This window comes from Acomys russatus, chromosome 15, assembly GCF_903995435.1.
Source record: "Acomys russatus chromosome 15, mAcoRus1.1, whole genome shotgun sequence".
NCBI lineage: Eukaryota > Metazoa > Chordata > Mammalia > Rodentia > Muridae > Acomys > Acomys russatus.
In genome coordinates, this window is record NC_067151.1 from 60,439,578 (window position 1) to 60,509,959 (window position 70,382).

General features: G+C 49.1%; 2 protein-coding genes across 2 annotated transcripts; both read left to right on the top strand.

The window, feature by feature from the left end:
• Nucleotides 1-19,695: 19,695 nt before the first annotated feature.
• LOC127199386 (ETS translocation variant 3) lies at nt 19,696-32,048 on the top strand. Its single transcript, XM_051157424.1, has 5 exons — nt 19,696-19,811; nt 21,656-21,714; nt 22,282-22,519; nt 23,904-24,019; nt 30,901-32,048. Exons 2-5 carry the CDS (start codon nt 21,669-21,671, stop codon nt 32,046-32,048), a joined length of 1,548 nt encoding a protein of 515 aa, XP_051013381.1. The 5' UTR covers nt 19,696-19,811; nt 21,656-21,668.
• Nucleotides 32,049-52,093: 20,045 nt separating this feature from the next.
• On the top strand, nt 52,094-57,675 carry LOC127199380 (ETS translocation variant 3-like protein). The gene is made up of 5 exons (XM_051157417.1): nt 52,094-52,176; nt 52,258-52,495; nt 52,698-52,887; nt 53,468-53,549; nt 57,608-57,675. The coding sequence occupies exons 1-5, from the start codon at nt 52,128-52,130 to the stop codon at nt 57,658-57,660; spliced, it is 612 nt and encodes a 203-aa protein (XP_051013374.1). The 5' UTR covers nt 52,094-52,127; the 3' UTR covers nt 57,661-57,675.
• Nucleotides 57,676-70,382: the final 12,707 nt, after the last annotated feature.

Consider the following 70,382-nt stretch of genomic DNA (forward strand, 5'->3'; position numbering starts at 1 on the left):
TGGCAGGAACGGGAAGTTGGTGGGGTGGAAGGAAAACCAGAGAGGGAGGGTTATAAGAATAATCAACCTGGAAGCTGGGCGCGGTGGCACACGCCTTTAATCCCAGCACTCAGGAGGCAGAGGCAGGTGGATCGTTGTGAGTTCGAGGCCAGTCTGGTCTACAAAGCGCGTCCAGGATAGTCAAGGCTACACAGAGAAACCTTGTCTCGAAAAACCAAAACCAAAAAAAAAAGGAATAATCAACCTGGCTGGGTGTGGTGGCACACGCCTTTAATCCCAGCACTTCAGGAGGCAGAGGCAGGCAGATCATTGTGAGTGACCCAAAGTGAGTCCAGGACAGTCAAGGCTACACAAAGAAACCCTGTCTCGAAAAACTAAAAAAATAAATAAATAAATAAATAAAATAAATTAAAAAAGAGTAATCAATCTGATTATACACATGTATGAAACTGTCAAATAATGAACAATATAAATAAATAAAAATAAAATAATAAATTTAAAATTTAAAAACAAACAAAGCATAAAAATATATAAGGTTCCAGTAGTTTCTTCAATCCTCATGATGCCCACAGGAAGGATGCAGAAAGAAGTGTGGACGTAAAGAGGACGTAAAGTGGACGTAAAGGCCTTGCAATGAAGGGCGACAGAGTCAGGTCAGCACGGCTGGCCTTGATCTTGCTCAGGGAAGGAAGTCCTAAATAGACCTCACCAGCGGAGTAAGACTGTGTGGCTAGGAGAATAATACAGTAGGGCTGGGCTTTGTCTTTGAGGTCCCAAGGAAGGAGACAGGGATAACAGGCTGGTGATGGGCTGCTTAGGAACAGGAAGAGAGGTGTGAGACGTCGCATGGAGCAGAGAGGCTGCTGAGGGAGTTGTCCCGGGGACACAGGACAGAGAACAGGATGGAGACTGTTTTAGTGCCTGTGGCCCCCTGAGTAAGCCACTCTTGCGATTACTGTCACTCCGTCTCTCCCTGTAGCTACCGAATCTACAGCAACAGGTTTATACACAGTGGTGACACTGGGAAGAAGGACAAAGAGATCAAAAGAACGTGCTCAAGTCTGTCTCTTCGGCCCTGAAATAAAATTATGCTCTAAGGAGAGGGCCAAGAATATGAACATCAAAGCAGGCTTGGTCAACATGTGGTCCTGCACATCGCTGACCCATACTGTCCAAGCGTCAGTCTCATCCTACAAGACGTTGTGACGAGTTTGTTAGGGCTGTGTAGCATCTCTTTCTGGGGGAGACAAGTTTCCACAAAGACTGGAGGCTTTTGTTTCTCCCAGCAGGAGATACCTGGGGGAACCTCCCATTTCTTTGGAGTCCTCTGGATAGGATAGTGAGAGACAGAGCAGTGGGACTGAGTCCTGTGATACTGAGTGAAGGGCGCAAGGGTCACAAAACGAATTGCCAATGGGTAGACCCAAACTCAAACCAGGCTAAGCTGCTGTGTTTACGGTTGCATCCCGAGGCGCCAAACTCTAGATAAAGTGGTTTGCTGGGGTGAGGTTTACGAGGAATGTGTGTGTGGGCTGCTGTGGCAGGGGCCTGTGTCTGTAGTTCTGGTGCTGGCGCGTTGCTTACTTGCGTTCAATGAAGCTAAGCTGTGCCTTTCGTTTCGTGCCCTGTGCTGTTTTTCACTATCCAGACGGCCTTTACAGTAGACTGGATAAGTAGAGTGTTTCTGAGATCCTAATCTTCTTCCTTGGGGCAATTCATAGGTATATCCCCCAGGTGTTCAGAAGCGCTCAGTAGGGATGCTTCTAGAGTCCTCCTTCCTCGATTGAGACTGCAGCTTATCTCCCTGTGGAATCGCTTCAATGATTGCCAGTAAGCTAGGACATTCTCTGGCCACATCTTCTGTTTGTAACCCGTCTGCACATATCCCTGCATACGCCCCACCTTCCTCCCCTGGCTGTGGAGAGTCCCAGAGAGGCAGTCCACCTCCCAATCACAGGCCTGGGGGGCCTAAGATGCAGAGTATTCCACCAGGGGGCGGTAGTGGCTCGGGGATATGCATTCCTTTCCAATCACACCATAACCACGGTCTGGTTTTTTGTTTTGTTTGTTCTGTTGTGGGGTTTTTTGTTTGTTTGTTTGTTTGTTTGTTTTGTTTTGTTTTGCTTCTTGTTTCTTTTCCCTAGACTTTGACACCTAATGACCGGGACTCCAGCCCATCCAAGGTCTCACTCACACTCATCCTCCCCCCTCAACCCCCCTCACTTTTTTTTTTTTTTAATAATTCTCGCTCCTGCTCTGGAAAAGGTGCCAAGAGAGCTAGCCTCTAAGAAGAGATTTAAAGAGTGGGAGCCTAGAGAGTATAGGTGGCATGCTGGCCGAGGGGACAGGGAGTGTGTGTGTGTGTGTGTGTGTGTGTGTGTGTCACTGGTGTTTTCTGCTCCATCTTCCCCAAGGGCTAACGCTGGTGCTTGCTCTTACCCTGTTGTCTTTGCTGTTGTCCCCCAGGGCTCATTTGGAGCCAGAGAACTAAGCGAGCCGCGCGGTAAGAACAGAGCAGAGTGAGAGATTCAGTGAGTCAGTATTGACTATGAGGCCTTTCCTGGAAGAGGCTCTTCCTCTACCACCTTATTAACAGGGCCATTCCTCCAAGTGCAGCCTCACCAAGGAAGGGCAAACAAGACACCTGAAAAGTCCAGTTTCCAGATACTGTCCTTTCCATCATGATATGTCAGAACTGGGCCCCATGTGGATTGTGCCCATAGACCAAGCTTCTCTGGGACCACAACTGGTCCCAGACCAGTTTTTTGTTTTGTTTTGTTTTTTGGGTTTTTTTTTTTGTTGTTGTTTGTTTTTTTGAGACAAAGTTTCTCTGTGTAGCCTTGGCTGTCCTGGACTCGCTTTGTATACCAGGCTGGCCTCAAACTCACAGAGATCCACCTGCCTCTGCCTCCCATGTGCTGGGATTAAGGGCATGCGCCACCACCACCCGGCCACAACTGGAATTTCTATAAACATAAAGGATAGGGCACTCACGGCTCCTTATCAGCCCCAGGATCCCCACCCCACCCCCACCCCCGATACGTGTCCAGCTCAGGAAAGCCAACCACCCAGGAAGTTACCAGCCTACGTCATAGCACGGACAGGGAGCAGGGACAGCGAAAGCAAGGCCTGGCGAGACAGAAAGGGGGTCAGTCTCCCCTGTTGCCCTCCAGCTCCATCTTTCTCTATTTCCTTTCCCTTCCCCTGAACTTGGCCTTGCCCTCCAGCCTGGGGGGGGGGGGCGCCAAGTCCCCAAATCCAGATGAGTAGAGGTCAGTGTGTGTCCCCAGCTGACCAGGAAAGCAGGCCTCCCCCCACTGAACTTTGATCTTGCTTAGTAATTGGACAGCAGCCAAGACTCAGGCTTTTCCCTCTCCCAACTCAGACTTCCTGCTACAGCGGCCTGGGGAAATCCCAGAAGCTGAGCTGTCCCTCCCCACCCAGAGCCGAGGTCGGGGGTGAGGGGGTTGGGGGGAGTTTGGGGCAGAAGGGTTCCTGGGGAAGGGCACTAGGAGATAATGGTTCTGGGGATTGCAGGGACCGGGGGAAAGGAAGCCCAAGATGAAGAGACTTGACCTCCCTCACTCCAGCCTCTTATCAGGGTTTTATCCCTGTCAGCCACCTCAAAGGAGACCGTGAGAGCTGCGATGGGCCAGTGGAGGAGGCAGGTGTCTGGGAGGCACATGGAGGCTGATGGGACTCTAAAAAGACAATGATAGCTATTGAGGAAAGAGGAAAAGTGTCCAGACTGGCTGAGATGAAGGAGCAGGCAGCTGCTTCCTGTCTCGCTCCTCCTCCCGCGCTGGAAGAGGAGTGAATGTCATCCATGTAGCAGACACTGAAGCCCCCCAGCAGAGGAGCTGTGGACCATCCCTGGGCATGTGAAGGGCTTTTGCATCCCCCCCACCCCTCCTCCCCCAGCCCCCCCTCCCCTTTCCTTACAGATCTTGGTCTGGGCCCTCAAGCAGCTGTGACAGGCTTTCTTTCTCCTGTGGTCCAGAGATGGATTAGTGGATGAGAGTCCAACTAAGGGCAGCACCCTCTTCCATCCTCTCTCCCTCACTGCTTTGCAGTTCCCGCCTCTCCTGCCCAAAGCCAGGCTGCCAATTCTTCCAAGCATGGCCTGACCCCTCCCCAGCTCCTCACCCTCACCACCATAGCCAACCTTATCACTGCCTGGCATTCCCAGGGAGCTGTGCAAGTGTTCTCTGAACTGTGGCTTCCTGGGCATCTCAGGCCTCTCCCATTACAAGCAAGTCCAGCACAGGGACCTGGGCCTTGGGTCATAAACCAATGCGTGAGTAAGGGACTAGGGAACTGCCTGTCGCAGTTTGAATCCTAGCTCCATCTTCCTCACTGAACTCAGCTGCAACCTACCTTCTCTTCCTCCCTTTCCCGCTTTTCCTGTCCAACCGAGGCTCTACCAACCTCCATCCCCCCACCCTGCCCACCCCCCACACACACACCCACAGCTCTCCTGTTCTCCTGGTCACCCCAACTTAAAGCCTCAGTATCGCCTGTGATACCCAGCGCAGCCTCACTGCAAGTCCCCCCCTGGCCCTTATGGCCTCATTCCTAGTCATCCCTCTCCACACCTTCCCAGAGTCAGCTGGTGTCAGGTGCTGGTTCTGGAGAGATGAGTTTAAGACACTAGTCACACCAGTCTTAGCCAGGCATGGTGGCGCCCACCCCACCCCCACCCCACCCCCGACTGAAAGTATGCCAAATCCACAACCTAGCAAGCATGTGGTCCCAGTCAATTCATACCTGGGTTCTCCTCCTGAAAATATACAGTCAAATAACACTGATCACATCTATTTTGACACTCAATAATATTCGACAATATAATCATATATATTTTGCTTTCTCTTCCAATTGTTTATTTGTTCCTCACCAGATTGCAAACTTCCTTACGGGAAAAGAATCTTAAGACTCCCTTTGCCTACTCTGTCCGCTCCCCTAGTCAGATAGTAAGTAGAGTGCCAGCACACAGCGAGTGCTCCAGTGCTCTGTAGGGGGACAGAGAAGGAAACAGAACTTCTCTTAGAGAGCCAAGAAGCCCCCAGTCACTCCACCTGTCCACACCGCCTGTCTATGCCTGTGCTGATTCCAACATAACCCGGGCCCCATCTGGAGTCAGCCCAGGAGCTGATGCCCTCAGAGGAGATCAACCCAAGGACAGCTTTAGTCTCCCCTCCACGAAACTTTCCTGCCTCCCTAAGTGGCGTGGCGGGGGGGGGGGGGGGGGGGGCGCAGAGCGTGATTGGCAGGAAGGAGAGGATAAATGATGCCCAATAGGAAGAGCATTCATGTTGGGGCAGCCAATAGCACTGTAGCCCTTGTATCCGACCCCTGCTCTTCCTGGAGTAGCCAAGTGTCAGACCTACCCACCTAGGCTGGTAACCTACACCTGGGTTTCTTTTTCTTTTTTTTTTTTTAATTACTAATTTATTTATTTATTTATTTATGGGTTTCTTTTGTTGTTGTTGTTGTTGTTGTTTTGTTTTGTTTTGTTTTTCCGAGACAGGGTTTCTCTCTGTAGCCTTGGCCATCCTGGACTCACTTTGTAGACCCGGCTGGCCTCGAACTCACAGCTATCCGCCTGCCTCTGCCTCCCGAATGCTGGGATTAAAGGCGTGCGCCACCACGCCCGGCATTTCTGGGTTTCTTGTAGGTCTTTGTTTTTGAACAAAGGGCTCACCGTTCCACGTGTGTTTCCTCAGTATCTCCAGGCATGTAAAAGGGGAAATGCACGTGAAGACTGCCTTGGTCGTGTGGTGCCTTGGTCAACTGCCTGTCAGGGGTGCCAGCATGATTAGCGCTGAGACTGCTTTGCAAAGGCAGATCGGGCTGGGGGATGCTGGAGACGCTGCCTTGTCACCAGAGGGTAACCCAGTGATGCAGAGGTGCAGGAAAGGAAAGAGTCCTGAGAACTGGCCTGTCTTTCCTACCTCTCCTGCTGCTGGGTAAGAGCCCGGGTTCTGTCTGAGGCAGCTCTCTTATCCTGTCTTATCTTTTTCTTATCATCTCTCTACTTCTGAAACCTCAAATGTCTGTTCTCCCCATGCCTGTCGCCTCCTCTCTGAGGCCTTCCTTGACCAGTGGCACCTTTTCTGCCTCTCCTTTTTTATGAAGCAGCATCACACTGCAATTGTTCAGGACCTTGCTTAGTCACGGCTTGCTGACTTTCCCCACCCACTTAGAGGAAGCAGCTGCCCTGCTCCTATGGTGAGTACAAGTGCTGAAGGCCAGACACCTGACCTATTTGGAAGTCTCCCCACCCCATCAGAAAACCTTCTGAGCTGTGAACTATTGGCCAGCCCCTTCGCTGTGCCCAGCATCCACCTTCGCCTCTCCTCTCCTCAGAGAATGTGATAGAAGGAGGTGATGAGTCAGATTCCAAGGATGAATTGCTGGAAACTCGCCTTCCAGAGAACTCTAGAATGATCTAACTTCCCGAGCTCTGTCCTCCAGAACATCAGTAGAGCCGATCACACATTCAGAGCCAGTGTCTGAACGGCAAGCCCCACAGCTGGTGATCAAAGTAGCCCAACAAGGAACTGCTCTGTGACTCAGTTTCTCTGATTGTCCCTGGCCTCAGTGTTGGATATAATGCTGAAACACCTCAGGCCATTCCCACAGCAACCCCTCCGAATTATCTTTTGTTCTACAATTGTATATGTATATACAATATGGTTTTCATTATAATTTTATTCATGTCCACAGTGGTTTTTTTATCTATATAGTTTTAAATTATATGTTTGAGAGGAGTCATACACAAGAGTTCGGGTGCCCTCAGAGCCTGGAGATGTCAGATCCCCTGGAGCTGGAATTACAGGCAGTTGTGATCTACCCAGCATGGGTGCTAGGAACTGAAAACTCCGAGTCCTCTGTAAGAGATGTATGCACTCTTAACCACCAAGCCACCTCTCCCGGCCCAAGTGTGTTGTTGTTTTCATACCTGCATACGTGTTCACAGTGTGTGTTTTGATCAGCTTGACCTCCCGTCTACTTACCGTTGAAAGGGAGTCGAGCTAGGCCTGTGCAGATTGACACAGTCTGGAGCCTCTTCTGCCATTGTTTCCAGTTCCTTCGCCTCAAGTCCTACCCAAGCTCACCCATGTTCAGTGGGAGAGGAGCCGGGGTCTCTTCTCCTCGGCATCGCCACCAACGGCTTCTTGTGCGATGATGATTCCAGTAGCAGCATCTGCTCTTGCGGGAACGGAATGAGTGTAGTTACTTGTCTCTTTCAAGTCAGTTGAACTTTGGGCCTTTAATCAGTAGCGATGTGAACGACTGTACTCCATACTCCAGGAATTACCTGAGGATATTTTGGTAGGGAAGCCTCATTGTTCCCGAAGTTCCCTGTACCCACATGTTCCCTGTGCTCACATATTGTGAGAGTCTTTTTTTTTTTTCATATTTTGTTCTATGACCTACTGTGCTGTAATAGGATCCCCCGCCCCAAGATTTAGGGGGCTAAGAAACAGAAACAGTTGGCTATAACTTATGACTTTGCATGCCTGGCACTTGGGCTCTGCTGAGTGACTCTTGTGCCCCATACAGCACTGGTGACTTTCGCAGTGATGTTCAGCTTGGGGTTCAAGTGGGATGGACAAGCCAAAATGACTTTAATATACCTACCTTTTGCCTGAGATGAAAGAAAGATTGGAATCAGCTGTGTAACTGTCCCTTCCCATGTAGCAGTCTTTTGGTTTTGTTTTTTGTTTTTCTATTTTTTTGAGACAGGGTTTCTCTGTGTAGCCTTGGCTACCCTGGACTCACTTTTTAGACCAGGCTGGCCTTGAACTCACAGAGATCCACCTGTCTCTTCCTCCTGAGTGCTGGGATTAAAGGTGTGTGCCACCACACCCAGCCCCATGTAGTAGTCTTGAGGTCTTAAAATGTGTTTTCTCTAATGAGGATCTGGACTTCTTAAATGCCAGCTCAGGGTGGAAGCTACAAGTCATTCCAAAGGCTAGATAGGCCCAGACCTGCACAATTGACTTCTGAAATGTTTTACTTGTCAGATGAGACATAGGCCAGCCAAACTTCAGAAAGAGAGTAGATCCCTCCTATCAAAGGAGACCTATCTTGAATGCCTCAGGTGTAGTAGTCTTAGAAGAAAAGATATGGGAGAGAAAAAAGCAAGGTGCATCCCTGGCTAAAGAAAGCCAGGGAGCCGGATGTGGTGGCTCAGCCTTTAATCCCAGCACTCGGGAGGCAGAGGCAGGAGGATCTCTGTGAGTTCTAGGCCAGCCTGGTCCACAAAGCAAGTCCAGGACAGCCAAGGCTACACAGAGAGACCCTGTCTCGAAAAACCAACCAACCAAACAAACAAACAAACAAGAAAGCCAGGGGAAGTTTCAATATTGAAGTTTTGGACCTGTCTAAAATTCCTCAAGAAGAAACTAAACATCTCACCCGCCACCCCACTCCCAGACACCTGTGTATATTCCAAAAGTAGCTTGACCTGGCCAGAACTCAGGTAGTCCTCTCCCTGAATAATTCAAAAGCTGGCCCGTGCTCTAGGACACACTCCACACAGCACCTGGCCCCCTTCTAGACCCTTCCACTACCCTTTGTCCCTGAATCTTCCTGGCTGTCAGGAGGGCCTCCTTGCACAGTGTGGTCACTGTCTCCATTCCCGGCACGTCCTTTACAACAGGGGCTATCCTGTTTTCTAGGTGAGGAAACTGAGACTTACAGGACTGTGCATCACACCCCAGCTCCAGAGTCCTGCTCAAAGGCTTTAAGTCCTATGCTAGACATCTCATGTTACTACAACCATGTAATTAAGCTACCCAGATCTTATAGGCATCACCAGAAAGAGAGAAAGCTAGAAACCCTCAGAATGTTGTCAAACACCCCTTCAGAAAGCAGAAAAGGGGAGAAGGAAACCACTAACCTTAAATCCTTAAGGGAAAGAATGCCAGGCAGCTTTGTTAAAAAGTTACAGAGCCAGGCTATAACCCCAGCTACTTATAAGACTAAGGCGGGAGGATCCCAATTTCAAGGCTAGCCTAGAAAACTTAGTAAGACTTTTTCTACAATTTTTTTAAAAAATGTAAAAAGGCTGGAGATATAGATCAGGCAAGGCACTTTTTTCTTTTTTCTTTTTCTTTTCTTTTCTTTTTTTTTTTTTTTTTTTTTTTTTTTTTTTTTTTTTGTCCAATCACATAAAGCCCCAGAATCAGTCCCCAACATCACAAAAGAAAAGAGTTAAGGTCTTCTTGTTCATCTGTGACTATGAATCACAGTACGCAGGTTAGCTTAGTGGTAGGAGTAAATCAGCATATGAAGACAACTGAGAGAGATAAGAGACCTGAGCAGGAGGAATGAAAACTGCCCAGTTCTTCTGACAATGTGAAAGCACAGTCACCACGCCCCGCTTAACTGGAAGTTAGACTCTGACTATTTCAGTTCTGTGGAATGCGGCAGCAAATCCGGAAGTGAAAAGGGCATTTGAAAACCAAAAATAGCTGACAAAGATTGAAGCAAAGCCATGTCCCCAGGGCTCTGCAAGGGGCCTGGCTGGGCTGTACTAAACAGAATGCTTGAGAGGTTTGACCTGTGGTCTACTCTCAAGGGCCTCCAGAGCAAGGTGCGACAGGTGAAACTTTCCTGGAGAGAAAGGCAGGCAGCCTAGCAGTGAAGGACAGTGAGCTCAAATAGACCGTCTGTCACTCCACTACGGGAAAGTGTGAAAACACCTCACCCTACAGTGGCTGGTACTTTATCAAGCCCACGCACACATTACGTCATCATATCTCTACAGGAGGCTAGGTACCCAAGCAGAAAGCAAACACCCAGAAGCCTCATGGCTTTGCCATGACCACACAGATGAGTTAGTCTGCTCTACTGATTCCCTTAGTTTCTCAGTGTTCCTTACACTATGCCTTGACCCATGCTATCTCCCCTTTTTATAACGGTGACCCTGAGTCATCAAGAAAAGACTGGTCTCTGTCTAGCAAACTTGAAAAAAAAAAAGGAAGTAGTTCATGCTTTTTATATTAAAAATAGAAAACTGGCATTTGGGATAAAGTTCAGCTTTCTGGTATCAGGTATTTTATAAATTCCCACCATTTGCCTCTTACCCCCTAACTGCCACCATAATGACACGATACTGATGTGTGGAGGCAGCATGGGGCCTCCTGAGCTCTGCTAGCTTTTCCCTCTCCGTTTTACTGGCCTGGTTCTCTTCTCCTCTTTCCCCACTTTCATCACATTCTCAGTTGGGTCTCTACACCCAGTGTTGATCCCTTAAATGTATCTTCTGCTCACATCATTGTGACTAAGCCAGCAGGGGGAAAGGCCCAGTTCCTCCATAGCAACGGCAGCCTCACTCAACCCCTGCCACCCTCCTTAGCCCCGACCTGCCACTCCCTGCTCTATCCAGAGGATCCTGCAATGTCAATGCTTGTAAACTTCTCCCAGGAGTCTAGTGGCCTCTGGCTACAACACTCTTCCCCTAGCCTTTGCTCTCAGGACATCTCACAAAAGACTCAAAGCATGCTTTTCGCCTGGGCATGCCTTCTTGGTGTCCTCACAGTATTGTCATGCCTCTCTGCTTGTCTTCTCTCAAGCAGGACATTTGTGTTGTCACTCCCAGAGCAGAACAGCAGAGCACAGGGCGGTGGTTGTCTCCTCACAAGGAGTCCAGAGGCGGACGGATCCGGGGTGGCTCTAGGTTAACGTCTCTAAAATACTCCTCACCCTCTGCAAGACGTCTGTAGCACCTCCGAGCTCCCATGGCAACACTTAAGATCAAGTAAGTATGTTAACTCGTAAGGAAGGCTGCCATAACAAAGCACCACTGAGCAGACAGCTCAAACAATAAGGATTTATCTTACAGTTCTGAGGCTAGAACTCCGTGATCAGGGTATTGACAGGGTCGGTTTCTTATGAGGCGTCCCTCCTTGCTTTCTAGTGCTTGTTTTCCTCCCCACCCCCGCCCTCCCATCTCTCCACCTTTCCCCCTCTCTCTAATGTCTAAATGCCTTCTTCTTGTAAGAATTCAGTTACATTGGATCAGGGCCTACCCTAATAGCCTCACTTCAACCTAATTACCTCCTTGAACATCCTACTAGTCACAATCTGAGGTGATGCAAGTTGAGATTCAAATATATGAACTTGGGGGGGGAGGCGTGCTCACAATTCTGCCATAGCAAACAAATCTATAATAGGAGCCTTTTCTGGGATGTCTTTTCGGGTAAAGGGTCTTTCCTAGAACCTTCCAGTAGGCTGGCAGAACAGGCTCTAATAGCCTGCTCTTTCCTATGAAAGTTTTTCCGTACTGGGGATTGGGGTGTGCTCTGGAGAATGGTGGGAAGGCTCACTGAGTGAGCTACCAATTGGCCTTGCCAGACTGTACTCCCCACACTGGCGGAGCCGTTTGCTGAGCAGGACATATGCACCTCTCCTACTAGCTCTCTGAAGCAGAGCTCAGTGTTTCAGCCGTACGGGTGCCCCTCACAGCCAGCACAGGACCTGGCTCCAAGTGAGTGTTCAACCACTACCCAGAGAAGGGATAAACAAATAGAATTTAATGAACTAGATAAACCTGTTTGCATTATATTTGATCGCAGCATTAAATCTTGTTCATGTGTTTGGCTTGCAGAGTTTGTGGATCATACCTTTAAGTAATTGTAGGGTGTATTGCTGATGAAACTTTTATTACAATCAAGTTCTGTGAGCTCTGTCTCCCCCAAATCTGTGTCACTGCATGAATTTTTGTTGAATGAGTAAGTTGATAATGGACAGGCAAATTAAGATGTACAAATATGTTGAGCGATATGAGCTAAGCGGTACGGTCTCTAGAAAAGACTGTCTACCAGAACTGGCACCTCTCCTGCCAGTGCTCACAAAGGTGGGTGCCAGATAGTATCTAATGACACTGTGTGTAATAAAGAAAGATCCAGGCGAGTGTAGCCAACAGTCTTAAGGCTGTCGTGCTGAGAGACATTCAGCAAGAAGTACAGTGACTTGACATGGTGCTTGAGTTTGTCTCAATGGAGTGACAGGATATCGTCACAGAGACTTGGAGAGCTGCTGGCTCCCAGCTAGTGTGCGTTGCTTTTGCTCCACAAAACCCCCACAGATTTAATCTTTGATATTCTATAAAAACAGAGGAGAATCAAAGCCACATAACTAATGGGCAGCGTTAGTTGTGGGGGGGTAAGTGACTGATTTGATGTCAGTTCCCCAAATTCTGACCACCTACCCAACCACCCCCCCCCACCCACCCAACCCCTGGTTTTAGAGAGACTGGTGATTTCCAGAAAAGTCATGCTTCTTCCTTCGCATCAAAATGACAGAACTCAAACAGCTGAGGTGCAAATCCTTCAGGCAGATGAGGAGCCAAGAAGGCAGAAACTCAAAGTCACTGCAAGTAACCGGGTTCCCAGAGGCAGTGTATTTTGGCGCCCTGAGACAAGCTTTGCAACTGAGACTTGAGTCTCCTCTCACCCTGTTTCAGACCCAAAGGACTCTTCCTCCCTCGCACAGTTCAAATAATGAGGTTCAATTAAAACATTCAGGTTCATTAGTGGGTTAGGGCCTCAGAGGCTGTCTCAGGACAAAACTCTCTCTGTGCGTTACTTAAGAGAAACTAGTGCTGTTCTGGACCAGGATGGTAGCATGCAGGGGCAGGAGACAACTTGGTCTGTATCACGGAAGGGTTGGACAAGATGGCACTTGTGTGTATTTGCGATCTGGCCCCGCCTGTTCCCCGGGCCCCAAGGGCTTTCCTAACAGCCAGGAGGAGGAATTGCATGTTAGGGTGTTTTCCTAACAAGTTGTGACTTTTTCTTCTTTCTTTAAAGCATTGGTAGCTGAGAATTTTGCTGGGGGAAAAAAAATACATATATCCTGTTACTCTAATGATGGTGTTTTTTGTTTTTATTTTTAATTGTACCAATAAACTTGATCTAAGCACATTCGCCAAACCCATTATAATAAACTATTGTTGAGAGAAAAATATCCTGGCAATACACGCATCTAGAAATTCTGCCTTCGGGATTGTTACCAAATCCTGATCGATTCCAAGTTCCTGATGATGCCCCACTGCTATGCATGGACGTGCTCCCCTCTGCCTCCTACCAACGTAATCACTAGTTATATTTTGATGTTCTCCCCCACTCTGCCTCCCCTTCCTCCTTCCCCTCCCCTCCCTCTCCCCTTCTTTCCATCCCTCCAGGGTCTTAGGTAGCCCAGGCTGGATTCAAACTCTCTGTGCTATCAAGAGTGACCTTGGACTCCTAATCCTTCTGCCTCCTCCCAAGTGCTTTGCAGGTATGTGCTACCTCGCACCAGCTGTTCTCTGCTCTTCATCACGCTTTGCCTCTCACACACACTATGCACAGTGCTATCTGGAATCCTGCTAACCCAGCCATCCCACAGATCAAAGGCACAGAGGCTTTTGAGTCATTTAGAAAATATTTGAACGCGCTCAGGAGAGTTTAACGTTAGTATCTGAATGGATTCTGTAGAAGTTGTTTTCATGTTACTCCAAGTATATTAATAACTTGCAAAATAATGCATTCTAATAATTATGTGGATGATCTGCAATGAGTAATAGAACAAAATCAACAAAGTAACTGGGTGGGAATTCATGTAGTCAATACATAGCCTGTCATTTGGGGTTAAGGCTACCTAACAGGAGAGCCCTGAGTTAGCAGCTCTCTTAGAAACCCAGGGGGCTATGGCTAGCAACTCCAGCATTGTTTGGTGACTCTGAAACAGTTGGTCTTATCAGAAGGCATCTGTTTGCTATTGTTTGTGTCCAAATCAAAAAGGGAAATGTTGCACTCTGTACCTAGCTGGTCAGTCCAGGTCTGCGGAGGACTATGTTTGGTTATGAAGGCCACATTTGAAAGGGAGGGAACTACAGATGTTTCTTTCGGCAACTCCAATATAATAGCTGTCTTCAAATAGCTGAGGGGTATCAAATGAGAGAAACATTACATTTAGCCATGTAACACCAGAGCCCAGAACTAGACGCCATGACTAGAAATGTCCAAGGAACACGGGGCAGCTCCATATAAGATAAGACTCTACAGTGTTTATGGTGAGCAACACATTAGGCTTCAGTGAACTTGAGCAGAGGCCAAGACTCGGGCAGGAGACTTCTCAGGCACAGTAATTTCTGTTCTTTGCCCTGTGGTAGGAGCTTAAATCTTTTATTGGACTGTGGTTTTTCCATGGTCCACCATGCATTTTCTTGCTCCCTTCTGTAGGTATGATACACTTTACAATGAAAAACCACTGACTGGGTTGTAAGTTAAGTGGTGAACTTCACACCATTATGAGGGTTCAAAAAGGAACTGGTGGCACGGGATGCCAGGGTAAAGAGTAGACCCTGATGATCACTCATCTTCAAGACCCTGGGACATACACAGGCAATTCTTTTTTGGGGTGAGGGGGGTTGAGACAGGGTCTCTCTGTGTTAGCCTTGGCTGTCCTGGACTCACTTTTGTAGACGAGGCTGGCCTCGAACTCACAGCGATCCGCCTGCCTCTGCCTCCTGAATGCTGGCATTAAAGGCGTGCGCCACGACACACAGGCAATTCTTACAGCAAGCTCATCTGAAGTATGAAGGCAGCAGCTCTAGTTAATGTCACGGGAGGCATCACTGTAGAAGGCTCCAGAGGAGCATCGCCAGTGCTCACTAGACTATGGCCCTATATCTCTATTGCTGTGACTATCATTTTATAGGCTGTAATACAAGAGAAAGAGATAAACAGTTTCTGCCCTCTCCAGATGGCAAGTGACAATGAGAGTAATAAAAGAGAATGAGAGTCAGATATGAACAGTGAATAAATATTCAAATAAAGCTTAAAGCTTCATGTAGTGAGCAGGTCAAAGTTTACGGTAGACAGTGAGAAACAAATGCCAGGTCTTGGAAAATACAATCTAGATGGGTTCTGACCACAAGCTAGCTCTCTGCTCCCATTAACTTCCGTGGGCTTCCTGGAAGAAGCTAGCCTTAGAAATATGTAGCCTGGCCGGGTGTAGTGGCGCATGCCTTTATTCCCAGCCCTTGGGAGACAGAGGCAGGTGGATCGATGTGAGTTCAAGGCCAGCCTGGTCTACAAAGTGAGTCCAGGACAGCCAAGGCAACACAGAGAAACCCTGTCTTGAAAAACAAAAAACAAAACAAACAACAAAAAAAAAAAACAAGAAGAAAAAAGAAAAGAAATATGTAGTCTGACAATGAACCGTTTGGGCAGGGGAATCTTTCTCCTGAGCTGCCAGGAATAACACAAAGCCAAAATCGCCTGAGTGGCCGTTTCCTCCTGTAGATCCTGTCCTCCCATTCGGTTCTTTGTGATCTCTCACTACCCTCTCCACTGTGCTGCTCTGAAAGGGAACTAAGACCTAAAAAGGGGAAATGAGAGCTAGGGGTATTTGTGGAGGGTGATGGATGTAGAATCCCGGAGAGTCCTTGCGTCCCCAAGTCATCGCAAACAAATAGCCAAGCTCGCTGCTCCTTCTGGCTTGGCTGTAACTTGGAGCAGAGTTACTTCTGCTTTGGACCCACTTAACCTTTTAACTGGAGATCCCCAATCATGTTACCGACATTAAGTCCTCCATCCTTACAACGACCTTAGGTTGACGGGAAAACCACCCAAACGGAAGATCTCACAAGCTACTGTAGTCAAATGTGCTAAAACGCAAACAATATATCTAGTCCAAGGTTATTTTATAATTTATCTACACTTTGCTGAGGATAAACCAAGGTATTACAGGTATAAATACACCCATTTCCTATTGGCCTTTCTGTCTTTGGTTTCATCAACGTCAATAGCATCTTAGTTTTTGTTTTGTTTTGTTTTGTTTTTCCTTCCTAGGATGTATTTATTTGCTCAAGGTCTCATGATACTCCAGGCTGGTTTCAAATTCAGTACGTGCAGGAAGAAGATCTTAAACTCTTGATCTCTCATTGCTACTTCCCAACGCTGGGGTTAGTGTGAGCTGGTACACTGGTTTATGTGGTGCTGGGAATCCAACCTAGAGTGTTGTGTGTAACTGACAAGCACTCTACCAACTGAGTGCACCCCAACACGCCACCCACCCCAGCCCCAGCTCGGAAAATCTTAGCGTGATCACTTGCTGGAGAAAGTGAAACAGAGAGAGAGACTAACAGCTATCGCCCGAGGCTAGGCATCAGAAAATCGTGCTTACATAACAGACCCAAAAAGCCTGAATTCTGGTGAAAATTCTCTCTCTCTCTCTCTCTCTCTCTCTCTCTCTCTCTCTCTCTCTCATTAGACCATGAAACACCTTTAAAACACAGAATCCACTCAAAATTTGTAAAACTATGCAGTAACTGCTGTCAAGTTTGAGCTCTGGATACCAAGAATAGTGTGGTATCAGGGACAGCAGCAAAAGTAACCACAATTAAGAGTGGCCGAGACTATTGAGACTATTTAAGAGTGTCCCAGCTAGGAGGAGGCAGAAACACAGGGGAAGCTCAGGATGTCTAGTCAGAGAGCAGTTGGCAAAGGCAGGCCAGGACTGAGACCTGGGTCTCTGAAATCCAAGGTCAGTGAGGATGCCCTTTGGGGGGGGGGAGGGGCTTCCTGCCTTCTAGAGGTGACTAAGAAGTGGTGAAGCCACACCTGCCAGCACCTCCAGCACACAGCAGGGAAGAAAGGGCACTATAGTGTCTAGTGGAGGGACAGAGCCTGTGTGGTGGCCTGCCACCCGAGACAAACTCTCTAGGAAAAATAAGTACGTGCATCACACAAGTCATCAGAGCCGAAACAGCCGCCTTCTGCAAGAGTAGACGGGAGAGAATTTTAGCTTACACCTGTCCAGGTAGGCGCAGGATGTGGAAACCTACAGGCACATAAACAACAGAGGAACAATTAAGTGCAGAAATGAAAACGGGAACAATTAGGTAATGCAAGCTGCAAGAAGGGAAAGGAGACCAATCCAGGAAGGGTTATTAGAAGAAAAGTATATTTAGGGAATTTCCTCATTGTTTTGTCTCATTTCACCAGCCTCAAACTCCCTCTGTGGATGCTGGCCCTGAACTCCTGGTCCTCCACGAACTCCCAAGTGCTGGCTTTACAGTCATGTGCCACTATACCCTACTCTTCTTTTTTTTTTTTAATTTAGTAAGCAAAGAGTAGCAGTATTTTGGTAAGAATGAAAATTTGAGAGCATGTGGCTTAAAAACCAAACCTTATGCTAGATGTAGGACAATTACAAATATGGGTGGGGAGGGGGAGGAAGGCAGTGTCCAACGTTGCTTTGAGCAACTGGAAATTCAAGAGTGATTACAAGACAGCTTGACTACTAGGCGCTATCTAAGTGTCTCCACGCCCATACCTGTAGAAGGTGCGTGCTCCATTTCAGGAGCACAAAGAATCTTCAACTTGTAAAAGCCTGTTTGCAACAGATGCTGAAAGCAGCCATGTCTCAGGGAATATGGTAGATAGCGACCTGGGTAAACAAGACAGGATGTCCCTAGCAATCTCAATCTGCCCCAGAGTCTGCCACCACGGTTAAGGTTCACAGTGGACAACTGGTCTACCCAGACCTTCACATTGTCCAGTTTGCTTTATCAGAGCTAAATTTGCCTGGTAAGTTTCAGGGGATTAACTAGAGCCTCAGAATAAGAACTCTGTTGAGATCTGCTAGGTATAAACATTTCTCAAGGTATCATTTCAGACTCAAGCCAAGCACTCAGACCAGTTCATCCTCTGTGACCCATAAGACTTTTCTCATTAGTAAGAGAAGTAGCCATAGAAAACCCCTAGTCCAGGAGTGGGTACAAATCTCTACAGAAAGAGTCCCCGTGCTCTGGCTGCTGGCCCTTTATTAGCGCTGGCTCTAACCATGCCCCTCTAAACCAGGAGCTAAAAAGGCTGGCAACCTCAGAGTTTCTGAAGAAACCACTCAGTCTGATCACCCTGGTTTCAGAGTTGACAATGACTAAGATGTGCACAAATGGTGTGAGAATTTGAGGACTCTTATCAGTCTTGAGATCATCTTTTGTCACCATCTAACCATATGCTGTATTTACGCTGTACCAGTCTCAGTCCTAAGCCTTCATTCTATATTGGGTTAACATGTCAAACGTAACAGTGAACTACCTACACTATGCCCAACTCAGTAAGTAAGACACTGTCCACAAGAATAACCCGCAAGCACTATGTTCAAACAGATGCGGAACTGACAGGGACTACTTAGCCAAGGTAACAAAGCCAACAGTTGAAGGCAAGAGGACTAAAACATCACATTCCTTAAGCTCCGTAGTTCTCAGCCTTGCTAATGCTGTGACCCCTTAATACACTTCCTTGTGTTGTGGTGACTGCCACCACCTCCCCCGACACCATAATATTATTTCTGTTGCTTCTTCATAACTTCATAATTTTGCTACTGTGACGCATCATAATGTAAATATTTTTGGAGACAGTAGTTTATTGAAGGGATAGGGGCCCACAGATTGAGAACCACTGATTTAACTAAACTTTAGCATTTGTTCTGTTGAACCAAACATAGGAAATGCTGTACTAGACTGTACAGAAGACAGAGACCATTATAAGGAATTTCTTCACTCAAAGTGCCCATATTGGTAATCCTCTCAATGGCGTTTAAAATTTGTTCATTTTGTTTACTTTCATAATAAGAAAGCGAGTCCAGGACAGCCCAGGCTACCCAGAGAAACCCTGTCTTAAAAAAAAAAAAAAAAAAAAAAAAAAAAAGACTTTCTAACTCGGGGTGGGGGAAGCTTGACCACACCAACACTATTATGCCTTCTTTTTTAAACAGGTAAAGCAACCTTAGGCCATATTTAGTATTGAATTTATCAATGACTCAAGAATGCCAGTAGTTAGCTTCGAATACTAGCACACACTTGTAATCCTACAATTGAAAGGCAGGCAGATATCTGTGCGTTCAAGGCCAGCCTGGTCTACATAATGTGTTCCAGGACAGCCAGAGCTACGTAATAAGGCCCTGTCTCGAAACAACCAAAAATGGCTAGTAGAAGCCAGAAGCCAGGAGTGGTGGTTCATTCCTATAATCCCAGCCCAGCACAGGATAATTACAAATTCATCGGCAGGGCTGGGAATGCAGGTGCTCATGTCCAAAACGAGAAGCCAACCTTTGTAACAGCTAATAGTAATATTTCCATGTTCTGTGTCGCTCACGGGAGGGAAAGGTTATGATTGCACAAAGCAGTGGATATGCACTTGAAGACTGGCCTTCGATTCCGCCTCTCATCTTCGCCTCCCCCACTTTTTACTCTCATACGCATAACCTTAACTGATCCCAACTCGGCCTCCGGTGTGAAACTAGGGCTGAGAACCATTTGGAATTGCGGAAACTGATTTTAGATCCCTTATCGCTAACTCTTGAACAAAGTTTGTTTCGGACAATTTTGTAATTGCTTAATCAGGAACAAAAGGCAAAGGGAAGGGGGTGGGGGTGAACGGCAAAGACGCGCACGCTGTAACTCTTGGATGAGGCAGATCAGGACTAAAATGGAGACGTGCGAGGTAACGATCATAGCCCCCCCGGAGGAAAGGCCAATGCCACACGTGCTTCTGAAGCTTCTGGGCTCCAGTCAGTGCGGAAGCGTGAAGTTCCAGGCCCGTTTAAGGCCTCCGAGCCACGAAAGGGTACCGGGCACCTCACAAACGGAAGCCGTGGCGTCGGCTCAGGACACCGCCCCCCTCCCACCCTGGCCCAGAGTGGAAGTGACGAAAGCAGCCGCGGAGTCACTTCCTGCTGGGTGGATGAGGAGGAGCCCGAGCTGCCGCGGAGGAGCCCGAGTGGAGACGGACGGCGCCGGCGAGGTGAGGCCGGCGTCGGCGGTCGCGGTCCCGCGCGGTCAGGGCTGACTTGAAGGGAGGCGGGTGCGAGCGGCCGCGGGAGCCGCTGCGGACGGGCGGGAGCGACGAGCCCCGCGGCAGGCCGGGCGGGTGACCGTGCGCCCTCGGGGAGTCACGGACACCTGCAGACGCGCCTGCGGACTCGGAGGGGCTTGATGGGCAAGTCGGGGGCCGGAGGAGGATAGAGAGGGCGTCCGGCTCGGGCGTCGCCCGGCGCGAGACCACAGCCACCTGGCTGAAGGGTGTTCGGGAGCAGGGAAAAGGCCCTGCGATCCGACAGCGCAGTCTAGGACTTAGTCCAGGACAGCTTCCCGGAGCCTTGGGGAAATCGGCGTTTCTTCAACCCCATTATCACGGAAACGGGAGAGGAAGCTCCTGCCCAGCACTGGTGCCTTGCTACTTGTGTATATCCTGTGTGTGTGTGTGTGTGTGTGTGTCTGTGTGTGTGTGTGTGTCTGTGTGTGTGTGTGTGTGTGTCAGTGTCTGTTGCCTCCTTCCTTGAGCTATTTATCAGTTCCCTTGGTCCCTAGTGTTCTTACGGACAGAAACTTAACGTTCACCTTAATGTATATGTGGGGAAATAAAATGCAGAACACCTAGAGGAATTCTAGGGTAGGTGAAATTTCCAAGATTAGGAATTTGTCCCACCCCACCCTGGGGCCTCTGAAGCACCTGCGATTGCTCCAGACCTGCTCTTGTCCCTGCCGAAGGCCTGCTGTCTACCGGGAGAGTTAAAGTCTCTGCTCTCGCCTCCTCAGTCATTCTCTGCCAGTTTCACCCTTTCCTCCTCTTTACTGAGGGACTGACACAAAGCTGCCTGCTGCTAGGAACAGGACATTTATTGAGGAACTGTAATTCCTCATGGAATGAATTCAAATCCTAGCAAGATGCCTTCCACCACTACTGGCCCCTGGATCTGAAGCACCTACTTTAACCCTTTTTATTTCCCTGTTAAAGGTTTGGCATTACTTTTTTTTTTTTCATGAAATTTTAGGAAAATGATGTGTTTCTTGTATTGAATGGCTGAACCCAAGGCATGTTTACTTTGTGTATCTCACAATATTGTTCGAAGGGGAGTGCAGTTTCTGACCGGAAGATGTGTCTTTCTCTGTCTCACATAACTCAGTAAATACTCGGAATCAGATGTTCCTTCTTAAGTAGGGAATTTGGATTTTCTCCCCCTACTCTTTAAATTGGTATATCTAGGTAAACTCGGGCTTGTGTATCTTGGCATATGGGCTTGTCTAGAAATAGAAAACAAACTGGCTTTTTTCCCCCTGCCTTTTTGGATTTGTTTCGCTGTTCCCTTCCCCCTTTTATGTTGGAGGATTGGTCAAAGGAAGAGAGCAGATATTAAGGACAGTGTTTACACTTTGTGGCTGAAGTCAGGTGAGAGATAATTACGGCTTTTGAGGCTGATGACCTGAGGACCATCATTTGATGACATGAGGATTACTAGTTTAGAGGTGACAGGTTTGAAAGACAAAAAAAAAAAAAAAAGACTTTGAAAAAAGGTAAAGGCCCCAGCACTTGGGAGGCAGAAGCAGGTGGATTGCTGTGTGTTCGAGGCCAGCCTGGTCTACAAAGTGAGTCCAGGACAGTCAAGGCTACACAAGAGAAACCCTGTCTCAAAAAGCAAAAAAGAAAAAAAAAAAAAAGGTAGAGGCAAAACGAAGGATGGAGGCGGGGGGGGGGGGGGGGGGGGGGGGGGGTGGAGGGGGATGGGAACTGTGCCAAGACAAAACAAAAAAACTTTAGTTAGATAACTCATAGTATCTCAAAATAATCGTGTGACTTATCTCTCTCAGCAGGAGGGCGAAAATGAAAGCAGGCTGTAGCATCGTGGAAAAGCCAGAAGGAGGTGGAGGTGAGCAGGAGTTAATCATCTCTGAGGGATCTGGACTGCCCCTCAGTGGTTCCTGTCCCCCCCACCCCCACCCCCCAACTTGGGCTTAGTTGACAGATGCTAGACCACGACCAACTGCCTCGTGACTGTGTAGATGCTGGTAGGAAGTCTGTAGGCTTGTTTCCTATGAATATTTAACTTGTCCAACCCACACACCTTTATTACAAGTTTTAGTATCTAGGGAGTAATGTTTTCTGCCATATGTTCCTAAAACATGAGTTTGTCTATGTTCTGTGTTCCTTTTAGAGCTCCCCATGCCCCCTCATATGAAGTTAGGTTTGTTATTTAGTAATATGAAAAGGTAATGGGTTAGGATACCTGCGTACTACTGCCCAGCTTTTATTAGATTTGGTGATTGCCACAAGTATGGGTAATTTCTCCTCCATCCTTTCCTCCTCAACGTGTAGCCTAGCCGCCTGGGTGTACTTGCAAAGCACTCTAGAACTTGGGCCTTGGAGTTGGGGGGGGGTACTGGCATGTTTTTACCTAACTCCTAACTGCTTTGATCTTGCTCTCTTTCCACCTAAGGATATCAGTTCCCCGACTGGGCCTACAAAGCAGAGTCGTCCCCGGGCTCCCGGCAGATCCAGCTGTGGCACTTCATCCTGGAACTGCTGCAGAAGGAGGAGTTCCGCCATGTCATCGCCTGGCAGCAGGGCGAGTACGGGGAGTTTGTCATCAAGGATCCAGATGAAGTGGCTCGCCTCTGGGGCCGCAGGAAGTGCAAACCGCAGATGAACTATGACAAGCTGAGCCGGGCCCTCAGGTGAGAGAAAGGAGCCCCCAACTAAATATGTGGCATTAACTGGAAGGAAAGTATGCAGTATTGTTACTGTTACCTTAAGAAGGCATCCGGTGATGCAGGCTGCACTTCTTAGGGAATAGTGTGCAACTTAAAAGTGTGAGCAAAGAGCTGTTGATCTGAGCGGCACAAGAGGTGAAAAGGTGTAGGAGGGGATTCCAGTGCGGCTGGCACTGGCTCCTGACAGCCGAGTCTGCGCTGTAGTGGGTTAGAGAACATGGTGAAACATGGACTGAGGCTCACCTATAATCCAGAGGATTAGTGTAGACTTCCCTCTTGGGTAATTCCTACCACAGCTCTTCTTGAGGCTCTCCTAGAAGACGTGAGATGGGTAAAATGAGCACAGGAGAGAAGCTTGGCACGTGGCCTGAGCCCGTCCACTCAAGCACCACATCTGCAGCCTCTCTTGTCAGTCTAGGTTGCTACAACATGTCCAAAGAACGGTCACTATAAGTTCCCTCATTCTCCCTTCTCTGTCAGGTTAAAATTTACAACTCTGAGCCGGGCGTGGTGGCACATGCCTTTAATCCTAGCACTTGGCAGGCAAAGGCAGGTGGATCATTAGAGGCCAGCCTAGCATGGTCTACAAAGTGATCCAGGATAGCCAGGGCTACACAGAGAAACCCTGTCTTGAAAAGCAAAAAAAAAAAAAAAAATTTTTTTAAATAACTCTTTAGCCCTCAAGGGACTAGCACGTAGTTTATGATAGATGCTACTTAACAGAAGCCAGGACAAAGATGCCAGGGAGATGGAAGTTCCCTGCCTCTCTTCAGTCTCAGTAGTGTGAGTGTAAAATCTGTGCAGTAAAATCTGTGTAGAAATGTTTTTCTGGAACCCCCCCACATCCTATTTGTGCCACATTAAAGGTGAAGCCAGCGGGGGTGGCTACTGTTTCCAAGTCCTGCCATTGTCCCGCTGGCTGCCATAAACAGGGTTACATCCCTGTGTCTAGTCCTGGAACTCGGGCTCCTGACTAACCCTGGGAGGTCTCCCAGAAGACTGATCTAAGCCGACCTGGGCCAGACAGAAAGAAACTAGACAGTTACTTATTTAGAGTGGAGCAGGAAGGAAGTGGACCAAAGAGCGAAACCGTAGAGAAACACGAAAATGCGTGGTTAGAATGGGGGAAGGTGTTTGGGATCTTAAGGCAAGGATGTCAAGGTCTAGCCAAAGGCTGCAGCAGCGGAACCTGGATGAGGACCGTGAGCTCTTGAGGCTCCAAGCCCTAACGCCAGGGCCAGGCTACAAAGGAGCGGCGAAGAGTTTCGTAGGCAGCGCTGAGAGCCAGAATTACCGTAGTAGCCACCTAAGTGCAGCGCGTGCTGTGCGTGTGTTCTTCTCCCTGTAGGTACTACTACAACAAGAGGATCCTCCATAAGACAAAAGGGAAACGGTTCACCTACAAGTTCAACTTCAACAAGCTAGTGATGCCCAGCTACCCCTTCATCAACATCCGCTCCAGTGGTAAGACGCTCGTGCCTCTGTGGAAAAGTGGAGTTTGAGCTTTATTTTTTGTGGGGAGGGTTGGGGGTTTGGTTTTTTGTTTTTTTCAAGACAGGGTCTCTCTGTGTAGCCTTGGCTGTCCTGGACTCGCCTTGTAGACGAGGCTGGCCTCGAACTCACAGTGGTCCACCTGCCTCTGCCTCCTAGTGCTGGGATTAAAGGTGTGCGCCACCATGCTGGGTAGATTTTTAATTTTAAAAGAGCTTTTAAAAACCCAAATCTGAGCCATGCCCTGTGTAAGGAAAAGTTAGGTGGTGTAATGAGCTCCCTTAGATTACCTCCCGTGCTCCCTATTTAAAAGGTGTCATGGGCTATGCATCGCTCTACCGTGTTTGGTTCCCTTTTATATGTATTATTTTCAGCCTCCTGGATATTACTAAACTCTTTCTGGGGAATGAGTCCATAGGTTTATGTTGAATTTTAAGTTCAAAGCTCTGTTTTAACACCTTGCCCAATGGCTGTTTGATAGCTGTGAACCTGTTTCTACAAACATTTCCGATTTTCTATGAAACTACAAGCTCTCCCTTTATCACGTGAATGTCATCAAAACCACAGCATCCTTGATCGGAGAAGGGGAAGTTCACATGTTCACAGTGAAAGGCCAAGGCTGCTTTGATGTGCAGCAGCAGTCAGCACTGTCCTCAGTGCAAGGCTTGGAACTTACTTGGCCTCCTCTCACTTTTATGTGCAAGCAGCAGCCCCTTCCTGTCCGGGATACAGCGTTGCATCACAGCTCACAGCCTTTTGGTCTGCCCCTTGATGGTGACACAGCCACTCATAAAGGTGTTGGATGTAGTTGTTTGTGAGGTTAGGGTTTTCTTTTTTGCTTTGGTTTTTTGTTTGTTTCTTTGCAGGGGCTTAAAAGAGGATAAATTATCCACCTGCTTAGGAGGCAGGTCTCCTGTGTAATCAGGCTGGTCGTGACCATCAGCAGTCTTGTGCCTCATCTTGACAGGTGTCAAGAGCCGTGTTGACCAGTTTTATCATTGTTCTTTGTGGCATTCTATGCAAAGAAAACATGATTTTGAATAAAAGTACTCAGGTTGGCAGAAACTTGAAAAATTAGAGGCGGGTGTGGCTAAGAAAATCTGATGCTAAGATCTTGTGTAGCTGTGTAATTACACACTCAGCAGGTTAGGGCAGCTTTAGCTTGACTGCTCTCGCTGCAGTCCCCTCGCTCCACTAACCGCTCCCTCCTGTCCCTGGGGCACGCATTTGGGGGTGGGGGTTGGAATGCACCTCTAATTACAACCTGTTTTCTTTCCCTGTGCCTAAGGGAGCTGCATTAGGAAATCAAAGCTGTTGGCTAGCCCCTGGAATCTTGTTTCCTCTGTTTCTCCCCGTGCGTCTTCTCTGTGTGCCTATAGAAAGTAGAACTCCAGGTGGGCATGCCATCAGTTCTGAAGAAATGAGCTGGCCTGAGTTCATACTCTTGCTCCATCTCCCAGTGTTGCTCTTGTTCCTTGATCTGTTCTCATCAACTGAAGCCCAGACGTTCAGCCACTGAGACAACTTGAATAGAATGTCTGTCTACCCCTGCGAGTAATGTGGTTTTCCAAGGCAAGGAGCTGCGGACTCTGACTCTGTAGATGCTCTGGTCTGCAAACCTCACAGTAGTCAATGGTCTGGCCCACCTGTTATACCCAAAGCTGCTAAGCCCACAGTGGTCTCAATAGGTTCAAGGTGCTAATCAAAAGTCCCAGGTGGGCCGGGCGTGGTGGCGCACGCCTTTAATCCCAGTACTCGGGAGGCAGAGGCAGGCGGATCGCTGTTTGAGGCCAGCCTGGTCTACAAAGTGAGTCCAGGACAGCCAAGGCTACATAGAGAAACCCTGTCTCGAAAAAAAAAAACCAAACAAATAAAAAAAGTCCCAGGTGGCCATAGCCCACAAGAGCACTTGCCCAGCTTGTATAAGGCCCTGGGTTCAACTCTCAGTACAACAAAAAGGAAAAAAACAAAAACAAAATAATCACAGGAAAAGCAGAACAGTGAGATGTCCCTTTATGTTGTTGGCTCTTGGTATAGATAAGAAGGCCAAAGACCTAGAGTCACGATTTGCAGAGAACTCACGCCCACATAGACCAAATGTTTAAGATTAGCCTAAAGTTGACAAAGTAAAGGAACCTTATTGAGCAGCTACTTAATAAAGGTACTTGGGTTTGACTTGGATTAGTGAATTCTCTGCTTATAAGCTAGTAAATACATGTCTTGATATTCATATTTTACAAATGACAAAGTTAAGGGTGAAGACAGCAGAGTCAGAAGTAGGTTCAGTTCCTCCGCCCACTGTGAAAGTCACGCTCTTGTTTGCTGCATCTGCACCCCTCTCTTGACTCATTAACCCATGTGCTAACCCCTAAAGAAAACAAAAGAGTTGGGGCAGGTCCTCTTCCTCAAGGAACTTACGGGATTGCTGAGAGATAAGAGTCTAGGTTTTACTGATAGAATGTAGTGAGTGCACCTGAAAGTGAGTCCCAGAACCTACCCTGGAGGCCAGAGATTCTCTCTGTAGGTGGGTCGATGGGTGGGGCTGTTCTGATCTTTCTGGTTTTAACTAGGAATACATGGCCAAATACAAATCTAAATAATACAGAACTTTTTTATAAGTATGAATATGGTGTCTTCCCTCCACATTTGTTCTATTGGCTGTTACAAGTTTAAGGTAGAGTTGGGCATGGTAGAAATAGCTTGTAATCATAATACTTGAGAAATAGAAGATCATAGGGACTGGAGCTCAAGGTCACCCTGGGTTGTGTGTTGAATAGCCTGGGCTATTCTGAAAACCCCAGAATACGCTTTAGGGTAGAGTACCCAATATTTGAGTAGTGTTGAAATACTTCTGAAAACCAAGCATCGTGGCTCGGGAGGCAGAAGGAGGTGGGTCACTGAATTGGAGGCCAGCCTGGTCTACAATGTGAGTCCCAGATAGCCAAGGCTACACAGAGAAACCCTGTCAAGAAAAAAAAAAAAGTTTGAGGCCAACACTGGCCACATAATGAGTTTCTGATTTAAAAAGTTTCATCTACATATAATACATATGCATATTATGTATGCATATATTAAGTGGCCTACATGTAAACAGTATTTAAATTTTTAAAATTTTGATGTTTTTTGTGTTTTGTTTTAACCATTAAAAATTAAGCCAGAACGGAGTGTGGTGGTGCACACTTTTAATCCCAGCACCTGGGAGGTAGAGGCAGGCAGATCTCTCTGAATTCGAGGCCAGCCTGGTCTACAGAGAGAATTTCAGGACAGCCAAGGCTACACAGAGAAACCCTGTCTCAAAAAAACAAAACAAAATAAAAAATGAAGCCAGGAATAGTGGCTCATGCTAGTAATCCAAGTACTTTATGCTTTATACTCGTTTGTGTGTGTGTGTGTGTGTGTGTGTGTGTGTATAAAACTTAAGAAACATTAGCAAAGCTGGGTGTGGTGGCCTTTAATCCCAGCCAGCACTTGAGAGGCAGAGGCAGGTGGATCTCTGTGAGTTCAGGCCAGCCTGGTCTACAAAGTGAGTCTAGGACAGCCAGGGCTACACAGAGAAACCTTGTTTTGAAAAAACAAACAAAAAAAGAAAAGAAAAAAAAGAAACATTGGCAAGATAGAGAGGATGCTGGTTCAGAATGGTTAGCTCTTAGTAGGTGGGGACAAGGCAAGCTAAACCTGCTTTCAAATTTGCCTCTCTGCCACAACCCTGGTTTTTAGTGCTTATTTTGGAAAACTTCAAACCTAATGAAGAATTGAACTCAGGACAGAACACTGGCGTACCCTCCACCTCATCCCTGGTGGCTGGCATCATTGCCATTGCATGCTCTGTCTCTCTTTACAGATACTTTTTGCATCTGGAGATTAACGTGCAGGGGCCATGGCCTTTCTCCCAGGAACAAGGGTGTTCTTCCCATAACTGCAGTAACATTGCCACACCCAGGAAGCTTAGTGTTGCTCTAATCATATGACATGGCCTGATGTGTGCTTATTTAAAGTTTTTAAATTTAAAAATCTTAATTTTGATTTCTTTGAACCATTAAAATTAATCTAGACACAGTGGCTCATGATAACAATTTGGAAAGCAGGCAGGTGGATCTCTGTCAGTTTGAGGCCAGCCTGGGCTAATCAGTAGCAAGTTTCAGGTCAGCCTGGACTGTATGAGACACTGCCTCAAAAAGAACAAACAAAATGTATTTTAACAACAATAACTTCTGTGCGTAAGTACTATTCCAAAAGCTTCACAAATGTTAACTATTTCTCAAACATTAGAACTGGTCTTGTTAAATCCTAATTATGAAAACAGGGCCAGGAAAATAATTTTTTCAGAGACACTAGGATAGGAGCAGCATTTGAACCTAGGCAGAGAACTTTTATTTGTATTGTTTTCAAAGGGAGCACCAAAAGTTCTAGCTTTTATTTGCACTAGTTATAAGGTAGAAGATAGGAGAACTATGGTTCAGATTTCTTTGTTACATGTGGCAGCCAAAAGTGCTCTTATTTCAAGTACTCATATTGACACATTTTAGCAGCAGGCTTTTTGTTTGCTTGCTTGCCTCTTTTTCAAATAGAACCTTAGTTTGACGTCTCAATATATAATACATAGGGTGGGGGAATTTCTGTTAATCAGCAGCCACCTTCCACACATAGCTCTATCTTTCCTTTATTCCATGTAAGAGCACTTGGACATAACTGTCATTTCTCCTTACAGTGGGCAGTGTGCCTTAGTCTGTGAAGACCCCATTAAAATAAAAACAGAACTGAATGGCTTTAGGCAGACATCTCTCCATGTTATCCTTATAGCTTATAGTCTACATTTCAGATTATAAACAAATTATTTTTCACTTTGTTTTGTTTTGTTTTTCGAGATACGGTTTCTCTGTGTAGACCTGGCTGACCTCAAACTCACAGAGATCCACCTGCCTCTGCCTCCCAAGTGCTGGGCATTTTTCACTTTTAACTAGTAACTTCTTTTAAATAATTCTTCCATTTATGCGTATATGTTTTGTGCGTGCGTGCGTGTGCACACAGAAGAGGGCTTGGGATCTCCTGGAACTGGTGTTCGAGATGCTTGTGAGCTGCCGTGTGGGGGCTGGGAATCAAACATGGATCCTCCTCAGGGGCAGCAAATGCTCTTAACCACTGAGCCTTGTTTTGTTTGGTTTTGGTTTTTCGAGACAGAGTTTTCTTGTAGACCAGGCAGACCTCTGCTTCCCCAAGTGCTGGGATTACAGGTGTGCACCACCACGCCTGGCTCCACTGAGCCATTTTTACAGACCTTAGATAAGACTCTTAATAAGTCAAGAGTCAAAGTAATAAAAATAATAGACTCTTAGTCACTGTAGTAAACTAAAGAAGAGACCCATTGGCCTGGACTTATCTTGGCTCTATTCAAATCATATGCAAGGTCATGTGTCTGAAATTTCTAATTATTAATCTCAATAATTAATCTTAATTCATCAGCCTTTAAAACAAGGCCTACAGGAGAACTGTTTTCTCTTGAACATCTATTGGTAAACGCTGCCCTGGCAGGTGTCTCTCAACTATGGGTACCAAGAAAGTCACAATCTTCCCACACAGTGGCCTGCTCTAGAGTTATGCCTGAGGACTATTGTTGTCAGAATGCCTGGTGAGGTAATGTCAGAACAACAGTTCTGCACCATATCTTAAGCCCTATATTTTTCTCTGGACTTTGACTGTCTCCCCCTCCCCTTTTTAAAAATTTTATCTTTTCTTCATGTATAAAGAACTCTTCAGACATCATAATGTTAGCAGCGACTGGTACCTCCCAGGAACCTATAGGGCACCTGAAGCTTCAGGTGGCAGCTTTCTTAGGCCTTACTTAGGGCTTAGGGGAAGCTGAGAATTTATGACCTTTTCAAGTTAATGTAATACAGTGGTAGTTTCTTCCCAGAGTTTGAAAGTTGGCACTTAAACTTAGTTTTTTGATCCAGTCTAGCCTCAGATCAGAGTAATTTTCCTGCCTTAGCTTCCCAAGTCCTGGGATTATAAGCATGAGCTGTCACGCCTGCCCGCAGCCAGACATGGGAGAAGAAATAGCTGGTCCTGAATTTTCCCCAGCCTCCTTCTCAGTGCTTCAGAAGTAGATATCATTATATGGGACTCACTGGACTATAGATAGAGGAAGCCTGGAGTCTCTGAGATAATGATTGTCTATCAAAGCGTAATAAGATGAACCATGAGAACACACCTTTTTATGCCACTCTGTCACTAAAGCAGGACAGTCCCTGTTCTTCACGTGAGGTAGAGTCTGGGTGTTCAGTGCACCACCATGCATGTGTTCTGTTTGGCTCTGTTGGAGCTGGGCTTGCTTGCTGTATAAATATAGCCAAAATTACGATGGTGAGAAAAGCCTTGCTTGTGGAAATTTAAATAGACTGGATATGCACATAGGGGTGCCAGGCAGCGGCGCCTGCGCCCTTTCATCCAGCTAATGTCTGCTGGGCACCTGCCAACTCTTAAGCGCTAAAATGTCAGAATATCATTTTAGACAATAAGCAGTCTCTGTTTTATGGAACTTGAATATTGATGACAGATGAATGGCACAGCAGGTAGGAAGGAGGACGGTAAGGTAAGAGGCAGAGGCACATGAACCCTGAATGGAGAAAGCTGAGCAGTGTGGCTGCCCTCCGAGGCTTGGTCTTCCTCCCTCAGCCCTGAGTGCTGGGATTGATAGCCTTGCCACCACACCCAGCCTGAGCACCTCAGACTAGGTTGAAGGCTTGCTTCCTGGTGTCGCTTGCTTACCATTGTGCACTTAGCTACTGTAAGTGAGTGATGATGGTTAGTGACCAGGCGGCCATTGCAGCAGACTTCTTTCTTTTCTTCCATCACAGGCGTGGTTCCTCAGAGTGCACCACCAGTGCCAACAGCCTCTTCCCGGTTCCATTTCCCACCTCTAGACACCCATTCTCCTACTGGGGACGTGCAGCCAGGGCGGTTCTCCGCCAGCTCCCTGAGTGCTTCTGGCCTCGAGTCAGGCGGTACCACTGATAGAAAGGTGGAGCCTTCAGACCTGGAAGATGGCTCGGCCTCTGACTGGCACCAGAGCATGGACTTCATGCCCTCTCGAAATGCTCTCAGTGGAGGAGGGATTGGCCACCAGAAACGCAAGCCTGACATAATGCTTCCTCTGTTCACTCGGCCGGCAATGTACCCTGACCCCCACAGTCCCTTCGCGCTCTCTCCAGTCCCTGGCCGTGGAGGCGTCCTTAACGTCCCCATTTCACCAGCCCTGTCCCTGACTCCCACCATGTTCTCCTACAGCCCCTCACCAGGCCTGAGCCCCTTCACCACCAGCAGTTGCTTCTCCTTCAACCCAGATGAAATGAAACACTACCTTCATTCTCAAGCCTGTTCTGTGTTCAACTACCATCTGAGTCCTCGGACTTTCCCCCGGTATCCAGGGCTTATGGTCCCCCCGCTGCAGTGCCAAGTGCATCCAGAGGAACCCTCCCAGTTCTCCATCAAGCTGCAGCCCCCACCGGCTGGACGGAAGAACCGGGAGAGGATGGGGCACAGCGAGGAGCCCACACATGGCTCTGTACTGAGCAGCGCTCCTGTTCCCTCCCGAATCAAGGTGGAGCCCACCTCTGAGCAGGATCCTGAGGGCCTCGGGCAGTCAACCCCAGAAAAGGAGGAGCGCTCCCAGGAGGTGGACACTGTGCAGACCAGGACCACAGAAGAGGGGAAAGGCACGGTGTTTGCCCACCCCTCACCCACCTGGCCCTCAGGATCCTTTAGCGCCCCCGGTGACGAACCCCTAGAGGTGACTGAAGACAGTGAGGACAGGTCTGGCAAGGAGCGCTGTGTACCTGAGAAGCAGGAAGATGCCCTGATGCCCCCTAAGCTTCGGTTGAAGAAGCGATGGAACGACGGCCCTGGAGCCCGGGAGCTGAGGAAGACGGGCAGGGCCCTCTGGAATGCGGCAGGACCCCAGGGCCTGGCCACAGGGGCTGCTGCCACCGCTGCTGCTGATGCTTAACACCACAGTGGGAGGGAAGCTGTTCATATCAGATACACGTATTTATGTAGCAAGATTCTGGGGTGGGAGGTGGGGTTGAGCTGGTTGCGTAGTTCTGGGGCATGGACTCGTATTTTCTGTTGGGGACGGGACAAGTATCTTGTGTTGTAAATTAACTAGGGTATGAACACTTTTTCCCTTGGTGAGTAGGACATAGGGAGGCTATTGAACTGTGGGGCAAGGAGCCCATTCTGCCTGACAAGTTCCATAAGGGCCCACATACTTGGTAGTCCCGTTACACTTCAGGATCCATAGTCTCTTCTGTTGTGTTTTCTCTCTATATGTAGAAAGCCAATAATGGAAGATTTTGCTTAGAGAGAGATGAAAGGAAAAGCCTGGGAGGTTAAGTGGCAAGAAGTAATACTAAGCCTGTTACCTGAAATACTTCTTTACTTCAGGAGAGAAAAAGTTAATAGTAGACTTGCCAGAGCAGGGGGCATTTAGATAATGTTCTCACCCCCTCCCCTTCCCCCACCCTCTCTCACATGCATGCTCTCTGTCTGTCTCTGTGTGTGGTGGAGGTGACACACACATCTGGCTTTCCCCCCCATTTTTTGGAAGACGTTTTCAAGACATGGGAGTGTGCTGCCAGTTATGATGGAGCAGGGAGGGCCCAGGACCACCCGGCCCTCAGCTTCAGGGTTGAGATGGGAAGGGAGCCCAGCTGCAAATCCCTCGGACTGTCACCTACTTCACCTATTAAAAAGCCATGAGGAGTTGTAAACTCTTGATCAGGGAAGAAAGAAAAGGCCAGAGGAAGTAACCCAATGCCTTTAAAAACAAAACAAATGACATAAATGGTCTTCAAGTTTCTTTTTTTCACTGTCGATTGAGGAAATCAAACCAAGTGTGACTGAGCAGGTCTTAAGAGATTGCGCCGTGGAAGATTGTTTTCTGTTCTGTCTGGATGTCTTACTGTTTCCTTAAGTCGAGCCTTAACTACGAACATGCTTTAAGATGATACGGGCCTGTCAACATAGCCCTGTGGCAGGCAATGACACTGTTCAGATAACCCAGGAATGCTGAGGCACAGCTGAATTCCTAGCTGATAGATCCTCCCTCTGAGGTTACGGTGGGGGGTGGGGGGGGCAAGAGGGCAGGGTTGTGGGAATCAAAGGCAGATGATAGCCTGTCTGTTGAAGCTGAAGGAAGAGGTAGGAAGGTGGTGATCAGATGCCTGATAAAAGGCCTGGTGTCAGGGAAAGGGCTGGTATCTGCCCTGTGTCGCCATCCTCGTGATCCCAGTTTGCCCAGATGGGTCGGATCAGTTGACTGTTCACCACCAAATAGAGTTCACAGACAGGAGTCATTTCTTCGTGGGAAATTCCCTTACAGCAACTTCAGAGGAATGGGAAGCTACTCATCTTATGTGAAACAAAACAGTAGCATGAGGGGCAGAGAGCGCAGCAGCAGGGGCCTCCTGTGCATATGTGCACACGTGTGCCTTGATTGGCACAGAGCAGCAGGAAGAAGCCATCCTGTATCTGCTGCGGCAGCTCACGCCCCCACCTTAGCCTAGAGAAACATCTGTACACCAGGTAACCTTGAGTGGCGTCCTTTGGTAGTGGAGTGCTTGGTTTTTGTTCTGTTTTGTTTGGTTTAGCTGAAGTGCATGCACAGAAGCTCAGGAGCCATTAGAACTGGTGAGATGATAGATGGCTTGAGGGCGTCGTTGCTACTTCTTGATTAGTGTCCTATCACGACTGTCTTTCCCCAGGAAAGGGGCTGAGTGGTCTCAGGTGATCGAGATTTTGGTCAGGCCACAAAGGACTTCCTACCCCTGCCGCCTTTTTGGTGGTTGTGTTTCGATCAGTTTCCTTCTCTGCACCTCAACGTACCTCTGAATCGCAAAGCAAGCCCAGCAGGTAGAGGAGGGCTGTCTGCTTGGTGTTGCCCATCAAACCAGGGAAGCCAGCTGGCCACCAGTTGTCTGAGAGAGGGGACGGCCAGCGAGTATCAGTGTGAACTCAGGAATAGAAACATGGGGCCTTTAAAATGAGAGGAGGAAAAATCCATGATGCATACCTGTAAAAACCCCTAGACCCAAGTGCCAGAATTAATCCTAGATGCTGCTTCCATTTGAATAAAGCCACTGCTTTTACACTTGAAAAACAGTCAAAAATGTTGAACTCCATGAAAAATGCTTTTGGACTTTTATGAAACTATTTGCTGTTTGTTTCCTTTGGTTGCCATTCCACCAGTAATTTCTTGGTTGATTGGCACTGCGCTCAGTTGGAGTTTGGATCTGGGGAAGGGTCTACAGAGCAGAACATGGGCTTGCTCAGGAAGTGGACCAGGGAATCTTATCAATCTCCTACTTCCTGGGGCAAAGGAATGAGAGTTTTCATCTCTCCCAGCCCCCTCCTGGCACTTGCTGCCTCCAGCCTGGTATGAAACACTGCGGCTGCCTTCTGTGAGTGCAGCGTTGTCCCAGCAGCCAGGTGAAGGGGGCTAAAGCTGGACCTGCTTCCTCTCCCTCTTTTTTTTCCCTAAATTCTGTTGTGCCAAACGTGTAAAACTTTGTAGGTGTAAATTATTGAAATTTCACTAATCAAGAGCTTGTTCGTTTAAACAGGTTGCTTTTTTAGCTGTAGAAAAAGTAGCAAAATCTCAGGGCATCAGCATTGCTGGGCTCTCCTTTTTTTCTGAAGTAAGATAGACCCTTAGAGTCCGTCTCCCCAGGTGTCAGGCTGCACTGCATTAAACCCAGCTCAGTAATACAGGGAACCCTAGTGATCCATAGGCCAAGAAACTTCCAGAAGCATTAAAAGAAAAAAAATAGTTATATTCCACCACTGAGTGGGTAGTCATTTAGCTGTTTGTCCCTTGTTTTTTTATTTATTCCATAATTATGTTTGTGCTTTTTCTTGTGTAAACAATAGCAAGGCGTATGTTCTTATGTGGCTTTAGAGAAAACTTCAGTCTTCAAAGAACTGTTCTAATTAGTTCCTTCTTGGAAAACGTTATGCGTTAATTTGTTTCGACATATTTAGGCATTCTTTGAATTGTAAACTTGTGATGCAGGGATTTGTGAATGAGACGTTCACATGTGAAGATGACTTCACTAGACATGTGTGTAAGCAGAATAAGATGTGTATATGTACATAAAATATAAGGAATCTGAGCACCATTGTGCAGTGCCTTTACATGTTCTGCTTTCTAAAGTCTTCAAAATTTTTGCATATATATTATATATATGATGTAATGTTATAGAAATATATGTATAATATACATATTTTTTCCAGGGGTATCTGATAGCTCTGTATTTTGTTATGGAAGTCGAAAGGAAAAAAGTATTTTACCTCAAAAATTAAAGTTAAATTTAAAAACAAAGGATACTGAAGTGTTTGCTGGGTATTGATTGTGTTGTTGTTTGCACACTGTGTATATCTGCCGGCTTCCTACTAGCTCACTGCACTCTGCATCCCCCTGCAGGGGGCCAGCAGGTGCCGGCTGGGTCTCTTGACAGTAGTGAAGCTTGCCTGTTTCCTTGAGTGATGGAATAAAGGGTACCGAAGCCAGGAGCAGGAGTGGGGAAATTCCTGCATACTGATTGTAGTGACGATTCCTATGTGAAAGTGTCAGCAGACAGATCCATAGACTAAACATGACGGTCCGTGCCAGAGAGGCAGAGTGTGGCTGCTGATGGCTCACAGCTTCCTGTAGTACGATGGAAGTGACCTGGGTTAAATAGTAAATGGCAATTGCACAGTCTGAGTATAAATAACAAACCAGTGAATTAAAGCCATCCAAAATAGTGGACATGATAGTGTGTGAATTGTAAAATAAATATGGGTTTATGATTGTGTTTTCTTAGGATTTTTTTTTAAGTGCATGTCAAGCCAGTACCAGGGAAGCATGGTAATTCCCAGCCGAGGACGAGAATTGGAGAAGAGAATTTTGATTACTGAATACCATATAACCTACCAAGGAAAATAATACAGAAAGGTAACCTCATTTTGCCCATGGGAGGCAAAGAGAGACCAAGTGTTAATTAAGCTTTAAATTCTAGGCCAGGCAGTGGTGGTGCACACCTTTTATCCCAGCACTCGGGAGGCAGAGGCAGGCTAATCTCTGTGAGTTCAAGGCCAGCCTAGTCTACAGAGAGTTATAGGGCAGCCAGGGCTACACAGAGAAACCCTGTCTTGAAAAAGCAAAACAAGACAAAAAGTTCTAGAAGGTGACATTGAATGACAGTGATATGTCAGTGAAAGGCAAACACAGGGTGAGTCTGAGAAGGCCCTCAAGAGTGGGGAAGAGTCTGCGGGCACTGGTGAGCCTAACTGTGTGTTAGAAGTTTAAGTCTGCCAGTGAGGGCACTGAAGGCCTTGGAGCTGCCCTGCCAGTGCAGTATGCTCAAGAAGTAGCAGTTAGGCAAGGGCAGAAGGCGACAGGCTGGGAAGGAGCAGGCAGCTCCTCCCTTAAGCCCCCTTGCTGCCAAAAGCCCACTCATTTGAGGAACAAGCTTTACACAGATTTGAATCCCAGGCAGCAGGCACTTCCCGCCTAACTGACCACTGAGTCATCAGTACTGGAACTCTGAATCAAGGGGTGGGAGTGATGGTGAGAGCAAAGTGGAGTCCCTAATAGTCCTTTTGTTTTTCTTAAGATTTAATGTATTCATTACATATACAATGTTCTGCCTGCGTGTACACCTGCAGACCAGAAGAGGGCACCAGATCTCATTATAGATGGTTAGGAGCCACCTCATGGTTGCTGGGAATTGAACTCAGGACCCCTGGAAGAATAGCCAGTGCTCTTAACCGCTGAGCCATCTCTCCAGCCCCCTAATAGTCTTTAGGATAGTTTGGAAAGTCTGACTGAGCCTGGCCTCCCTCTATGACTAGCTTATTTGCCACAGACCCAGACCGGATGCTTAAGCATCAGGACGAGAGGGAAGCAGCACATGCTAGGCTTTCTATAAGGGCTGCTTGTGCTGATTCAGTTGAGTTGAGTTCATGCCTATGCTACAGAGGAGAGCCCTGGGCCTCAGAGAAGTTCCTGCATTACCCAGGCCCACTCTGCCTGAGCACCTCCTCGCCCTAATCTGGCCAGTGCCTTCTCCAGCATTTTCATCTCTGGTCCTTCACACCCAGTACTGGGAGCTAAAGTTGCTTCATAAATGCTTGATGAGCTAAACATAATTCACTGTAGAGAGGAGTTCAAAATAGGCACATGGCTGAGGCAGAGACGGTGCAGGCATGTCATGGCAGTGCTAAGAACCCTGGAAGGAGTTCAGCCCCTGTGGCCTCCATGCTGTCATCGCTGTCTCCCACCTCTAGGGCCCTGGTTTGCCATTCTGCCTGTTTCCAGGCTCTCCTGTACCTCTCCCTGCTCCCACCTTCCATAGGACATGGTAGCTGGATCAATGGCTACCCCTTCCTCCCCACTAATGTGATGTGTGTGTGTAAGCCAGAGGTCAGATGTATTTTTTTCTATCACTCCTCAAATTATCACTGAACCAGCTGATGAGCAGACCATCGGGCCAGCAGTTGCTCTGTCTACCTCCCAAGTACCGGATTGCAGCCACTTTCTGGGAATCCAGACCCAGGTCCTCATGCTTGCACAGTTTACTGAGCCAGCTTCTCGCCCGGGATTTTCATTTGCTCAGACAGAATGTGAGCAAGAAGGCTATGAACTGAGTGTGCGCTCTACCTAGATGCCTGACATCTTTGGTCCACCTTCATGCACCTGCCTTTTGTCCTGCAGAGAAAAGTGGTCAGGTACAGGAGGCCCCCATCCTACCCCCACCCCAGGGCTCTCCGACCCTCTGCTCTGGTTTCCCTCCCTTTCTAGGAGCAGGAACTCTCCTAGCTCAATCCTGCCCCTGGTCTTTCCAACAGCCCAGACCCCTTGAGCAGTGTGGAGCTTTGTGGGCCTCCATTGCCCTGCGCTCACAGTGGTGCTGTGATGGTTAAGTGCTGCACAGAAAGCTCTCAGCATTCAAACAGAGCGGACCCCAGTCTTATAGCTCCTTCCCCTGTGGGGTCTTGCACTTTTGGCTTAACAGTGCTCAAGAGGAGGTGCCTATCACCAGCCTTTTGACAGACAGAAAAGTGCACATACACTGTGAAGTGCACATTGTCACATTGAGGAGCACATTGTCACATTGAAGAGCACATTGTCCCAGTGAAGAGCACACTGACACAGTGAAGCCTAGAGCCAGTGAAGGGAGGGACCCAAGCCAGGGCTTCTTGGCTATAGAACTCACACTATCACCCTTTGCCCACTGAAGACACTTCCTCCCATTAGCCAAAGGCTCAGACGATCAGAATGTGCTGGGCAAGCCAGCCCTGAGTTTTCTTCAGATGTCAGACCAGCTGTTCCAGTCCGGAGTTGAGACTTCAGCGAGAATGCTGCAGGGATGGCCAGCACCTGTGGAGGCTTCCCTCTGGTCAAACAGGCTCCAGAGGCCAGGAGACCTGGAGGAAGAAAAGAGCACAGATCAAAGCATTCCCAGAGTTTAGAAGAGCAGGCCACCTTCCACCTTCCGACTAGCCCACCTCTGCCTACCTGAGGGGAATGCTGATGGCCCCTTGTTGAGAAGAGGCAGGAGCCCACTCAAGCTCTCTCAGCCAGCTCATCAGGTCATCGCTAGGGATTAGGTCAGCAGACCATGGAGGAGGGTGGGGGTGGAGGAGATGAAGGTTGAGGAGAGACAGCAGCAGGTATCTGTCCCCTTCTCAGCTCTGTCAGTTCACTAAGCCGACTCCACCCCCAGCCACAAAGACTAGTTCTGTCCATGCCTTACAGGCTGGCTCCTGAGGGCTGAAGGCCAGAGAGGCAGGAAGGAGCTCACTGGCCTTTCCCAGGATGGAGAACAAAGGGGTGTGGAATCTGGCTGCAGACCTGAGCTATTGTTATCCCCTCTGTGCCAATGGAGGAAACACAGGGCAGGGACATTAAAGAAACTGGCGGAGGTCAACAGGGAGTACCCCCTCCAACCCTGAACCCCTAGGCCAGGCCCTGCAATGCTGTACTGGCACAGTGGCTGGGAAGGGGTGGGTTTTTGCACTGCTCTAGAGACCCCGGGTTTCTCCATGGGAAGTGTGTTTGCACTTGCCTGTACCATCCTTGGGACCAGACAGAGGGTCATCCAGCCACCAGGCCACCTTTGACTGGTGCCTGCTGGCCACTGGTGTGCTGATGCTGGCTTTCTAAGAGCTAACAGTTTCATGTGGGGAGGGAGGGGACACACAGGCAGCTAACAGAGTGCACTGAGTTACAAGTAACAACAGTCATTCAGTCATTCAACCGGTGCAGCCACTTCCACTCTACTGGGAGAGGCAGACAGGCAAATGTGGAGGGGCAGAGGCACTGCCCCCTATTTCCAGGCCTGCCTACTTCCACAGCCTTTCTTTGCACCCCCACGCACCCACCCTATACACAGCCACACTCACGAGAGTGTATACTTCCGTGTGCACACACACGCAAACACACACACACACACACACACACACACACACACACACACACACACACACACACACACTTGAGGGCTCAGTTCTTCAGGTTTTCATACGTTTCAGCGCTTAGGCAGAGGAGCTCTGCCGTTCCCACAGTCAGGGGAAGCTCTCATGCCCTCACCCTGCCTCAGAAACCACAGCTCTCAAGTCCCTGCCTACACACTGGAAGCTCCCAGATGGGCGAGTGCCCTTCAGGGCTGGCACCTGCACTGCAGCCCCTACAAGCTAGGACCAAGAGCCTCCTCCCAGCTCCCTGCCTGCCCTCAGAGTCCAGTTCAGCCAGCACTAACTAGCATGTGGGCAGGGCTTTGCGCACAGAGGGCTGTGCTCCAAGGACAAGAGTCAAATAAGAGGTGTGGCAGAACTAGTTCTCACTTCCCAGGCAACCTAGGCCCCCTCCCGTGCGTGCCCCCGCCCCCCGTCCCTCCCCTACTCCCTCATCCCATTCCCGACCCCGTATAATGACGTGGGGGCCATGGAGGAGCAGGGAAAGGTGTCACCTAGGAAGCAGCGGAAAGTGGGACCCATTCAAAGAAAAGTGGGGAGTTAGTGAGGAGCCATGGTGGAGATGTCTGTAGAGGGTAGCCGCTGACACAAAGGTTGGAGGCAGGGGCGCGGGAGACGGACTGACAGATAAATTTCTAGGAAGCAGGTGAGAAGATGGAGGCCGCGGGCTGAGAGCAAGACTGCCTGAGCCATGCTATTGATCGGCTGGATTACTCAATTTCACATGTATTGATCAGGTAATTGCCTTATCTCGCGTCTCATTTGGGCCCCACGGTCTCAGGCTCCCCGTCTTCTCTCCTTGTTTTTTTCTTGTCAACCTGACAAAGGGCTCCTTACCACAGAAATAAGAGTGTGGCTAGGCTGCTTCGGGGGGGTTAGTGTTTGGGCAGAATCAGGGAACGAGGTAGAGAGAGGGATGGGCCAACTATCCTGAGGCAAGAGTTTGGCGGGGGGGGGGGGGGGGTCCTGGAGCCTCTGAATCCCCTTCCAAGAAACCCTCCCCAGCTCCAGGCACTGGAGGTACTTAACCAGGATGCACATCAGGTTCTTAGGGAATCCATGAGTGACTCCCAAATTCCAGAGGCCCAGAGCCTCAGCTGAACTTATGCTGCTCTTATCACTGCCAGCCCTGGGGTACCCCAGTTATGGCCCACCACAGACTCTGGACAGTCTTGCCTTCACCCCTCTTACTGCTCTTTCCGGGCATCCTAAGTCACATGTGGGGCCAGGTGCTTCCGATACCCCTCGAGTGCGTCCTTCTTCCCACCTTCCTCCCTCTTTTCCTCTCCTCCCCTCACAGACCCCAGAAGCCTAATCTTCCAAGCCTCAAATCCCTGGCACTCTATTCCCAGACTAAGGTCCCTAGTCTGAGGAAAGAGACATAGTCCCCCAGGGAGCTCTTGAGAGCAGTAGCCCTGCCCTCCCTAAAGCCTCTTCTTCCCCTACCCACTCTGAGGAAAGAGCCTGAAGCCTTCTTTAGGCAGAACTCTACACAAAAGATGGTAAAGGCGAGGCCTGACACAAGGGGCATCCTGCAAGAGTCACTTCTCCACCATCTTCGAAACGCAGTCCCGACAGCAGTGGTTGAGGAGAACCTGACCCAACATGTCACAAAAGGCTGGAGGGACCAAGGGAACCATGTCCTTACCAGCTGGTCCACACTCTAGGTCCTAGTATCCAAGCATCCCTGGCCCCAAACACAAGGCACTGCCTCCAGGAGCACATGGCAGGACCACAGGAATAGCTGCTGCTATGTGCTCTCAGAAGTGTTAGCAGTGGGCCCAGAGGACCAAAGACACCCTGGAAGTCCCACTCAAAACTCCACCTGGGAACTCAGTCTAGGAATTGGGTGCTGGTGCAGCTGCCATGCAGCCTAAATCTGTGAAGTTCCAACAAGCACTTCATTGGGCACTACAATAGGGACAACAGAGGCTGGAAGCTCCTGTCTGAGGCGCTCATCTAGCCTTCCAGAGACTTCGGTAATCTCTCCTGTGATGCTCCCCCAGTGGTGCTCCCCTGTGGCGCGCCCCTGTGAGGCCCAGTGCTGCAAACTCCTAGAGAAGAAAGGAGTAGGGAGGAGTATAGACACAGCTACAGAAGAAGTAAGGCCTTTTTCCTGCTCTCACCCCAGACAGCGTCCAAAGTGCCAGGAAAGCAGGGTACAGTGGTGCAAACTTACAGTCTTAGTTCTCAGGAGGCAAAGGAGTGACAGGGACCCAAATCCAAGGCTAGCCTGGTCTTACATGCTGAGATCTGATCCCCTCCCCTCCCAAAAAAAAAATCAAATAAAGTACTAGAGAGCGAGACAAAATCCTGGCTCTCCTGAAGCTCCACAGCGTTGCCAGGCATTGATGGAGGGTTTGGGAGACTGTAGGGAGCACAGTGCATTTGTCCCTACCCTCTTAGTTCCGGGCAGCCTCCTGGAGACCAAGGACCAGCACCTACCTCCTCAGATCCTCCACCTCCCCATCCTCCTGTCTCTCACTCAGGACCTCCAGACCCTGACCTGTCTCCTTTGAGGAAGAGAACCACCAGGCAGAGACAGGGAAGGGTTAGAAGCCATGCACCAGGAGGTGGGCTGGCAGCCACCCCTCCACCCTGACCAGGAGCATAGTGTCAGGTGAGATATGCAGGAGGGGATGTCAGGAATCTCGACCAAGCTTCCTCCGTCTGTGCCCTAGGGAGACTCCTACTGCTACTACCACAGTGGCCTTTCTAGTTCTTCCTCTGTCTAAACATCTAGAACTTTCTACTTTCCCTCTCCTGGGCCTTTCTCCTGTCTTTCCTCCCCAGAACTGCCACTTGCATTCACTTTAGCTTCCTTAAGTCCAGGCCAGGAAGTAGAAAGACCCGCTGCCTGGGTTTTTCTGAGACCATCTGATTTCTGAAAATCCTGCATCTGGGCAGCTCTTAGCCCTGGGTAAAGCAAGATGGTTGAATGCCCCCTCAGGATGCTGCCTGACTGACCAGACAGGGCCAGGGTTTTCCTATGAGTGCTGAGATGCCAGCAGCATTTCCCCAGAGTCCAAGAGACAAAGGCAGGCCAACCACAAGCACGCACAGACACAAACACCCACAGTCTCTCAGACAAAGCACACTGCAGACAGCCACCGAAACTCAGACCTTACACTCCCGTTCACACATGGCTTCTGTGGAGCTCACACACCCACACGTGACAGGCATGCATGGACAGATAGGCACACAGATGCTGGAAACACACAAACTGGCACAGACACCCACACACACAAATACAGCCCCGGGCAGACAGCCACAGAGGAGTGCATAGTCATTTGAACACAGCTAGTCACAGACCTCCTGAGTCAGACAGGTGAATTCAGACACCCTCCCTGGGCCCAGCCCTCCTACTGACAGAGGATCACAAAGAGGCTTCCACTTGTGCCCAGGGGAGCCAGGACACACATTCCCGGCCTCTTCCTGTTCCCACTGGGAAGGCAGAAGCCTGAGTAGGCACACAGGATCCTCCAACAACTCCGCAGACCCTAGCCAGAGTGGCCTCTGTGGCGGCAGCAGGCGCCCTCCCCTCTTGGCCATGGTGGGGGCGAGAAGTGTGAGTGAAATAGGTTTATTACTGGGAGTCTGTTGCCTCAATTGGAATCGATCCTACATGTCATCTCCTATTGCTGCTAATGGGACTTGAAGGGTCTCCGGGTGCTCCGGGACATCACTGGCCTGCAGCCCGGCTCCCCTCACCTCTCCGTCTCCTCTGCACCTCCTTCCTTTCCTCACCATCTCAGGCCACCTAGGGACTTCATTCTTCTTCAAGTGCCCATCTTCCTTTCTGAATCCAATGAGGCCACAATCTTCATGCCATCCTTGACCCCCCAACTCAGACACGGGGCGGGAGGCAGTGGGTCAGGCCTCTCTGTCTCCAACAGCTGGCCAGGTGTGTTTGTGTGTCTGTTGTGTTGACTAGGCTGGCCAGACCCTGCACTCTCCCACCAGGAATCCCAATGTTTCCTCAGAAATTTACTGTACCAGGCTGGGGGAGGGGCCTTGCCTTCTCATTGCTCAGGAAAGGAAAGGGTGGCCTGAACCCCCATTCCCAAGCCCTGGAGAAGCCTTACCCAAAGTCTGAGCCCATGTAGGGTTTTACCTCCATGGAATGGTTCTACCAACCCCACGTTGAAGCAAAAGTGACGAAGTCCTGGATCCCTGTGGAGGTGACAGGAGTGTCCCTTACATTGTACCTGTATATCCGGAGTCCCAACCTTGGAACCCAGCATGGCTGAAAGGAAGCGACTCTCCAATCCACCTTGTGCCCCTGTGCCCAGCCCAGAGCCATCCGCCTCAAACCGGAAGGACTGTTTGTTACCCACAATGGAGGGCAGGCTTCTACATCACCCCCTGTAATCAGCACCGGCCTGTTCTTGTGCCACCAGGCCAGGTCAGCTGAGGAGATTGACCACATGGGTCAGAATAAGTGCTGGCACAGATGTTCTTGGAAAGGAAGGTGATGTTGTTTTGTTTGTTTGGTGGTTCGTTGGTTGGCTTTGTTTGTTTGTTTGTTTTTCCCAGACAGGTTTGCATGTAGCCTAGGCTAGCCTCAAATTCAATGTACCCTTGGTTGGCCTTGAATTCCTGACCCTCTTACTACCATGTCTCCTGGCTGGGAAGACAGGTGTAGGCCGCCAGACCTAGCTCATTTTGTTGGGAGATTTTTGCATTTCCGTAAGATTCTAGGGATTAAACCCAGAGCTTTTCATATGCTAGATAAACCCTCTACCACACAGCTCTTCACCAGCCTTATTTTTACTTTTTATTTTGAGACGAGATCTCGAACTCACTCTGTAGGCCAAGTTGGCCTCAGCTTCCACAGTGGTGCAATTCCAGGCACCAGTCACCATGCTCAATATGTTTTAAACCACCTTCAAAACCCCATCCAAGCTGGTGTGATGGTGCCCTCTTGAAATCTCACCATTCCCTGGATGCTGAGACGGGGGCGGGGGGGCGGGGCATTGCCGTGAATTCAAAGCCAGCAAGGGCTGTACTCAGCTAGAGTGAGTCCTTGCTCTCCAGAACTTAAAAAATGAATGATTATTTATTTATTTATTTGGTGCTATCCTGGACTCGTTTTGTACCTCTGCCTCCCAAGTGCTGGGGTTAAAGGCGTGTGCCACCACACCCAGCCCAAATTAATGATTTTTTTTTTAATCCATGTGTATGGAGGCTGTGTGACATGTTAGAAAGGCATAAGAGGAGTAGGGTGCCTCCTGACGTCTTGCTCAGTGGCCAGGGCCTGTTGCCCCCGGGGCTGCACCCGCTTTGATTCTATCTTGTGGAGGACACAGCTGGCCTCCAAGAAGCCAACCTTCAAGCCCAGAGCCTGGCTTCTAGCTCCGCTCCTTCCCCAACTAGTCTGTATACAGTGATTTGAGCCAGGAAGACAGGGAAGCAGGAGGCTGGCAGCAGGGAGGGCTGACCTCTCCAGTGTCATCCCCTGGAAGATAAGAGGAAGTGTGCTGGGGTGGCGACTGAGCAACAGATGGAAACTACAGAGAAGCAGCCAGTGCCTCCAGCTCTCTCCCTGGCCGTGGCCTGGGTCCTGTAAGGGACTGAGCCCCTCGGGTGTAGTTAGCAGTAGCCTTAAGTGGAGCCTCCTGCCTCCTGTGCATGGGTGTCCAAAGATGGTCAGGGGGTACTGCGCCCAATCTTTAAACTCTTAAGTGAGGGAGCTCGGGTGGGTGATGCAAGGGGCAGGCCAGCCTTCCACAACAAGGACACAGCACCTAAGACAGACACGGCACCAGGACACACGCTGTGTGGCTCTTGCCCTAAGGAGCTCTGCACACACTCCCACAGGACCCTCCCTCCCCGAGGCCCAAGCTCTCGTCTCCCATCAATCAGCCCTTCTCTCCACCTGTCCATCACGTTAGCTTCGGTTGATTTAACCAGAAAACAAGCCCAGAATGTAATTCTGTGCCCTCCATCCCATCTCCATCAGCTGAGGGAGGCAGTGTGCCGAAGGGTGGGGGAATGGCCTCCTGGAGTCAGTGAAGACAGGAAAAGCATACGGATCCTCAGAAGCAGCCAGCAGCCTTCTCCCTGCCAGAGGGCTGGAAAGCTGGACACAGGCTCCACGGTGGCTTGGTCCCCAGGCATCAACCCGAAATCCTTTTGCGTAGGGATCTCAGCTAAATTCTCATCTCATCCCCAGGATGTCTTAGGAATTCTAGCCCTCATCTTGTTACTCACTGAGCTGCCCGATGTCCCTTTGGTCACTGTCTCCTAGCTGGCTTAATCCTTAGTTGTAAGTTCTTCCTGCTGTCTAACTTCAAGTCAAATTAATAAGGGCTAACATAAAAATCTCTAGAACTGTAAGAAAATAGCCATCTTGAGTGTCTTTAAATCTTTAGAAAGCATCTTAAGTAACTGTCATGTGGGAGATGAGACTCCATGGTGGAAGAGTTTGCCTAACCATGTCCGCAGTACTAAGGAGTGAGTTAAAAAATAATACTTAAAATTATATATCACCAGGACCATTGTATCTGAGGCGAAGAAGGAAAGTTACGGATTGCGATAATATAGCACTGCAGTGTGTGAGTGAGAGGGCTGCCAGGGCAAAGGGAGGAGTACAATGTCAAAGTCTGGGTGGTAGGAGGGCAGCTTTCAGGGCTGAACTCCTCTCTCCACAGAAAGCTATACAAGAGAGGGGCTGAGAGAATGAGATGGCTAGACAAATGGCAGCCCATCCCAGTGGGTCAGTAACCTTTCGAAGAGTTGAAAAAGAGGAAGTCTCTCTACCAGGTGCTATAGGAGCCAGGCACCCCACAGGGAAAGGACCCCCTGTGCCCCCCGCCCTGCCCCCGTGCTGCTGCAAGGTGTACGTGGGTGGGGGTGGGGTGTCTGGGTAGGGCATAGGGCCATGCCACTGGCCCTCGAAGGGTTAATGGTGCTGTCTGCAAACCACATCAACTCCCCCCCCCCCCCCCCCAGCTTGGAGATCCCGCTCTCACTTTAAGTAACCCTAAGGCATGATGAGCAAGGGCAAGGAAGGAGCCAGGAGGAGCGGAGAATTGCGGGTACAAGGCGGTAAGCGACACGGGCTCCTTTTTGTGCACCTGGCTACAGGGCCAGTCCTAGGGCAGCTGGGAAGGGGCAGAGGCCCACATGGGTGGCAAGGCTTTTCTCTCTACCGAGGAACAGGCACAGGGCTGGAGCTGGGTACTCAGGGCAGAGCACACCCTGGCACCTGTGAGGTGGTGTCACAGACACACTGGTCCGGTGTAGCAGGGGGCTCTTCTCTGCAGGTGGGGACCAGTGGGACCCAACAAGTGCTCTCTGGGACAGACTGGACTCGAGATGAATGGTGAGCAAAGAACCAAGCTCTCAGGCAATTCCTCATCCAGCTAGCCATGTGGACCCATAGGAGCCATGCCCCTCAGGTTCACGGTGGCCGCTGGGGGGCTGAAGGGTAAGAGACAGTTGTTGAGGCTGACAGAGGAGCGGAGGGAGGCCACTGAGTTGGGGAGAATCGCAGAGTGGATAGAGAGGGGACAGAAGAGCTGAGCTCCTTCCTGAGCCTGGCTGCCTCTGATGGAGCAAGAGGAGTCTGCTCCATCCACCTGCCCCCTCTTCCTTCCTCAGACCCCTGAGACCCTTTCCCAAAGAAGTAGGACCCAGAATCCTGGAGGATGAATGCCCCTATGGGAGTGAGCACAGATGCAGGCTAGAGAGGCAGACAAGAGGTCAGGAAAAAGTCCTGAACTCTCCCCCAAGGTCTTTGGGGTGGGTGTGGAGAGGTCTGCTTCATCTCTCTGGCTTTGCCCCGAGGGCAGTGGGGCCTCATGGGCCTAGAGACTCAAGCCCAGAACCAGCTGAGACAGCCTCAGACCTGATGGAAAGTGAAGGGCTCTGGTCTAGCCTGGAGGTCTAGGCTGGATGTAGACATGGGAGTTGGTTTTTAAGGACAGAGTCAGAAGGTGTGTCACTGGCCACTGGTGCCCACCATCTCTACTCACTGCTCTGATTTTCTGGCTGGTCTAATGCCTGCCCCCAGGGCAGTGGTGAGCTCACCCTGCTCAAATGTTTGCTGGAACTTTCATCCCCTGCCAGCTTTGTTCTGCTGCCCCCTTAAGCTCCTGCTGCAGGGGGAGGGGGGATTTATTTTTCCTTGTGCGGAGACTAAGGATGGGGTGGGGGGTATTCAGGTTCCCCTAAGGACCAGCTGGATATGATGAATAAAACCAGTGCCAGGGGAGGTGGGGAGGTGGGGGGGGGGGGTCAGTGCTGGAGGCAGCTGTGGAAAAGGAACAGTCATCGGGCAGTGGGAGACAGAAAACCTCAAGACACAAAAGTGATAAGGCCAGCCAGCACAGAACAAGGCTAGGAGATAGGTGCTGAGACCCAGGGAGACTAGTCACCCAGACATGCATGGAGAAGGAGTGACCAGAGACTATACAGAGGGATGCGGAGGGGAGCACACAGGGCAACAGCGCAACAAAAGAAGGCCACAGGTGGCAAGGAAGGCTAGATGGAAGAGAGGGGGAAAGAGGTAGGCTGAAGACAGCAGCAGAGGTCAAAGAAGGGGTGGGGAGTGGGGGGCTGGGGTCAGGGGGGCAGCCCAGGGTGAAGCCTGTGACAGCCACCCCATGGCACACTCATCCCCCTGAGCCCTGGTTCCCCCAGAGCATCTATGACTCCCCCGCCACTGCCACACAACCTTTAACTTCCTATTCATGTCAACACTATGGAAGTTGGCGTAGGTGTCCTAAACCTTTTCAATCCTGCTGCCCCTAAGGAGGGTAGAACGAGTGGGCCACAGCGGTGGGGCTGCTACCAAAGGTTAGGTGCAGATCCGAAGACCTGCGAGGGAGGAGCTGACTGAGACGCTCTCAGAAGTTGTCATCCCCAAGGCAGGGGTGGATAACAGGTGTCCTTAGCCAGGGAAGAAGGGAAAGGAGACAGAGGAGAAACAAAAGGAGGCTGGCTGCTCCCCCACGCCCCACCAGCTGCTCCACCCAAGGTCCCAGCCCCTTTCACAGCTTTAGCTGATATCAAGAGCAGCCTCAAATCAGCCTGGGGTCTCAGCGGAAGGAGGGAGGGAAGAGCAGCCTGTTCAACCCTCTGCAGCCTCTGAGGTTTCTGAGGTCCCTCCCGCTGTCACTGTGGCTGTTGTCACTGTCCTCTCGGCTCAGTCCTTGTCCTCCTGGTCCCTGGGTCCTACTCTGGTCTCACTACCCAGGATCCAGCTCTCTGCCTGGTTTCAGGCTTCTATTCTGGTCTCTCTGCCTCCCGTGGCTCTGCTCATCATCTGCTGTCTTGGTGCCACACTGGAAAGCCCAGGTTTGCCTGGTTACTTGGTGCCTAGCTTCGGAGGTCCCAAAGACAATGACTTTGCTTTTATAACTTTTATTGATTTGTTTAGTTTGGGGTAGGGCCTGCCTATGGCACCTTTGCTGGCCTCAAACTCTCTTTGTAGCTTAGGCTGGCCTTGAGCTAGGGTCAAGCATTCTATCTCTGCCTTTCAAGTGCTGTGTCTACAAGTGTGAGCTAACTCATCCAGCACTACAAAGTGACTTTCACTGTAAGTTTCTACATACATGCTACACTGGGCTCAAATCCTGTGTGTGTGTGAGTGTGTGTGTGTGTGTGTGTGTGTGTGTTTCTGTGTGTATGTCTTTGTGTGTGTCTCTATGTGTGCCTATGTCTATATGTATCTGTGTATGCTTCTATTTGTGTGTATATGTCCATGTGTATCTGTGTATGTGTCACTATGTGTATATGTGTGTGTCTGTGTGTATTTGCCCATGTCTGTATGAGTATTTGTGTCTCTGTGTGTATGTCTGTGTTTCTCTGTGTGTGTGTCTCTACATGTGTGTATATATCTATGTGTGTCTAGGCTTCTCTCTATGTGTGTATCCATGTGTGTATATGCCCATTTCTGTGTATATCTGTGTGTCTTTATGTGTATATCTACGTATATGTGTCTGTGTGTATGTGTTCATGTTTGAATGTATCTGTGTATCTGTGTCTGTGTCCATATCTGTGTGTGTCTATGTGTATATATATGTCTATGTGTCTCTGTGTGTTTCTATGTATGACTCTGTGTATATGTATCTGTGTGTGTCTGTGTATATATATGTCTGTTTCTGTGTGTATGTGTCTATATGTATGTATATATGTCCGTGTCTGTGTATATATGCCTGTGTGTGTGTCTGTGTCTTTGTATGTGTGTGTGTGTCTGTGTGTCTGTATGCTCCTATTTTTCTCATGCTTTGCCCATTGGGCTAGCTGGCCTCTGACTTTCTGAGACTACTGTTGCAATTTTTTCTGGCAGAGAGCCCACATCCCAGGCTTGGTTGAACAGTCTCCTTCGGGGCCAGGGCCTCCTGTCAGCCTTGCTTCTCTCCTTAAGAGTTTCAGCTCTTCTGCCCTCACTCACCAGTTACCTCTCAGGGCCTGGAGTCAGGCAGACCTGTTCCTGTCCAGCTCCACCACTTGGCAGGATCTTGAGCAAGTCTCTTAATCTCTTGAGCCTCTGTTTCCTCAGCTTACAAAATGTAGCCAATACCAGCCTCAAAAGGTGACTGTGAGGAATCTGTGGAGTAACATTAACAAGAGCGGCACCTCAACCTGCACCGTTGGCGGTCCCACACTGCCGTCGGCTGCGAGTGGGGCGAGGTGAAGCAGCCTGGGAAGTTGTCTTTGGCATCACGCCCAGCTGAAGCTTTGCTCCCTATTGTTTCCCTGGCTATCTATATTGCTTCTATTAAATAATGACCTAGAGCCTACTTGTGTTGTAATGAACACTTATGCTGGCCAAGAGGGTTAACGTTATTAGCAATCAGAGCGACAGCGTTGGTAACGAGGATCACTTGCTGCTGTGCCTTTCCCAGAAATACAAAATGCTCTGGAGACCCACGGCCATCATTCCAGACTGGGCCGTGATCCTTTTTGATTGATGGTTCCCAGTATTTATCCTGTAAGCCACCGTGCTAATCTTGCCATGGGTGCTGCAGAGCAGTTCAAAGCCTGTAAATACAATGTGCCTAATCTTCGTGTGTGCAGCCCACAGCCCAAGGGAGCCAGGGCTGGGGCCCAGAGAACAGGTCGGAGGGCGCAGAACTTCACAGCCAGGGAAGTCCTACCCCACTGTGTAGATTAAAGTGACCCAAGGGATCAGCTGGATGGCTCAGCAGATAAAGGGCTTGCTGAGCATGCCTAGTGACCTGAGTTACATCCCCGAACCCACTGAAAAGGAGAGAACAGATTCCACAAGTTGTACTCCAACCATACACAAACGCACATGTACATATACTGGTAAATGCTGAAAGTTTTGTTTTTTTTTTTAAGTGACACAAGGAATTAAGGGTAAGTGACAAAGACAGTTGACATCCATGGTGGGAAAGCTGGAAGCTGCTCTTCTTGGGGGAGGGTCCTCCACAGTCAGCTTGGGGCCTCAAGCAGGAAGGAAGAATTTGCTGGAGACTGTTGGCGGGACTTCCTAGCACGGAGGCTTTCCACGCGGCACATCTCGGGAGGAAGAGGCTGTATCAAGGCCAGGAGGGCAATAGATGTGAGGGAGGTAATGTTTTAAAACCGCAGCAACAAAAAGAACGAGACTATGGAAAAGTTGTTAGCATACATTTTATTCTGTCAGCAAGCACTTACTGACAACTGTGCTTGTGTACTTGGCATTTGGGCTTTAGTGAAAACAACACACACACACACACACACACACACACACACACACACCTCCTGCCCTTCTCAAATGTGAAGTTGTAAAGTTCCCAGAGTAGGCCACCAAGTGTGGTGGCGCATGCTAGCAATCCCAATACTCAGAGATGGGGGCAACAAGATCAGGAGTTCAAGGTCAGCATCAGCTAAATGGTGAGCGAGATTCAGCTTGCGATACATGAGAACCTGTCTTAAAACAACCAAAAAATGAAAATGAGATATATATATACACACACACACATATGTGTGTATTTTTATATATACATGTACATATATACATATGTGTGTATATATGTACATGTATATATGTGATGTGTGTGCGTGTGCGCGCGCGCGCGTGTGTGCGCGCGTGTGTGTGTGTGCACGTGCGTGCGTGCGCGCGCGCGTGCGCGCGTGTGTGTGTGTGCGTGTGTGTGTGTGCGTGTGTGTGTGCGCGTGCGTGCGTGCGTGCGCGCGCGCGTGTGTGTGTGTGCGTGCGTGCATGCGTGTGCGTGTGTGTGCGTGTGTGTGTGTGTGCGTATGCTCATATTCAACTGCTCTCTACTCAAAGTTTAGGAAGGAAAAACCATCCCCTCTTCTCAAAAGCAAACTCCTGCTTAGCCCTAAGGACAGTTTGTCTCTCTGCCTAACTCCACGATGGGTTAGATGGAGGACCATCTATTTGCCTCTCCTCCCTGGGCTCAGACCCAAGCCACCACCCTGGGGCAGCCTCTGAACAGAGGCTGGGCTGCAGACAAGCAAATTCATGCCTTAGCTTCTCTTTTCTGTCCGGGACTCTTTTCTTCCTTCCTCACCTCCGTTCTTTCCCTCGTTCCCTGACTTCCAGCAGGCCTGAGGTACAGACTCAACCCTCTCTCACCTCCCATACACCATGCACTGCAACTGCTACCTGGCTGCCCCTGTGAACTACTGGATCTCGGGTAAGCATCCCCCACCTCCTTCCCATGCTCTCAAAGCTGAGCGAGGACAGCAGGTGACCCCCTCCCACCTCCTCACTCCAGGTCTGGCCTTCCCCGACTGGGCCTACAAAGCAGAGTCGTCCCCGGGCTCCCGGCAGATCCAGCTGTGGCACTTCATCCTGGAACTGCTGCAGAAGGAGGAGTTCCGCCATGTCATCGCCTGGCAGCAGGGCGAGTACGGGGAGTTTGTCATCAAGGATCCAGATGAAGTGGCTCGCCTCTGGGGCCGCAGGAAGTGCAAACCGCAGATGAACTATGACAAGCTGAGCCGGGCCCTCAGGTGAGAGGAGGTGGCCAGCAATAGGAGGGGCAGAGATTAAGGAAAAGAGTAGCGGTGGGTCCTGGCACACACGCCGGGCCGACAGGGCTTGGGAGATGCTCTCGCTGTGGGAAGATGGCTGGTGTCCTCCAGTAACTGCTAGGCTGATGGAGGAGGCCCTGAGTCTCTTCCTTCCTCACAGGGCCAACTCTCAATTCTCTAGGTATTACTACAATAAGAGGGTCCTACACAAGACCAAAGGCAAGAGGTTTACCTACAAGTTCAACTTCAGCAAGCTCATTGTAGCCAACCGTCCTCCGTGGAAAGTGTGGGCACCCCCCACCCCTCACCTGCTGTTGGGGGTCCCTGCCCTGTGTCAGCCAGCCCTGGTGCCTGTGGCTGTGGAGAGTGAGGTAGGCATGAAGGCAGTCTCTGTCCTCAGAGCTCTGACAGGACCTGTCCTGTCCTGGAGACCCTAGGCCACTCTCTAGTGCCTGAGTACTCCAGGATCGAGTCTTTGTGGTCTATACCCACCTGTGAGGATGGATGACTTCTGTGCTAAGCATCAGCTTTTAGTGGTATGTCAGAGGGAAGGAAAAGGGGAGGGTCCAAGGAATCTGAGGCAGTGAGTGGGCAATGCACAGGAGCCACTGCTTGTTTAAGAATTGGTATGGGAAAAAAAGGAAAAAACAAAAGTTTAAAACCGGGCACAGTGACTCACGCCTTTAATTCCAGCACTGGAGAGTCAGAGGCAAACGGATCTCTGTGAGTTTGAGACCAGCCTGGTCTACAAAGCAAGTCTAGGACAGCCAAGGCTACACAGAGAGACCCTGTCTTGAAAAAACAGAAAAAAAAAAAAAAAACACCAAGAATTAGTATGGGACTATTTTGTCATATTAGCAACTGGGCGATATCCTTGCTGTGACCGATAAGGTTAGATACCAAAGAGAGCCTGTCTCACCCTAGCCTTCCTTCTCCTCCCTCCCTACATAGCCCCTACATAGCATACTGTACACATGGGCCACAGAAACTCAGCCAGGTGGAGAGAAGGCCCTATGGGGGACACCGGAAGCCTCTGGGGAGAAGGAGAACAGCAGCTTCAACGGTGAGTTTTGAGGACCCAATTGGTGAGGGATCTGAAACAGCGGAGGGGAGTCTCCCAGGGCCTGCCTAGCTGAGCAGATGAGATAAGAGATCTTCATTCAGTCAATGTTTAGTGATTCTAGCTGTTTACTAGGTGTGGGGCTCAAACAGGAAAAAGAAACACAGTAAGCAGTACAGAGGTTAGCTGGGCGTGGAGGCTCATGCTTTTAATCCCAGCACTCAGGAGGCAGAGCCAGGCAGATTACTGTGAGTTCAAGACCAGCCTGGTCTACAAAGTGAGTCCAGGACAGCCCAGGCTACACAGAGAGACCCTGTCTCAAGAAAAAAAAAAAAAAAAAAAAAAAAAGCAGCCCAGAGGCTGATGGGAAGCAGACATGGGTGGACTGCCGGTAACCGCAGGGCGACACAGAAGAACACTCCGGGCTGCCTAGAAGAGGAGAAGAAAGACAAAGATGCCCTGGTGGAGGGAAAGAGGGAGCTGTGAGCATGTATGGTGCATCTGGAAGGCTGCTACCATCAGTGTGAGGAACATCAGGAGGGTGGGAAGGCGAAGGAGGTGTGGGAAACAGTTGGCCAGACCAAAAGGTCCAAAAGGCCTCAGAAACCGTTTGAAGAGCCGAGTCCAGGAAGAAGAGACCTGTTTAGATTTTCTTTTTTTTTTGGGGGGGGGGTTGTTTTGTTTTTGTTTTTGTTTGGTTTTTCAAGACAGGGTTTCTCTGTGTAGCCTTGGCCATCCTGGACTCACTTTGTAGACCAGGCTGGCCTCAAACTCACAGCGATCTGCCTGCCTCTGCCTCCCAAGTGCTGGGATTAAAGGTGTGCGCCACCACACCCGGCTCTAGATTTTCATTTCCTATACTCGTTTTTGCGGTACAGGTAATGGAACCAGAGCATTTATACATTTATGGAACACTCTACCTACCAAGACACGTTCCTGGTCCCATTTCATTTTATGAATGACAAAAGGTCCCAGTCTGACGATGATGTGACTTAGGGTTTCCCGACCTTATGACACAATACAGAGGCAATACTAATTCCGTGAAGGAAGCCATATCTAGGCTTTTGAAGTCTGACCTCTCCACTGGCTATCAGTGGGAGGTGCGGAGAGCTGCCACTCCAATCATCCACACATCATCACAGTAAACAACCAACACTCCACGGCACACTGCGCTGCTGAACGGACTCACTCTAGGTTATATGCACCCGACACAGTTTCGACTTAGGTTATTTTCAACTCACAATGGGTTTATCAGAGTGTAAGTCATGAGTCAGCAAGCATCCGCAATTATAAGTCAGGAAGCATCCACAATTAGTGGGGGAGCCAGGCTATCACGGGGAGGATTTTAAGTTTGCTTCTATTATCGTAAGCTATGTATGGGGGAGTGTGTCTGCGTGTGGTTATGTGCTCACGAGTGCAGGTGCCCTCAAGAAGGCAAAGGCATTGAATACCCTGGAGCTAAAATTACAGACAGTTGTGAGCCCTCTGACATGGGTGCTAGGAACAGACCTCAGGTCCCCTGGAAGAACAGAAAGGCTCTTAACCACTGAGCCATCTCTAGTCTCCACTAGGAATTTTGTTGTTGTTTTGTTTTGTATTTTTGTATTTCTATTTGTTGGTTTGTTTGTTTGGTTGGTTTGGTTTGGTCGTTTTTTAGACAATCTAAGAAGAAGACTTTAGGTCCATGGGGTGAAGAAAGAACTGCAGCTGATGAGAGATGGGCAGAGGAAGCCCGTGGGCTTCCCTCTTCTTCTATCAGATGTTTAATTACCTCCTGTTTAACATGCCAGGGCCTGGAAGTTCAGATGTGAGCAACACTGCCTCTCTAGGGCTTTTAGTCAGGAGGCTTAAAGGCAGTTACCAATAGATACACAGTGTTACAGCTGCTTGGCACAAAGGGGACACCAAGGGTTAGGGACAACAAGGAAGCCCGCCTTAGGAAAGTGACTTCGGGCCGACTTAAAGTGTACACAGGCTCGCTGAGCTTTGCGGGAAGAAGACAGACCAGGAGTTCAGAAGCCTAGGACAGAAAAGAAGGGCTGGGAGCAAGCTAGTGGTAGCACCTCATGGTGGAGTGAGGGGAGAAGGTGGACTCTTGAAGCAACTAGGTCAGGCTTTCTGTGGAAAGATCCAACCCAGGCATCCGCTTCAGGCACTTTGAAGGATTGGGACCACTCACCTTTACCCACCCACAGTGCAGGGCATGGTGCAGGGTGGTGGGGCCATCAGTCTGGCATCCTAGAGCCACCTAGCACAGGAGGGGCTCCTCTGTTCCTCCACCCCACCATTCTCCCAGCACCAGGATACTGAGGACACCAAGCTTACTCCTTTGGGAAACTATAAGCCCGAACGTGGGCTCTTTCACACATCCCTGCTTTCCTACACACACACACACACACACACACACACACACACACACACACACACACACTTTCCCTGTGCTTGAGCCCTGAAAGGCAAGGAGGTTTTAGGCCAGCAGAGGGCTGGTAGCAGCATACTCCTGGACTGGAATTCTACTGCCTGCCATACCTCCACACTCACTCAGATCACGTGGTGCCAAAAAAGGAAGCTGCTGTCGGACCAAGGATCACAGTGGCCACATTCAAGGAATGGGGAGACTACAAAATATCTTCTCCACGTGATCACTCGGCTACAATGTGGACACGACCCTGACCCTTTCTGTGGGACAACAGGCCTTACCTCATCTTAGGGCCCAAGGGGAAAGGCAGGGAGCCACAGAGAGACAACACCCCGGCAGCAGAAATTGGCATGTTTTCTCATGGAGAATCTTTCTGACCACCTTAATCTCGCATGAATCTGGCTTAAGAAATCTTCCTAGCTAATCAGCTGGCTATACTAAGTGACATCTGATCTGCTTTCTCAGGTTTTATTCACTATATCACACCCATGTGACCCCATTAGCCTCTTAGTAAAACGATGTGGCCTTGCTAAACATGCGGCATTTCAGAGAGGCTCGCTGAAATAGAAAAACATAGTTTGGCGCTCTGTCTAGCCATTTCCAGGAACCCCAGCCTGGGCAACCCCTGTGGGGGCCTGCCAGAAGGTGGGTTGAGATAGAATGGAGGGAGGGGAGATTTATGGGAGGAATGGAGTCATGGGAGGAGTACCAGACAGAAGAGAAGGGGTGGGGGTCCCACACATGACGCTGGTCCTCACAGTCAGGAACGCCACGGGCCCCTTCCTACGCATCACCTTAGCAGATGCCACTTGCTCTTAACCAGGAGAGGGGACTTTGTGGATAAGGAGACAGAGGACTTCACATTTAGATGGCAAATGCTTGGTCCCACAACCAGTTCTTTACTCAGCTGAAATTTGGAGCCTCTGAGCATGGGTCGGGAGGAGTAAAGGATAGATTCACTGGGCTAGGGCACAGAATATTCATTCGCGCTTAATCTGTTAAGTCTGGGCTATATTCAGGGGAGAATAAAGTCAGTTCCTGCTCCAGCAGTATCAGGGACATTGACATAAACGAAATAAGCTCATCGCTAACAGAGCCAGGTGCCCCAGGAAAGGTGAAGGGAGAGAAGACAGCAGGAGCCAGCGCTCCCACAAGGCTGGCAAAGTGGCAGGAAGTCCCATCCAGGAGAAATATGATGGACCAAAGGAGAAAACAAAAACACAGGAGCGAGATGAGGCCCTCCCCACACCCAGGAAGGTGAAGGGGAGGGAGGACTTAAAGCAAAGTGGGAAAGTGAAGCTGGAGCCCCACTGGGAGAATATTCACCAGGAAGCCTCTGGTGGGGTCAGGAAGATTAGGAGCTCAAGGCCAGCTTCAGCTGAATAACGAATCCAGGGCCAGCCAGGAGCTCCCAGAGATTCTGTCAGAAGGAAAGGGAAGGGAAGGTGAGGGGGCAGTGAGAGGGAGGAGAGAGGAGGGAGGGAGGGGAGGGAAGAGGAGAGAGAGCAGTGGGAGAAGGAAGAAAGGAGAAGAAAAGGATGCAGAGGCGCATCTCCCTGAGGGGTGCCCTCTTGACCCCCTTCTCTCACTTTCTCTAGGTTTTAGCTCTGCCCTGGGCCCGGACTGGCAAAGCCCTTGCGGCTGTTTCCGGAACCTCCAGGGTGACCTGGCGAGCTTTGCTTCTTTCCCTTCTGCACCCCGCCTCTGCTGTACCTGGCCCCACCTCTCAGGCCCCACCCACCTCTCAGGCCCCACCCACCTCTCAGGCCCCATCTTGCCTCCTTTCTCCTCCGGGCAGCGGCTTTCAGAGCCCTCCAAGCCTGGCCTTTGGCTCCCAGGTGCCTGGCATTTTCCAGAGCTCCCCCTTCTGGCTAGGCTAAGACAGGGCGCCAGCCAGAAGCCTCCGTGCCGGTTTCTCAGGCTAGAGGAATTAGTGATAAATCCTGACCCAGGGCCCAAGGCGCACCTGGATTCCAATAAGGAACCATCCTCAGAGACTCAGGGACTCAAAGTTGGGAACAAAACCCTCGTGTGCTCCAATCCAGAGGCTCTCAGAGCCACATGGCCTTTGGATCCCCCTTAACTGGAGAGAAAGATGTGAAGAGGCCCCCATTTTTGTACCTCCTCACCGTTGGACACCCAGCCAGACTCACTGGAGGACTGGAGGGTGAAGATGGACCGAGGTGAGGCAAATGTGGGCATGGGGAAACTGAAGTGGTGCCTCTGCCCTCCTACCAAATTACTGTCAGCCTAAGAAGACAGCATTAATCAACTTTTTTTTTTTTTTTTGAGAGAGAGAGAGAGAGAGAAAGAGAGAGAGGTATGAGATTAAGCGTTTCCATCACTGAATTGTCCCATGCCTATCCACAGGAGGGAATTAAGGGGCTAGGCTGTGGCAGACCAGGTCTTCTTTGGCTTAAGTCTTTTTTTTTCCATTAATTTATTTATTTATTCACTTTACATCCCAATCGCAGCCCCCTCCCTCTTCTCCTCCTGGTCCCACCCTCTTTCCCCCATTCCCTTTCTCCTCAGAAAAGGGGAGCAACCCCCTTCAACCCTGCACCAACACACCCCAACACACAAAGTTGCATCAGAATTAAAAACATCCTCGGTTTTGTAGAGGGCCTTGTTCTCCTGGTATCCTCCATCCTGAGGTTCTCTGAACTCTGGGAGGACAGATTTGGAGGAGACACCCTGTTTGAGCCGCCTGTCCAACTTCATTACGATGGTTTTAATTTTATCTTATCATATTTTACTTTGTTGTGTTTTGTTGTTATCTTTTAGAAACCTTTTTTTTTTTTTTTCCCCTAGTGAGAAACAAAAAGGAAGTGGATCTAAATGTGAAAGGAGAAGGGGAGGAACTGGGAGGAGCAGAGGGAGGGGAAATTGTATTCAGAAAATATCATTGTATGATAAAAGAATCTGTGGCTAATAAAAGGGGAAACATGAAAATAAATCCTCATCTGCTGAGTCCAGACAAGGCAGCCCAGCTAGGGGAAAGTGACCCAAAAGGAGGCGGCCGCGTCCATGTCACAGACAGCACTGCTCCAATTGCTAGGGATCCACATGAAGATCAAGCTGTCAGTTACATATGTGTAAGGGCCTAGGTCCAGACCATGCATGCTCTTTGGTTGGTGGTTCAGGCTCTGTGAGCACCCATAGGCCTAGATTAGTGGACTCTGTTGGGCTTCTTGTGGGGCTCTTGTCCCCTCAGGTCCCTCTATCCTTCCCTTAACGCTTCCACAAGATTCCCGAGCTCTGCCTAATGTTTGGCTGGGGGTCTCAGCATCTGTTTCAATCTGCTGCTGGGTGGAGCCTCCCTCTCAGAGAACAGTTACTGGGCTCCTGACTGCAAGCATTGCAGAGGATCATTAATAGTGTCTCTTTCTTCCTCTGGGTTCATTTCTCCATCCTGGCTAAGGCTTCCTGGACCTCTCCCACCGCTTTGACACATCTCTCCATCCTCCCTCTGAGTGCTCAGCCACTAGGAACCTCTGTCCCTGGAAGGCTCTTACTTTATCTCCATGACACCAAGACCCAAGCAGGTGTAGAGAGGGGAAGGAGTTGGTTTCTGATCTCTGTAAACATTCCACTGCCACCTGTAAATAAAAATGCCCTTGGTGCTAGGCATGGTGGCTCATGCCTTTGATCTCAACAGAAGCAGCCGAATCTCTGTGAGTCCAGTGTCAGTCTGGTCTACAAAGTGAGTTCCAGGTCAGACAGACCCGGAGAAACCCTGTAACAAACAAACAAACATAAAAAGCCCTTGGCTAACTGCCCTCTTGGCCAACAGTGTTTCTTCCGTGCACCCCAGTCTTGGCTGTGTTCCTTCTGTGTTCTCATCAGTGGTGGAACTAAATGCAACCCAGAAGTCCTGCTGGGAAGTGCAGAGGAGGGCCTGAGACTTAGAGTGGGCCTGGAATCACCCAGCCGAGCTCCTCTCATCCACAATCACGAGAGACACAGAGAGAGAGAGACAGAGACACAGAGAGACAGAGACAGAGAGACAGAGACAGAGAGAGAGGGAGAAGTGAACCAAGCAGGAGCCCCAGAGCAAAGACCTTAAGACTCCTTTAGAAGAGCTCTGGGCAAAACTCTAATGGTCAGAGTGAGGAAGGAAGCTGGTGCTAAGTTTCCTCTGCCTCTGCCTTTGGCTTCCTAAGGATGAGCAGCAATGCAGACTTGAAGCACCTGGTGCCAGAGAGCACAGAGCACACATAAGAAAGAGCGTCTCTGTTTAACGACAGATGAATCCGTGGGGAGAGATGCTACCCAAGCCAAAGCCACTGAGCCAGGCTGCTCTCCTGCCTCTAGGCGATCAATTACACGGCTTGGACTTGTCTTCTGTCCTTTTTGAGGAACAGCTCATGAAATGGGAAGGCCCAGAGGGTTTTTCTGCCCATCCCAAGTTCCTCTTGGAGTCTCTCTGCGGCCTCACTTAGTCTTGTGACCCACGCATTGTCAGTAAACTAGAAGAGCTGCGGAGGACGACCCTGGTCCACAGAAAGGCCAACATGATCCCAAGCTGGTCCTAGGTCAGGAAAAAGGGTCTCTGTCTCCCTCCCTCAGCCCAAGGCCAACAAAAGAAATGCTCTTTCCCAGGATTCCTTCCCACGCCTCCCAAAAGCTGACTCACCCCCTGCACTGAAAGGACTAGCACAGGCCTTTCCTATTGCTGCTCAGTTCAGGAGACAAAGCAGTGTTGCCTAGTACAGTGCCAGGAAGTGGATGAGGCATTCGCTGGGCTTGTGTCTTGTTCAGAGTGGCTAGCCCTAAGGACAGGGCTTTCCCCATAACAAGTAATGACCTATTTGTTCTCTACCTGGCCCCACCTCCTCTTAAGTGGTGTGTGGTGACTGTAGTCCCCATAATTCAGGTGATGGAAAGTGCTTTGAGCCAGGCTGGTGGCTCCCCCCTTTAATCCCAGCACTTGGGAGGCAGAGGCAGGCAGATCTCTGTGAGCTCAAGGCAAGCCTGGTCTACAAAGTGAGTCCAGGACAGCCAAGGCTACACAGAGAGACCCTGTCTAAAAAAAAAAAAAAAGTGCTTTGAGGTCTACACTCTAAGATTTTCCTGCAGGATAGGGGTAAAGCCCACCATAAGAACTTGCTTCCAGGTGGTAGTCTTTTTGCTGTAGGCCACAGGCCTCAGTGAAGCAGACCTTTTTCCACCTGCTACTGTAGCCCTTTTTTTTTTTTTTTTTTAACTATGTAATTCATTAATATTGAGAGATGCCCTGTATAGTTCAGAACATGGGATCCAGAAGACAGTACCAGCACCCACGTCCATCTAACTGGTCACAGCCCACAATGCCTCCAGATGGTGCTAAATGTCCCCTAGGGAAAAGGGTAGTCAAGAGACTCTAAGTTCGGCAAACCCAGGTGTTCTGGCAAAGATGAAAGCAGCTTCCAGGAGAGCTGCTGGTCTTCATGTAGCAAGAGTGCCCTCTGGTGGCTGGAGTTGGGCCTCTGCACGCAAAGCTCGGGACTAGACTTGTATACAGCAGTAAATGCAATTCGATAAACGTTTATTAAATACTTACTGGGAATTTGTTTCTTTGGTTGGTTGCTTGCTTGGTTTTGGGATTTTCTTTCTTTATTGAGATAGAGTCTCACTATATAGGCCTGGTTGGCCAGGAGCTTGCTATGCAAACTAAGCTAGCCTCTAACTTTAGCAATCTACCTGCTTTTGACTCATAAAGGCTAGGATTACAAGTTGGTGCCACCATTCCAGGACTTCTACTGTGCTTAAATATATGCACTTCTGTCACTGAGGACAGGGACAGGATAAAATTACTGGGTGAAAAGTCATGACATTGTAATGGCCTTAGATACATGTCACTCAACTGACTTCCAGAAAGGGTTATGGTTTTCAAAACTGCATTTAAACAGCACTCACTATGAGCCAGCCTATGGTGGCTTGAATGACAATGTCCCCCTCCCCATAGGCTAATGTATCTGCATGTTTAGTCCCCAGTTGATGAATTGTTGGGGGGGGGATGTTAGGAGGTGTGGGCTTGTTGGAACAGGTGTGTACTTGTTAGAGGAGGTATGTCACTGTGGTGGACTTAAGGTTTTTAAATCACATGCCAGGCCTAGTCTGTCTGTCTGTCTGTCTGTCTGTCTGTCTCTCTGTCTGTCTGTCTGTCTGTCTGTCTGTCTCTCTCTCTCTCTCTCTCTCTCTCTCTCTCTCTCTCTCTGCCTACTGCCAGAGGATCAGGATGTAAAGCTCTCAGCTATTGCTCCAGCAGCACGCCTGCCTTTGTGCCACCACACTACCCACCATGATGATCATGGACTGGACAAGCCCCCAATTAAGTCAATTAAAAGATTTCCTTTATAAGAGTTGCCTTGGTCATGGTAGCAATAGACCAATAACTAACCCACCAGTCACATCCTAAGTGCTTCCTATATGCCATTCCAACCAACGCAAGGGCTTCAGGACGCAGGCCCTGTTATCACCCCACTGTTCAGGTGGGGGACAAACAACCCGCTGAAGCAGCAGTCCTGGCAAGTGGCAGAGGATGGGTGCAGACCCAAGCCGTCGTTTTATAGTCTGCCCGGGTGCTGCTCCAGGATGCCAGTGGCAGAGCAGAGCCTCCCAGGGTTATTTATTACCAACCTAAGGCCCTCTCGCTCTGTCTGCACAGAAGCCCTAGGTGGTAAAACACAAGTACAAGCATTGGTGTTTGTCATGGCTCTACTCTGACAGCTAAGAGAGGCAGCTGTAGGCCGCGCCCTCCTGCAGGCTAGGATGCGGGATCCCTTCCTTTGTAAGGGGTCTAGTTCTTGTATAGACCTGGGAAGTCAGGATCCCTCCAGCCTTCTCCCAGACTCTGCCCTCTCTCCACCATCAGCACCAGGCCTCCACCATCTCCCGGTCCTGGCTGCTTCTTCAGCCACCAGCAAAGGGAGGGGCGCAGAGCAGCCTGCTCACCTAGCCAGAGGAAGGGCGTCTGCGCCAATCACAGTCAGTTACAAATGGGGCTTTGTGTTTGCACCAATCACAGCCCTGTCTCTTTCACACCAGTCACAACAGTTCCTCTGTCCAGCCACTTAAAGGAAGTGCTCCCCCTCTGGCTTTCGTGAAAATGGCTGCAGGGTCATCTGGAGTTCACTGAGGCTTGTGGTAGCTAAGATCCAACAGCTGCAGATTAAGAAATCAAATGGCCCCATGCCTCCAGTGTCAGCTTATCTACTGCAAGACGAACACCACGCGTGATCACAACAAGAAACTTGACGCTAATGTTAATGATTCTCACAGGCCTAATAGTACATACTCCCTGCCAGTACCAAAGGGAAAGGTGAGCCTCCCTTATCTGTCTAGCTGGGGGTCCTAGTTAGGGTCACTAGTGCTGTGATGAAACATCATGACCAAAAGCAGCTTGTGGAGGAAGGATTTATTTCACTCCATAGTCCCATATAACCGTTCGTCATGGAAAGCAGTGAAGACAGCAACACGGAAGGCAGGAGCTGACGCAGAGGCCATGATTGGCTTGTTTCCCCTGGCTTGCTCACCAGTCGGCTTTTTTTTTCTTTTCTTTTCTAACTTTGTATTGATTCTTTGAGAGTTTCACAACATATGCCCCAGTCCCACTCATCTCCCTGCCCCTCATATCCGCCTTATACCCTTAAATTCTCCTCCCTCAAAGAAAATAAAAAAACAAGCAAAAGCACAGAAAACATTTCATCATGGAAGCTGCAGTGTGTCACAGCGTGTCCCACAGTATGCACCCTGTCCACACATCTTCACTTGCAATTGTTCGTCGCAACACTTGCAATGAACATTGGTCTGGTTCAAGGTCTCTGACTTCTGTCACACCATCATCAATATTGGATCCTCACCAGGACTCCTCCCGGTCATCCTGTTGTCACCCTGTGTCGTGGGGATACAGCAGCTTTGGGTCAGCAAGACTGGCCCTTTCACAGGCTCCAACAGTTCACAGATGATGTATATTTTGGGGTGGACCAACTCAAAGGCCTGGATCTAGGACTGGGTGGTAGTTGAACTGGTCAGCCTTCAGGCTCTCCAGAATCCACACCACCAGGGCAAGCTCTCCAGTGCTGCCCCCAGCTAGGCCACCCATGCTGCCACCAGCAGGAGGCAGGGTCAGCTCTCCTGCTCTCCTGACCTTGGGGCCAGCTCATCCACACCTACACCACCAGAGCCAGCTGCCTGGTGGAGTGTGATGCTGGTGGGTACTATGGTAGCTGGCCTGCAGAGCTTGCTTTCGTGACAATAGCCTCATCCGCTCCAACCATGAAACACACAACACAGATACACCAGAACAAGTGCACAATAAGAAAACACACCACAGCACGGCTTTAAAAGCAACATCTTAGATACAAATGAATATCTACCACAGCATCCTGGGTAGACAAGTATGGTGCATCCATACAGTGGAACAGTGTGCACCGTCAACAAGAAAGCAGCGGGAGTGGGAGGAGCTTTTTATGTACCGTGCGGGACTACCTCTAAGATTTAAGAGACAGCCAGTCATAGTGGCACAAGCCTAGTCACTGAGATGTGAGCAAGAAGCTGCCACATGCTCTCTTCCCAAACACACACAGGTGGCTGTCTCCTTCCCCTCAAGCAGTCAGGAGGCCAAGGCAGGAGGATCATAAGTTCAAGACCCTCCTGGGCTACATAGTGAGTTCCCATCTCCAAAACCAAGGCTGCTGATGGTAATATATACCCATAATCCCAGCACTTAGGAGCCTGGGGCAGAGAAATTGCCTTGAGTATGAGTCAGCTTGGGGTATATAGTAAGTTCCAGGCTGGTCAGGGCAAAAGAATGAGACCACAGACAGACAGACAGACAGACAGACAGACAGACAGACAATAGATGGGAGACAGACAGACAGATTTGAACAAAAAAATTAAAAGGAAATGTAGACAAAATAGTGTGAGGGTATTACTAGACTTCAGGGAGGGAAATTCCTGCATGAATTCATATCGACTCCATCATACGCCAAAAGTCTAGAAAAATAAACAAGGACTAACACGGGGAGTGACCCGTTAGGAAGAAGGGGATGGATGTGAGAATGAGTTTCTCGCCAAACATAAGAGAACCTTGTGTTTATTTTTGCTGGACTTAGGTTTTTGAGCTGGAGTCTCGTGTAGCCCAGGCTAGCCCCAGTCTCAGCAGGAGGACAAGAATGGTCTTGAACTCCTCCTCACGATGCTCCCGACTCCACATCCTGAGTGCTTGGGTTACACACGCGTGCTGCTCATGCCTTGATCTCACTATCTTCATCGCATCATCATGTCCACACAAACCCAAATAGAAGTAAGATGACACTACTATCTGCAAAAAAAAGCTGCAGCACAGCATCGTGATCATGATGGAAGACCAGCAAAACAGCGCAAGAACATGTGCTGCTCCCAGGAGCAATAATAGCGGTTTTATTATGAAGCTGCCGTTCCGTGCTCGTGTTCATTATAAAGACGAATGGGTCGTACAGCTTCTTCCTCCGTGCCCACCTCCCTCCATCTTAGGTACAAAGAGAGTTTCAAGCTTGTTCTCCAAAGGAAGGAAAGTGACGTCCAGACAGACAGACACAATCTCACCGGCTTCTTTTTTTTTTCGGTTTCGGTTTTGGTTTTTTGAGATAGGGTCTCTCTGTTAGCCTTGGCTGTCCTGGAGTAGCTTTTTACTCACAGCGATCCACCTGCCTCGCCGCCCCGCCCCCCGAGTGCTGGAATTAAAGGCGTGCGCCACCAGCCACCACGCCTGGCTTCTCACCTGCTTCTAACACGGAGGTTCCCACACTTGAACCCAAACACCTGCCATCCGTCCCGCGCATGCGCATGGGGACTGGCGCTCTTCACTAAGCCTGGCAAGCTCATGGGAGCCTCCAGGTTGCAAATCTAAGGAGGAAGGCAACAACAAGCTCCACGCAGACGCCAGACGCTGAACTCTGAGAACTTGAAAATCCCGTCAGCGTGAGTTGCTTCTGGTGGCGTTTTTTGCTTCTCATTCCTTGTCCGTTTATCGATGTTTTCAAGAGACAGGGATTTAAGGGAAGGGACTTCAACGTTTGCTCCTGGAAACTGTTCAGGAAGGAGTCAACGCCTGAGCCTCATCCACAGCCAGTGGCTCCTGAGGCTAAGTATCCTGCAGGGAACCCCTACCAGTTCAAGCCATGGCTGAAAAGATTTTAGGAACTAGTTAAACACCGTGTTTAGTACCATAGGCTTATTCACAACAGATATGTAGTGGACGCCTACTAAGTGCCAGGTTCTATCCTAGATAAAAACAAAAACAAAAACTAAAAAAAAAAAAAAAAAAGAAAGAAAGAAAGAAAGAAAGAAAAGAAAAGAAAAAAGTTGGATTCTGTTCTCCAAAAAGAAATTTTTAATTCTGATTTAAAGCATTTGCCAGTTGCCAAGGCATAAATTCTCCCATCACAATCAGTGACCTGAACACGGTGAATGTGGAATTGGGAGGAAATATGAACAAATGGCTGCCATTGGGTGGTACAAACTGCATCCAATACACCGCTGCGCAACGAACATCACACATACAGTACGTTCATGGGCTCTTAGTAGTTTTTATCAAGTGCTAACTAAATGCCAGATAACACTCCAGAACTTTATAGTCATATTTGCTCATGTTCTCATCATTGTGACAACATTCCTATTGTAAATAACTTAAGAAAAAATAATAATAATTTAAGGAAGACCTGTCGGGGTCATAGTCTCAGAAGGTTAGGCCCTGGCTGCGTGGTCAAAACACCGTAGTATCAGGAGTGTGTACAGAGGAGGTTCCTCACACTCTGGCAGACAGGAAGCTAAGAGTAAGGAAGAGACAGGCGTCCAGTGCCCTACTTCCCACTGCTAGGCCTAAAGCTTTCAGAACTTCCAGGAAACACTAGGAGTTGGAGGAGGAAGAAGAGGAGGAGGGGGAGGAGCAGGGCGAAAGGAGAAGAAACAGGGAGGTGAATAATCTCAGGTATTCCCAGGACATAGAATTTAAAGAGACAGGAACAGAGACAAGGCATACACACAAGGAAGAGGCACACCAACTGAGCTGTTGGTGACAAGGACATAGCCAGGCTACACGGTATCTCTGGCTGTGAGCAGGAGTTTGGGAATTTCTTCAAATGCACCAGAGAGACCTTAAATCTTCATTCCTACTACCTGTTAGGTGTGATTATAGACCGGTCCAAGGAACGCGCCTACTTGAGTCATTAGTACTTTTGAGTTTGTTTATGACAACAGCTGCGTTGCCCTAACTAACACCGAGGCTGTGCAGCACAGCAAGACTAGAATCGGCTTCCATGTGGCCCTGGTGGAGGAGCCAAGTTAGGAGAAGGAAAAACAGATTCCATCTAAAAAGAAAAAAGCGAAGAACTTCACAAAGCCTCAAGAGGAGTGATGGGACAGCGGGAGAAATGTGCAGAGAAACAAAAGAGAGATGCACTGAGGAGAAGCAGAGCCAGCAGAGTCCCAGCTGCATGGCTCCTGACTGGGCCATTGGGAACAGGTGAGCCAGGTGGTCCTGCAGCCCTACACACAGGACACGCCCACAGCTCTCAAAGGCCTCAAATCCAGCTGCTATAGAGCTTGCCAAGACAATGACTTCCCCAGCGAGTCAGGAAGGAGTTCTCCCAGCTCAGCCGGGTACTGAACAACCATGGGCTGACCAAACAAATCACAAGGCAGAGAGCGTGAACTCAGTCTGCCACAGCTCCCAGATGAGAGACAGCCTGGAAAGCAGCGGAGAGTGTGTGTGTACACGGGGTCGGAGTGAGGGGGCAGGACTACTGACTCGCCAGAAAGTGAAGAAAGCTCAGACAGTGAAACAGATAGAAAAAGGTAGCCCCAGTCTTGTGCCTCATTAGCTGATAACAACTCTGAAGGCTGGCAGCCGTGAGCCTGAGGTCAGTGAGTAGACTGGCCTCTGCGTTACCTACTTGCTGAGAGCCTCCCTGCTTAGAGTGGAGAATTCTGATACTCCAGAGCGCTGTTGGCTATCAATAGCTGCATGCCTGCAGCAGAATCTCAAACACAGGGTAAGTTTAGAAAGTATGAAGATAGATGCCATAGATGCCCTGGCTGGCTAACTTCAGAAACACTCTCTAGCCAGAATAATAATCACCCAGGGGGACAAAGTGGATGGTGTTTGGAGAATACACCTTCATCACATGCTGGAAAACTAAATGTGGCCAACAGACTTCCAGTCTGCAAAGAAGAAAAGGTACTAAAGTGTAAGCAGCTGCTCTGGTGGACAACTGTCCAAATCATTGAAATAAGAGCTCATTCATACACAAACACACACACAGAAACACACACACACACACACACACACACACACACACACAGAGCATACATCTAGCAGACTAAACTTTAAGGACCCAAAAGAAGGCAAGAAGTCTCTGTTCCATCTTTTTTTTTTTTTTTTTTAAGATTTATTTATTTATGTATACAATGTTTTACCTTCATGTATGCCTACAGGCCAGAAGAGGGCACCAGATCTCAGTATAGATGGTTGTGAGCCACCATGTGGTTGCTGGGAATTGAACTCAGGACCCTTGGAGGAGCAAGCAGTGCTCTTAACCTCTGAGCCACCTCTCCAGCCCTCTGTTCCATCTTTATCCCTGTATATCTTGCAGGCAGGGTAAATTTTGGTTCGAAGGTTTTGTTGGTGGGTTGGTGTCCCCTCCCTCTGCTGGAAGTCCTGACAGGCTAGAGATTTGAAGGAATAGCCAACCAATGACTGGCCCAACTTGAGACCCACCCCATGGGAGAGAGGCAGCTCCTGACACTGTTAAAGATAACTCTGCTATGCTTGCAGACAGGAGCCTAGCATAGCTCCCATGAGAGGCTCCACTCAGCGGTGGATCGAAACAGTCGCTGAGACCCACAGCCAAACATTAGGCAGAGCTCCGAAGTCTTGTAGAAGAGGGGGGTTGGGGGTCGGGGGGAAGGACAGAGGGATCCTGAGAGGACAAGAACTCCACAAGAACATCAATAGAGTCAACTAACCTAGGTCCATGGGAGCTTACAGAAACTTAACCACCAACCAAAGAACATGCATGGAGTGGACCTAGGCCCCCTACATATATGAAGCTGATGGGCAGTTTGGTCTCCATGTGGGTCCCGTAGCAAGTGGAGCAGCATCTGCAAATATCCTTTGGCCTCTTCTTTTTCTATTTGTATCCTTTTTATTTACTTCTCTTAGTTTATTACTCCATCCCATGACCCTCAACCTTCCTAACGCTGTGACCCTTTAATACAGTCCCTCATGTTGTGGTGACCCCCAAGCATAAAATTATTTCTATTGTTACTGCACAACTGTAATTTTGGTACTGTTATGAATCGCAGTGTAAGTATCTGATATGCTACCCCTGTGAAATGTAGAAATACCCAACATCACTTCATGATAAAGGTCCTGGAGAAACTCAGAATAGAAGGAGCGTCTCTCAACACAATAAAGACTGAATTTCCACTAAAGTCAAGAACACTCTTATTCAATACAGTACTTGCAGTAAAGCAATGGCTCTTGGCCTGTGGACTGAGACTCCTTTGGGGATGGAACAACCCTTTCACAGGGGGGACATATTTCAAGACTACCACATTAGTCTGAAAACTGTAGCTCAGCAGGAAAGCATATGCTGTGCTATGAATAAAGGAAAACTGGAATTTAGACACTTGCCATACATGGTGGTGCACACTTTTCCCCAAAGACTTATATTTATTATATATACAGTGCTCTCCCTGCATATACACCTACAGGCCAGAAGAAGGTATTAGATCACATTATAGATGGCTCTGAGTCACCATGTGGTTGCTGGGAATTGACCTCAGGACCTTTGGAAGAGCAGACAGTGCTCTTAACCGCTGAACCATCTCTCCAGTCCTGGTGGTGCATACCTTTAATGCCAGAATTCAGGAGGATCTTGAGGGGTTTGTTGTTGTTGTTATTTTCGTTTTTGTTTGTTTTTGTTTTTCAAGACAAGGTTTCTCTGTATAACAGCCCTGGATGTCCCGGAACTCTCATTGTAGAGCAGGCTGGTCTAGAACTCACAGAGATCCACCCGCCTCTGCCTCTCGAGCGCTGGGATTAAAGGTGTGCACCACCATGACCAGCAGATCTTGAGCTTAAGCCAGCCACGGTTACATAGTAAAACTCTGTCTTATATAAGGTTTCTATGGTTGTATTGCTGTGCGAAAACATCGTGGCCAAAAACAGCTTGGGAGGAAAGGGCTTAATTCGCTTACTCTTCCATGTCATGGTTCCATCAAAGGAAGTCAGGACAGGAACTTAAAGGAGGACCCTAGAGACAGGAACTGAGGTGGACACCGTGGTGGCATGGCATTTACTGCTTTGCTTCTCGTGGCGTATGCAGCCGACTTTCTTACATCAACCAGGACTACCTGCC

What these genes read in the sequence shown, in the direction of transcription:
- LOC127199386 (XM_051157424.1), top strand. Translation starts at nt 21,669, where the DNA reads ATGAAAGCAGGCTGTAGCATCGTGGAAAAGCCAGAAGGAGGTGGAG. An exon ending in AAAGCCAGAAGGAGGTGGAG is followed by an intron (nt 21,715 to 22,281) that starts GTGAGCAGGAGT and finishes TTTCCACCTAAG; the next exon opens with GATATCAGTTCCCCGACTGG. An exon ending in CATCAACATCCGCTCCAGTG is followed by an intron (nt 24,020 to 30,900) that starts GTAAGACGCTCG and finishes CTTCCATCACAG; the next exon opens with GCGTGGTTCCTCAGAGTGCA.
- LOC127199380 (XM_051157417.1), top strand. Translation starts at nt 52,128, where the DNA reads ATGCACTGCAACTGCTACCTGGCTGCCCCTGTGAACTACTGGATCTCG. An exon ending in TGTGAACTACTGGATCTCGG is followed by an intron (nt 52,177 to 52,257) that starts GTAAGCATCCCC and finishes TCCTCACTCCAG; the next exon opens with GTCTGGCCTTCCCCGACTGG. An exon ending in CTGTGGCTGTGGAGAGTGAG is followed by an intron (nt 52,888 to 53,467) that starts GTAGGCATGAAG and finishes CTCCCTACATAG; the next exon opens with CCCCTACATAGCATACTGTA.